Raw genomic sequence first — 69571 nt, 5'->3', positions numbered from 1 at the left:
TGAGGAGGAAATTCGTAGACTATAGCATTATTACCTTTGTCAAGGTTTATTACAACAAATGACCCAAAAAGCTTACAGCTATACCATAGCGTACAAATGGATGATTAAGGACTGATTAAGCCTTTAAAGAAACAATTTTCTCAAATGATTCTTCTTTACTTTATGAAACAGCTGTTATTTTAACTCTTAGTGGCCTGGATTTATACATGATATATGGTCAATACTGGGGACCATGTACATGAAGCATAAACATCATTCAGGAATTACAAAGCAGTTTGTATCATCCTCTTGTGAGTTGCATTTTGTAGAAATAGTTCTCTTTCTTACCACAGTTTTTAATAACAGCATTAAATGCAAACATAGAAGATACATGTTTCACTGCTTAATTGAAAAAAAATAATGAAGGAATGCTTCTGTAAACAACAAACTAAAAAAAATATGTAGAATTTACATATTTCAAGATGTGAGTGTGTGAGCATTAAAGTTGTAATGTGATAAACTTATCTCAGGAGGCTTTTATAGTTTTAAAATCTTTATTGTATTTAAAGGAAAATATATCAATATTATCAGCATATCAATGTACATATATTATTGATTCTTTTATACACATTGTCAACTTAATCTCAGCATTATATGATTGATATATTAAAATATATTAAATATTTTTTACTGAATAATGAAGATAATTAATTATATTGTACAGCATTATGCGAGTTGAATGCCAAAGCTTCAGTGCAGTTTATAGGCATTCAGTTGAAATTCAGACAAAATAAAAAGTACATTTGAAAACCCACAACAGTGATATGATTTATGTTCTTTATGGCCCATGGTAACTCATCTAATCATGAATTGAAAGACATGATGCATACACTGTATGAACAAATGTTTGTGGACACCTGCTCATGCAAGATTTCTCCTGAAGTTAAGGGTATTTACAGGGTTTTTCCCCCCCATTTGCTGCAGATTTATACCCCCATACATGACACTTAACTCTAGACATGATGATGTAGAGCAAATGATCATGTCTATTATACAAACTGCACAAGTGCAGTTAAACATATTTGTCCACAATAGTCTGATCACCATATGATAGAGGGCAGAATAGAATCAATGGTAACACTGTTTGTAACCTGTTTAATTTAGTTCAAAATGCCACACACTTTAATTTTGTCTCCGTCTATCTGCACTTCTCTCATTTTCATGCAGAGGATGTGCCATTAAGTTCTCAAAGGGTTTCATGCTGCACATTGCCTTGATCTTAACAAGTTATTTAATTTTAATAACAGCGCACACTGTCATTTGCTTATCAGCCAAACCAGGCATTGTTGCACAAAGGAGTGACTTCCTGCTCCTACACTGAGTCTGGAACCAAATCCTTAACAGCAGTGTTTCCTTACTTTAAATCATCAGCTAATCATGGGGAAACTCCACTTGTATTTTCTGCAGAACTGAGTGGCTAATTATTCTGGTGTTGGAGTTTTACAGAGAAGCGTGCTGAGTTGATGCTGATAGGGATCAGAGGTCATGATATCTTAAAATAATGCTGCTGTTTACAGCATTTACAGCATTTGGCAGATGTTCTTGAACAGAACGACTCACAAACTGCTTAGTGTTCAGACACCTCTTGGACCTGGCTTGCAACTCACTCACCCATGCACTAACCCCACACACACTCACACACATTTAACAAAATGCCCCATAGGGAATACTATTTAGTGCTTCTCATCAATGAGAGAGTGTCCATGTTATATATAACCTTGATAACCAAGCAAAGACTTTCTTTGTACAAAACCATGCAGAAGAAAAATATTTCAGACAGCAGACAAATTGTGATAATTACATGTAATAACAGGATGCTGACGCAGCCTCTAAAGGCCATTATGCCTTCGGATTGTCTAGTTCCTATTAACAAAACAAGTTTCTCTGCAGTTGTGCATTTCATATCAAGCCCAACATCAAATGTTATGCTGTTACTGAGAGGGCTGGGGTTTCACCCTGTTTAAACAATTGTAGATTCTTAGATTAAAATCCCACAATTTGTTGTTAAGTACTTCAGAGTTTCTCTTTATAAAACAAACCCAGGTATGGCTTTAAAACAGGGAAAATACAATAGTCTGGACAGTGGTGGAAAGGTTTTCTTATTCTTTTCCAGAATTTGGTATCATTCCTTGGCATACATTCAGCCCCTGTATAGCCTAGTAGTAATCATTGGCTGTGTGTTACTGTGTAAGTTCATGGTTATTAGTCAGGAATGTTGCCAGCATCCGAAGCGAATTCCAAAAAAATGAAAAAGGTTCAGTTGAAATCTTTAGCTTTTTGATTACAATGCTTACTAATCTTAATCAGCCAGACATTTCTATCGTTCATTAATCGTTCATTTAAATAAATAAATAGGATGTCTGTTTCACTAATAAAATACTAAATATATTTGTCTTAGATGAGGACAAGAGAATAATCCAGAACAGATTAAAGAAACGCTTTGTACAGACTTGTGTTTCCATGCAGGTGCAGAACTTGGCCTCAGCCCTGTGCACGTCCAAGAATGTTTAATCATGAATGCCTCCACCATGTCGCCAAGAATGTAGCAAATTTTTTGTCCTAAAAATGTAGGCTTTGTGAAATCTTTTGGCCATAAAATTTCTGAATTCCCAACTCTACTAATTTATGAATGCTTTAAAATCCTTCCTTTGCCGATTGTCACATCCCAGGGTTTTTTCTTGTTCTCTCTTCCGTGCCTGATTTTCTTCCTGTTTTCTTTTCTGTGCCTTGTTTTTCCCTGTGTTGTCTGTGTTGTTGTCTTCATGCTTCATATATCCACGTATTCATGTTTATGTTACGGGTCCTTGTCCCTGTTTCTGGTGTCTTTCCTCTACTCTTCTATGTCCCCGCCTCTTTGTTATCTGTATTACATTCATCTAGTCTGCTCCTCTTGGTTCTCCCTGTATACTTTCCTCATGTATTCCTCGTCTTTGTTCTGTATTGTGTTGTGTGTGAGCTGTAGCGTCCGTGTCTCTCTGTTTAATTGCCTGTCCGTTGTTCCTGTTTGCTTGCCTTTTGTGTATAAACTTTAATTACATTTGATTCCATGCCTCCTGTGTCCATAAGCACCACACAGTCTTTGGAAACCAATGCCTAATGCCGAATATCAGCAGGAGGAACTGGTTTCCCTGGAGTGATAATGCAATATTCAGTTTATTGTGGTGATTGTGATATATGCTTTTGGGGTTAAATGCAGTCAGATCCTCACAGCAATATTCCAGTACCTTGCAGAAAGCCATCCAGAATAGTACAGGCTATTAATCTTGATAGCAGAAGAGACATTCGATTGAGCAGGTATCCACAATTATTTAGAAATGTAGAGTGAATATTGTGGCAGGCATGGATCTAAACGTGTACGATACAGTTCATATGAAGTAGGTCATACTTTTTGGTAATATTTCATTTTCCCTGCAATAATAATAAAAAACATGTCCTCATCCTGCCATTTTATATGAGTCTGCAGAAGATCAGGGAAGTGCTATATGATATGTTAGCCTACTAGCAGCCAGAAAGCCAGAATGTCTTGTTAAACATGAGGTTATAGAGCCCAGTCAGGTTTAGGACATTTGGTCCGGCCGAAGCTCATATTTTGTCCTGTTGCCATCCTTTGAGAAGCCTGAGCCTGATGACAGTGAGTGGATTTTATGCCATAGCAACAAGGCTACAATTACAGCAGCAATCTGTTCAGTGATAAAGGGTTCATGATTAGAACAAATGAGTTAAAGCACTGCTCCAAATTCAGCACAACCTGGCCAGTGTAAATGTAGTACACTTTTGCTTGCGATCATTAGCCATTAGACCTCAAATAAGTTAATAACTCTCTCAAGTACTTGAGAACGCTTCGCTAATAACGGATTTTATGCAATTCTTCCCCCAGTTTAGTCACTGTCAGTTCCACCATTAGCTAACAATCCCCCAAAAATCACACACAATGCTATCAACCTGAGCGGGTAAGGCAAGCACGTGCCTCCTGCGTGATATGTAAACCCAACTAATACTTCTATTTTGAACTGCTGTTAGTTCTGTGAATAAGTCTGAATGAATTATCAAATATTCTTGCAGTGTTGATGTAAAAAGTTTATTCTTTTCTTTTCTTTAAATCTCACCTTAATAGTTGCTAGAGAATAGAGCATTCCAAGCAGGATCCTCAAAAGGATCTTCATATTTTCTATCATGACTGGCCCACATCCCTGGAGAACACAAATTCTATTATTTTAAATGGAAATTCACTTTTTTTGGAATTCAATTTTTTACATTTCTGTAAACATTAGGTATCAGAAAAAAGTGAATACATAAATTATGTTAATTGTGTTGTCTACATCAAGCTCCTGAGATTATAATGTTTAAAGATAAAAAACAGTCAAATAAAGAAAGGATGAATGAATGAATAAATGAATGAATGATCTACTTTTCTTAGTAATGGAAAATTACTCTCATGATCTGGTCTATTCTCGTGTTCATGGTTTTATAGTTTTGTGAGTGCTGGAGGCAGGACAAACTGCTCCAGTTTTTGTTCTGTTTCAAAAAAGGTGAAATTGCTTCGCTGGAACAGACTTGAATCCAACAATAGTTTTGTGAATATTGGTCACTTAGCAATTTAATGCCTCCTCAAATGCCTTTTCATGAACAAATATGTTTATGTCATTCTGTGGAACATATTTTTCTGCATGAACCAAGGTGTGTAAGTGTGTGGTTAATATTCAGGCTGCAATTGATTGATGTCCAGTGTGGGTGGGGTGGCTGTATTTTGGCTAATTTTAACAAATCATTCAGGCAGTTCATAAGAAACTAATTTGAGGTGCCTAGAAACTGCCCTAAGGGTGTTTAAAAAGGCTCAAATGTGGGGAGAAAAAGTCTTGCGCTTTAAGTGTAATCTGAAACAGAGCTGGACTTTTTGTGAGTAACAATTTTAAGGAGAGAAAAGCATTCTTCACCCTTTAAGTGTCAGAACAAAAAACCCACAGCTCTAATGACAATATATTTAGACGGAAGGATGTGAAAATCACTTACCGTTTTGTAAACATATTCATCCAAAAATGGTGGTTCACTGACACGATCTCTGTTTGCCAACTGCATGAAGAAATTACACTCTATGACAAACTTACTGACAGTTCAGAAGTTAAGTCAACTTCCTACATTATGGAAGGTTTACAAATGATATAATACATTTATTTCAAACATTTTACTAAACTGTACCCTTCTCGCCAATTCTTGGCATTGACCACTGAGTGATTTAAGTTCATGAGCAGCTGCTACAGAACATCCTAATTTATATTATTTCACAGTGGGGGCACACTACAGCTGAATTCACTAATTATAAGGGGTGTATACATTTGGAAATATTATGCACATATAATGGTGATGTAAAATTCAGTGTTATAACATACATTAGCTATGTATTTTTGGTCCTTGACACATTCGGTCTCTCTGTTTAGGTAGTTTAAAGGACAGAAACATGAAGATGGTGTCTTGTTGTGCCAGTCCCTGTGATTATTCAGACCACAGCACTGAGCCTTTTAAAAAAAGAAAAAAGAAAGACAGAGTTAAGAGATTTAAACGAGTAGTGCAAATATTTATGCCATTATAATACACATTAATAATAATAGTTTTTTATTTATATTATTAATTAATTAATAATAGTATTAGTAATAGTAGTAGAAATAGTAGTTGCAGTATTAATACAGTAGTAGTAGTAGTAGCAGCATAATTAGTAGTAGTAATAAGAGTAGTAAGGTTATAGTAATAATAATTTTAATTACTTCTTGTTGTAGTTTGTTGAGCTCTCTCAAGAACTCTTCATCCGTTTCAGTAGGTAAATAAATTTGGTTAAGCATCTTTTCAATCTGGATTACCACCTGACAATGACAGAAAAGTCCATTTAAGGCTTTCCACCGAAAATAAACTTAATCCAACTTGCTTGTGCAGCAAGGGGCTTTTCACACAGACACTAAAAGTTTATGAAATTAGTCACAAACCTGTGGCTGAAAAAAAGTTGCTAAGAGTGTCAGGACCATGAGGGCAGTGAGCACAATAATCATGAAAACGCTGTACTGTGGAGATAAAAGCAAACACACAAAACTCTGGTCACGTGAGTTTATATTAAAAGTAGTTCAGAAGTCATCTTGAGATATTTTAGTTTAAACTTGGCCCATGATAAAGAGAGAGGTGTTGGTTCACTAGACCAAAGAACAGACCCAAATATTGTTGTGTAGTCTTGTAGTCTAGACTTTGCCTTTCATTAATTACTGGTACTAGATATGTATTTCTTCTTAAGCAAAGAGATATGTGTGAAATACCGCACACAGTTGGTAGAGTTCACAGAAAAGCATTGTCAGTATATTGGGATGCTGGTGGAGGGCTTTGGTGTTCATTTGGGTGATGAATCTCCATCTAATATCTATAGGATGAGTTGGAGTGAAGGTTATGATCCAAAACTAATCTTTCAGCATCAGAACCTGACTTCACCAGTGTTCTTGTGGCTGAATAACATCAAATCTTAACATGTTTTCCAAGCCATAAAGGGGTATAACGTACCTATTAATGGTAAAGTTGGGGATAGGTACTTACAATGTAGAACTCAAGGAATCACCAATCATCCACACTTTCCTAATATTCTGCCAGCACAAAAATTCCAAGCCACAAAGAACTGAATAGCTGCGCTGGGAGCTGGGATATAGTGAAAACAAGGACTGTTTCAAGGTCCCTGAGGACTGAATATGAAAATACTTGACATGGACAGCCAACTGCCTCTTGTGCCTTACCATGACGGAGGAGGAATGCAAAGCTATGTGTGTGTGTGTGTGTGTGTGTGTGTATATAACTGACAGTTTTGCCAAAACTACAACCGAGGGAAGGAGCTTTTTTCTTTTTTAAATGTTTTTAATATGTTAAGAAATGGTCACTGGTAAAATTGGAATATTGCAAATATTTACCAAAACGCAAACAAACAAACAAAAAAAGAAAATGTATTTTTTAGATATATTTACTGTCATTTAGTCATATTATTGTTTTTTTTATTAATCATAAAAATATTCAACCATATTTTTCAGTTAGGGTGGGTTTAATTTAACTACAAGCCTTTTAAGCCTTAAATGATCCAATCATTTAAAAAGGAATATAATATTTCAATAAATCCCTGCAGTACCATATTAATCTGGGGTCTGGATGTCCTACCAACCCACAAACCAGGAAATTAAACAGCCCAGTAAGTTTTTTTGTGAACTGCTTGTCATAAAATGAGTTTTTCTGATTTGGTACTACATATTACATCAAGTGCAGGCGTTTTTATAATTGTCCTGCCTCCTCATCTGAGTCACAGCACTGGACCGGCATTTATGAGAGAGCAGGAAATCAGTGTACTAATTATGTGTGTGAAAAAACAACAGAAAAGAAATAGTACAAAGCCAAACTGACTAAAACATGATTTCTGCTCCTTTCTTCTTTCATATTTGGACTAAGCAGAGGCTCATTCTCTCTTTTATAGGAAAAGATGCCAAAACTCATGCTTCTGGACAGGGCTGTTTAGACAGGATATGACAAACGCTGTGTGGTTTGATCCTTGCGGCTTTTTGATTGAAGCAGGTCACAGATATTTTATTGCATCCAATGATTCTAGCTAGGCTTTAGACACATGACCCTAATCAGCATGAAGCGGTTAGAAAATTAATGAATTTAAATCAAAATTATTTTTTCTAACTAGGGTTACTGTATATATATATATTTTTTTATCAATAAATGCTGTACTGCCAGCAGCATGGTCATCTGAAATAATAATTATTAGTAAACATTTTCCATAGCTTTCAGTTTCTCTTGAATTAGTCAATAAGATGACTATCAGTAAACCATTAAATATGTCATTTTTGTCTCTGTGCCCACAAAAATTTGTATCTATAACTAAAAAAACGGCTGTAACTATTACTGTAAACCAAAAAAATCTCAACCCTCCAACATTGTTTAAAGCCTCTTGTTTAATGAGATTCTAAAAGATATTGTTGTTATTGTAATCATTCCTGTAGTCCTACAAATTTTTTATTATACACAAATCAGTGTTGTATAATAATCTGTATTTACATATATATTTCATCCTTACAAATAAACCTCCCAAGCAACGTCCCAATTACTTTTGAGTAATAATAATTACAATTATTTTTAAGCTTTCAAAGAACTTTCACATAAAACATGACATCTCTAACTTATGTAACCTTGCAAAACCGTTGAATTCTGTTTAAGGGATGTAGCATCATTTATTGCAATTGTAGATGAATACGTTTTCTTTTTAAACTGTCTATGACCTGTGCTCTTCAAGGCATATGATTTTGAAAATGTAAAAAGAACAAAATGACTAACCAAAATGAGAGGCAGCACTTCATTTTTGTAAGCTCCATAAATTCCAAGGATCGAGAGCACGATGGTGACCAAACCAAATCCAACACTGGGGAGCACACCCTTGAGCCAACCCTAAAAGCAAAAGATCAAAAAGGCAATGTCTTACAGCCCACCTGAGTATTTGTGCAGAAACATAAGAATTATTCAGTGAAACATGCTAGAAGTATAATATAAATGATATAATAATATTTAAATAAATGTTAATATTCGTGTTTATTCATCTATGTGCTGGAAAAAAAAACACTTGTTACTGCACAGGACTGGTCCCTAAGAAAGATTAGAAAGACATTTAGAACAAAGGTACCATAAACCAATTTACAAACACAGCAGTAAGACAAGCAAAAACTTCTGATTAGCTCTGATTATAAGGATAGAAGTGTAACACTCCCACAATAAGGGGATTCTACTTGCCTCTACAGGTGCAGTTGTGATACTGTTTGCTACTATAGCAAACAGAAGTAAAATCACCCCAAAGATCTGAGGGGAGAAAGTGAACAGGAGTGAATGTTTACTCCAAAACATAAAGCAAAAACACATCTGCAGTAAGCTATCTGGGGACATCTCATCTACGGTCTTACCATGAGCAGAACATTGAGGGCGATGCATAATCCTCTCATGTAGGTGCTCCCTTTAGCCATTCTGAGCAGAGAGAGGGCACTTGGGATCCAACCCTTATGATAAATAAGCAGAGGTCCAGGCAGTGTTTTTAATGTGGTTCTTGGCAGAGGCCAGGCTGATTTAGTGCTGTTTAAAGATACCTCATCAAAATGTTTTGGTTATAGCAGTGGAAAATGACCAAATTTGGAATCCTGAATGCCTTTACTGGACCCTCGAGCAAATCTCCACGACATTCTTGGCCACGAGAAAGACTGTTCAATTGAATGCACCTCAGACCTCGACTGTTCGGCTTCTGGTCGACAGGGAGGACTGTTTTCCAATGGGTTTTGCTGAAATTGGTGGTGGGAGAAGTCAGGGTTTGGGCGTATTTCCTCAAATTATGAAAGACCACTGGAGTACATAAACAACCTCCCAGTGCCAGCAATCATTATCTAATCTCTCTCTCTCTCTCTCTCTCTCTCTCTCTCACACACACACACACACATTCCCTCTCATAGTTGACATTTCCTTAAGATTATGTACTGATAAAAAAAAATACACACACATATACCCCCTCCCTCTCTCTCTTTCTCTCTCTCTCTCACACACACACCCACACACACACCCACACACACCCACACATTTCCTCTCTCTTGCACACAAGCACACACAAGACTGGACATTATATTCATTTCCCTTTCTAGGAAAAATGCTCACATGCAGACATACACAGAGAGAGAGAGAGAGAGAGAGAGAGAGAGAGAGAGAGAGAGAGAGAGAGAGAGAGAGAGAGAGAGAGAATTTGGACATACATGGCATCAAACCATCAGATTTAGGACTTTTGACAAAACTTTCTCACAGGCCTTGAGTGGTGAAAACACCATGGAGACAGATTTTAACCCTTTTCTTTGAAGGGTGAGGATTTCCATTATAAATGGTTTTTTTCCCATTGGATATCAGCCCAGAGATTTCTGTGGCATTTCTGAGCATGGCTGAAATATAACATCTGCTCTGCCCTATACTGTCTTAACTTGCATTTGCGAAACAGCAGCAAATAGTTTTTATTAAAATTATTCCCAATCACATGTGGTGATAGGCATAGAAGAGGAATTACGGTTCTTATAGACATTTATATGCCTTTATAGCTAAGGAGAAATGCGTATTGAGGGTACAAGTTGCTCCGTGGTGACACCCACATGATAAATTATGCAGTTAAAAATAAACTGCATAATATTTCATGCTCAGTGGCATGTCATGTCCCTGTCACAAAGCTCCAGGGTCCTGAGGCTGTGGGTTTAAGAACCGTCTTGGGTCACTCTCTATGAGGAGTTTGGTGTGTTCTGTGTGGGTTTCCTCATACAGTCTAAAAGCACATGTTGGCTGACCATGCAAATTTGCCTCGAGGTGTGAATATGAGTATGTGGTGCCCTATGATGGAGTGGCACCCCATCCAGAGGGTGTTCCTGCCCTGCCCAGTGATTCCAGGTAGTCTCCCGACCCACCCAGCCCTGAACTGAATAAGCAGTTACAGACAATGAATGAATGAATGCTGATATGCTTCTCTTAAATATATTAAATGCAATGAAGGATGTGACGTAGAACATAACAAACAGACAAGATGAAATTTTTGGCCGTTGTTTTTCCCCCATAAATTCATGACTTAGCTATTGTACAAGTACAAATGTAGGTTCATTCAGATGACACTGCAAAGCTTTAAATCATTAAAATAATAACCATTAACTGTAATGCTTTTGTAATCACTAATCAGTTCATTTATACAATCCAAATTCCTAGACACCAATGATAGAGTGCAGAAATCGCCGTCTCTCCAGAGCCCTTATTGGGAGTTACTGGGAGAGGTCCAGCATTTGTCAGACTCAGCTAATGTTTTAAATGACTAGACCTGGAGGTGACATTTACAAGGCTCTAGCTCAGTTTTAAATTTTGAAGTTTACAAGAAGACACTACGCAGACTCTAATTGTTTAAGCGATTTTATCATTTATATCAGCTGACAAATTAGCGCTAAGCACTGGCCAAGCAGCCTCCTCCAACTTGCAGGAAGAGTGGGGAGGATCTAGCTAGACTCTGATTCATTAAAACCCAGACAGATTAATGATACTCTATATCCAATAGCCAGATTTGACAGTAATAGTACTGAACTTATATATACAATATATTTTTGTGAGTGCACTTCTTAGAGGAGACGTCATCAACTATTCCAAACTGTTCAGCATTGCAACAGAATAGATAACAGATAATTACTAAAATCACTAACTTCCTCACTCTAGTAAAGAGGAAGTACACAAACTGCTCCAAAATGCAAGGAATTTCCAGTGATAAGGAGTTAATTGATGAATAAAATGGTCAAGCAATGCATGAGTCAGGTAAAATAGGAGGTTATGATAACCCCAAAGACGTATTAAGTATGAGAAGGAACACTTCATATTAGGGCTGTTCCGTATCATATCATTCTCGATTATATAGTCATGATTTTTTAAATGATTTTAAAATCAATATTGTGATATAGTGGTATTATGACGTCATTCAGTTACCGTTAGTACGGCTTACGTTCTTTACATGAATCTTTTAGGTACAGTAAGGAATGGTGGAAAGATATCTGCTCCAAAAGACAAGTGACTTCAGTCGTGTAGTGGTTGTGGTTTGGTTACCAAACCTCGTTAGTGTTTAGTGTTGTGTTCTTAACGACAAGAATATTGTTATCGCCAAATACCCTGGAATATCGTGATATTATTTTAGGGCCATATCGCCCACTCCTACTTCATATTTCATTTACTTTATTAGCTTAATAATGTTTAGCTTAAAACTGTTTGAAGTAAAGTTTTATTCCTGTACATATTATAAATGTACACCTAAATCCCAAGAATTGCTAGAGCCAACTATAGACTTAGAAGGTTAAACTCCCTGATTTTATGTAATATTTACATGGTTAGAGTAAATAAAGTACATAAAAATAAGTTTTTTTTTTGTCTAAAAAAAGAGATTTTTGTTAACTCCTAAAAATCAACAAAACATATACTGTAACAAACGGTACTGAAAAAAATTCATGTGGCTTTATTTACTGCAAACAAACAAATAAGCAAAACCCAAAACTTCGTAGAAGACTTGATCTGGGAAATCCTGCTGGAGCATTGCTACATGGGCCTGGCTAAGTTTCTTCAGAATACACCAGGGGGCGGAAGAGTAGTATTACTCAGTCATGCAAGCACACTATCAGGGTCTGACAATATTGGTGATTACTGGAATTGTCAATAAAAAGGCAATCCCAGGCAAATCATCTTTGGTTATATATTGTCACTGTCCCATTAAAAACATCCATCTCCATTTTTGTTTATTAAAAATTTAGTACATCATTTGAACCCAGCAGCTGTCCCTCACATTGTGTAGAAATTCCATCCATCCATCCATCCATTATCTGTAACCGCTTATCCAATTTAGGGTCGCGGGGGGGTCCAGAGCCTACCTGGAATCATCGGGCGCAAGGCGGGAATACACCCTGGAGGGGACGCCAGTCCTTCACAGGGCAACACAGACACACACACATTCACTCACACACTCACACCTACGGACACTTTTTTTGAGTCGCCAATCCACCTACAACGTGTGTTTTTGGACTGTGGGAGGAAACCGGAGCACCCGGAGGAAACCCACGTGGACACGGGGAGAACACACCAACTCCTCACAGACAGTCACCCGGAGCGGGAATCGAACCCACAACCTCCAGGTCCCTGGAGCTGTGTGACTGTGACACTACCTGCTGCACCACCGTTCTGCCCCAAACCAACAACAAGAAATATAAAATTTTAAGGAGGTAAGAGAATCAGTATTAAGTTTTGACTCACTTTTTGTCAGGTAGTCTTCAGCTTTAAAATAAAGTTATATACTTTTTATATTATACACACATACCAACTGATTACCACCATGTGCTACATTTAGCCTTGATGTAAACCCAAAATACCCATTGGACTAGATAACAAATTTCAAACATATACAACAGTTACACTAATCAACCATCACATTATGACCACCTCGTTTCTACACTCATTGTCCATTCATTCAGTTCTACTGATGTTTGTAGTTGTACATCTACATACTAGTCCATCTCTTGCGCTGCATTATTTGTTTGATCACTTTCACCACCAACACAGAGCAGGTAAGATGTGGCTGGTGGAGAATTCTCTGTGACACTGATGTGGTGGTGGTGTCTTAATGTATGTTGTGAATGTATGATTGGATCAGAAACAGCAGGACTGCTGGAGTTAAAAACTCTTCAGTGTCACTGCTGGAATATAAACACTCCACCAACCAAAAATATCCAGCCAAACTTCGTGACTACTGAAGAAGTAGTGGAGGATGACCAACATAAAATGTGCAGCAATAAATGAGCTTCTATCTCTAACTTTACGTCTAAAAGTTAGACCAGCAGTGTAGGGGTGTCTCTAAGGTGGACAGAGAGCAGTCACAGTGTTTAAAAATTTTAACAGCCCTGCTGTGTCTGATCCAATCGTTCCAGCACAACACAAACTAACACACCACCAGTTACAGTCTCCACACTTTTAGAAATTCTGTACAGTAGATATGCAACATTTTTCTGAAGATTGATATCTCAGCCAAAAGAACATTAATGATGTTAGTTACTGATGGTTTGAATTGAAAACCTCTCTTATTCATCCCAACGTTATTAGATGCTGCTCCATAACTCCAGAAAACACACTGCTCAGCAGGCCAGTATTTTTTTTTTCTTTGTACCTCTCTACCTTTTTGCTTGGCTTTGAGCATGGCTAACTTAGGCCCATGTGCCACTGCTCCAAAATATCACATTTCATTGAAGGTTTTGGGGATTTTGTCTTCATGACTGTCTGCTTTGGGGGGGCACCATAAGCAGATTTTAATAATTATTGAGTGGCATGAACTATATACACAGGCTATTTAAATAAAACATTTTTACTGCCAAAAGTAGGCCTAGTTAGGTTTCAAGTGTGTTCAAGTCAGACTTTTTATTTGTCATTTTTAATAGTTTGTGGTATTTTATGCCAAACCTTGGTGAGTAAGTCAGCTGCTTGGAAACAGAAATACGGAAATCTTATTAATTAATGCATGCAGTGTACTGATTATTAAACACAGATATTTTGTTCTGTTTCTTACCAGTTGACCATTGTATAGGCCTAGTTTAGATAGTCAGATCAGTTATAGCACATGTGATTCTACACCTCATGCGCTGCAACTAAAAGGATGGCAAGGACTTGCATAGTTTACAAGGAAGAACAAAAAAAAAAGTTCACTGCTGTTGGTTTGGGGCATTAAATGGCATTTGGCAGGTGAGAGCCTAGCCTACATTGTCTGTTGCAGACCACAGCAGGACAAAAGGTGAAAAGGAATGAGAGCCCTGCGTTATTCTCTCCATCACAAACGCCAGCCCCATGGTGGTCTTGTCCCTGCCCACCACTCTCACACTGCGAAAGGAAAGGTAAAAAGGGACGTGGAGCCAAAATAAAGACAGAGTAGAGGTGGAGAAGTGCTGAGGTAAATCTTGTCACAAGTGTCGGCGCGCGCACCATTCAAAATTGTAACGGTCCATCTCGAGCTTTAAACCGTCGTTGTTAGCAAGTGTTCGCTAAGTGCTTCTCGACGGAGGAAGGAGGTTTTTTTTCCTCCAACGCTGGCTTGGACGTGTCATTAAAGCAATGTTGTGGTGTGCGGCGGTGGCTCTGCGGCTGGTGCTGGCGGTGTGTGTCCGAGAAGCGCTGTGTGGATCGCCCGAGTGTCCGCAGCACTGTCGCTGTGAGGAGGAGGACGGAGCTCTGCTGAGAGTGGACTGTTCAGACCTCGGGCTCACCGAGATCCCGGCAGGATTCAGCGTCTTCACCTCCTTTCTGTAAGTTTCTAAAAGATACCTATGGACACCTGCTGATCCACCATTAAGGGTATTAACAAGTAGGTTGCCCCCCTTGTGCTGCAATAGCAGCTCCTAATCATCTGGGAAGGATTTACTCTAGGTGTTGGAAACTCTGAGGATCTGATGGCTATCAGTCACAAACATTTTTGAGGTCAGGTGCTGAATTGGGAGGATTAGTTTTTGATCACAAACCACATCTGCTGGATTTAGAAAAGGTTTTGTCCCTTGCTACAGTACAATAAAGGAGAATAACTTACAGCATCTGCTATAGACTACCACATGTTTTGTATTGGGTCTGATATAAATGAACATGTGGTGTGAGCAGACAAATATCAGTGTCCCTTTGAGTTCCTGAATGCCATTAAATTTACAGCAGCTTGTTTCTTTTCTCCTGATTACTGATTACTAAATCTCAACTGTGTTTCCTAAACCACTCTGGGTCTCTGGGTTGTTTCACTATCCATCCTTTAGAAAGTGTGAGTACCTTTCATTCATCGAATGTGATTTTCTGTGTGACACAAGAACAGAAGAGGAGAGTAAAGTCTCTGAAAAGTTTTCCAAATAAAAGGAAACAAAACCAAGTTACAGCTGTTTCGTTTATATTTCTGCTGAATTTTAGATCAGCGTTAAATCTTTTTGCAGTACTGTAAATAGTCTTTGTTGTCTAGTTTCTTTAGCATGCTAACACTAAGATTGTCCTTGTAGTTATTGCCTTTTTCTGTTAGTAGTATCCAGGATCCAACATACGTTGTTTTTGCTGGTGATCAGTGTATCACATTCCCTTGCTGCTGTTCATCTTACTGACATCCAAAACAAAGCTTGTGCTGGTTTGCTGCAGCTGAGCATTAGCAAAAGGTATGCTAATCACAAAGGGCCAATTAAGTTCAGTGTAGATTAACAGGAGCCAATAAGATTTACAATTTAATACAGTAATAACCACTTTAGACAGTTTTAATCATGAATGTGGTTGGGAGATGGGATTTGCCTGTTTTTTCATGAGCTCAAAGAATAAATGCTCCAAAGATTGTGAAAATGATTTTCTTATTTATTTATAACAATTATTGCCATTGTTTTGGTATATTTTAAATTGCTTATATATAAATGTAGAAAAACTATAAAATAGCATGGAAAAAATGTACAGAGATGGTCCCTTATGCCTTTCAGCATTCACTTGTTTGATTTACTGATTTAATTTTTATAAAGCTCTTTTAGCAATTATTACCTGAATAAAAAGTTTTTAAACATTTTGGAAAATCCAGTTCTCCTTAGGTAACTCCAGTCTGGTGGAGCACATTCTCTGCATGCCCCCCTCCCCCCTACTTGTTTGTAGTGTGGGGCAGCTTGTGCAGCCCAGCCCCTTTCACTTCAACTGAGGTCCAAGCAAAAGATGGTGCCAGATGTTCATTGTGGCAGCAGAAGGAAGCCAGAGAGCAGCAGGTGCAGGCTGCGCCTTTTTAAGGAGCTCGGGGAAACCTGATTCACTGCACTGTTTTATTATTCCACTCTGAGCCAGATTTTCAAGTCGTGTAACCAAATACCAGGCAGGTTATTTTGCCACTTATCAAACTTTATACAAACTTCAGACTACACTGTACAAATTGTACAAGAACTTCAGACGTGGTTGTGTCACAAGATAATATATTATCCACAGCGTTTATATTCATAGTCATATTTTGACCAAATTCTATGAAGGCCCACTCATTGGTACTTCTCTGTTTTCCTAAAGGACAAGGAGCTCCTTTGAACATGTCTGAGGCTATGCATTTAATTGCAGTGACCACGGTAAACAAACAAAGCCTCTATCTGTTCTTCTGCTTTGTGTACCTTGCAGACACTGTGACTCCATGAACTGGTAGGCTATTCAGGCTATTCAGATGGGTCCAAAGGAATGAGGCTGATAGTATTACGAGACTGTACGGTACCTAACAATTTTATCCATCTGATAGGATTGATAGGTATCCTACAACTTCACCTAGACACAGTGAGTAACCTGGCAAAAAGCCTGCTTTTGTTCTCCATGTTTAGGACGAGACAGTCTTCTACTACAGACCTAAGAGTGAGAGGGAGCAGGGAAGAGAGTGACCATCAGCCTCTTTGAAAAGGTATCACTACCCCTTGCCAGTCAGCTGCCCTGTAATTCACTTCACTACCAACCCCCCGCCTCCTCCTGCCTGGATACTTTAGACCCTTGGGAAAGACATTGAGGAGCTATGCAATCGCCCCCTCTTTGCTTGGCCAACTCTCCCCAGTCTTTCCCCAGCCTTACAAGCAACACCAACTCCTTCTCCGCTGCATTAAACCTAATTACTTCTAAATGCAGCCGCTGCAGTGTTGATTAGAGTGAGTCTAGTTTCCTGCAGAGCTCTGTTTTTATTGCGGATCTTCTTACACACAGGCCATAGGTTCATTTGTCTTCTTTAAATCTACCAAGCCCCAATCCCAAAACAGAACGTACTGCTCAAACTCTGTATTGCCGTTAATTATGAGCTGTAAATACTACACCTAAAAAAATTATATTTGCAAGAAAGGCAAATCTTGTATGTGTTCCATGTAACTTTTTCTTTATAAACATGTCGTTTTAGACTTAGATTGCTCAAGAATTCAAGAGTGATTACTCTAGATAATCTGTGGCAAATATGTCATGTTTGTCATCCATCACTGTACAGTAATATAGCAATAGTGACTCCAGCCAACAAGTAGTCATGAAGTAATACACATAGGGCTGGAACCCAGCCTAGAGGGGTTTAAGACATATGCACAGTACAGCACGTCTGTTTATTTAGATCATTAGGTTGAGGCTAGAAGCAGCTGTTGTTGATCGAAATCAAATTACCCGGTTCAACTGGGCATCAACAGATGTTTTGTTTTCTAAGAGTGTGGCAGATATCTGGATAGGTACATAGCATTTAATGGTAACTGTCAATCTTAGTATTCCTGAAGTTGTTTTTTTTTTTTTTTTTTTTTTGTTAAGGACAGCATTAAAGTTATTTTTAAAAGATTTAAGTTTGAAAAGATATATGTTTTTATTGATATTGTATTGATAAGTTAACTGAGCTCATGTACTGTACTCTCCTGCACTTGTCCAGAAATATATTTTTTTACACAAACACTGATGACACTGATTATAGATGAGCTTTTAGATGTCGGATTATGGGCACTCAAGTTGATGTTTTGGTAATATATGTGTGTGTGTGTGTGTGTGTGTGGTTTTTACCTTTTTGCTTTTAGTAGTTATGTAGTTATGGTGTCTGCAGTAATGCTGAGTATATAATTACTGTCAATAATTACCAAATACTGGCACTTTGGGTTTTATTAAAGCAGTGTCCTGCTTGGTTTTTGTTTTGACAGTATAGTGCCTCAGATGTCTTATTTAGTCAACACTCAGGAAATATTCCATGTATACTGTAGGGCTGTCACAATAAACATAGTAATATTTTTTTCGATACAATGCGAGCTGTGAATCGAATAAATTAAGATTTTATTTAAAAAAAAAACATTCTGAGCCGTTTGACAACCCGCGTTAATGAGTTGCAGCCATCTGCAGAGCAGGACATAGTTCTGAAGCGTGCTGTAGTTTCATGCGACATCTAGTGGCACGGTGTGTAATAGGAATGCTGAGTTACTATGACGACGCCGGAAAAGTGTTTCGAGCTATTGGGAAGCTACACCATGCTATATTGTTTTGGTTAGCCTGTTAGACGTTTAGCTGGATGTGAAATGGCTAGCGCAGAGAGCAAGAATTTGCTGGAACTAGTGTTACCAACCGTCCTGTAAAATACAGATTAGTAACGTATTTTGTCACTAAAAGATGCCTTCCGTTTTGAACCGATACGGAACGCGTTTTGTTCCATATTTTTGAGGTCACTTTTATGGCCATGGTTTGAGAGGAGCGGGGCAGATACTCCACGCCTCCTAAACAGAGAACGCACTTCTCATTGGTCGTCACATTTATTTAGCCGATCAGCAGCCAATGGAGTCACAGTCCCTCCTACAGGGGGCTGTATTGCTGCGACGCTGAGAGCAGCAAGGTCAGAGCTGAAAAACAGGGAATTTAAAGGGAACTTATGTTAGCACCATGTCCCCATTTTATATATATATTTTTTATTTTTCTATGAAAATTTCTGGTACCAGTCATCCTTTTCAAATATACTGTTGTGTACCTCTTTGACCCTTACATCAAAAAATAAACAGGAAATTAAAATCATGTCCTTTCTCCATGTTGTATCGAAAATGTATCGTATCTTGGAGCAAAAACAGCAATATGTATTGTATTGTTGCATGTACTGCATGTGTTTTTACTAGGCATAACATTTTATTAATGTATTTGTAAACTTTTTTCCTTTATTTTTTCCTGTATTTATCATAATTAAAATATAGATTTCTAATTGATCATGAGGAGAGTTTAAGTTCCCATTTTTAATAATTTAATTTAATCACTTCATCAAATGTTTGTTTGTTTACTTTATTCACATGCTATATTCCCCAGTTCTGGAGGTATTGTGGTTATATTATTAAACAGGATGGCTCCAAAGTCTCAGCTGTTTATGGTTTTATCCCATAACATGACTGAATTCTGGCAGGTGGTCTCCGGACACACTGTGATTCTGAGAAGGAAGAAGGAGTTGAATGAATGAATGTATTATTACATAGAACATTAATATATCGCAGCATTATTGGATAACCCACATATTGGTTAGACTCAATTAAGAGGCTTCTATTTAGTTACTCTCTAAAATCATGGAATAACAGGTAACAGCTGACAGTGTATTTTAACCATACACTATTTCCTTTCATTTTCAGCTTTGTTTTTACATGACTCTATGGTGTAAACATTTTGTATATTGTGTTAATTATACTATATGACTAAAATATAAATATAAAAATATATTTTAAAAGGTAATTATCAATTAACACAGTGATATAAACAGATGTTATTAAAAGAAGGTTTGGAATGATATACCTACAATTATTATTCTGATGCTCTCTCTCTCTCTTTCTCTCTCTCTTTCTCTCTCTCTCTCTCTCTCTCTCTCGCTCACTGCAGAGATTTAAGCATGAACAACATAAGCCAGCTGCCCACTAATGCTCTGTCTAATCTTCACTTTCTTGAGGAGCTGTGAGTATGATCCTTCCACACATACTTGGCTTTGGCCTTCAATTATGCTTCACACTCATTCATAAGATTGGCTATACAGTGCTTTTCAAAAGAATTCGAAATGTTAAGTAATATTTTCCAAGGTCCAGCCATAAGAACATTATTGGCTAATCCCAGTACTGATTTTAAGGCCAAAGTGCTTTACTAACTGATATGACTGGAAGTTGTCAACAGTGGACTGTGAAAAATAACTTTTCTTTAGTTGCTAAAATTATTTAAAATGAATAATAAACAATAAGAATAATTTCATAATAGTAACTTGACACCCTGTGGAATCACCACTGTTAGAGGATGCTCATTCAGCTTGTCATCTAGTTGGCCAATGCAGATAAGCGATTTAACAGTGATCATTCATTTTGTGCAGGTATTCACACTGTAGTCCATGTTTTTTCCTGTTTTGGTGTTTTTGGAGGTTTTTCATTAGGGTTTTCTATATGTTTCATTCAGCTGATGTTTTCGCAGTTCTATCACAAATATTGAATTCTGTTAACGCCCATTTGTTTTCATTTGCTTTCTTGTGCATTTTCTGTTTTCAAGGTTTATTGTATTTTTTCACTGACACCTCTCTTGCTGGGGCCATGATTTCTTTAAGTAGCTAAATCTACCAGCTTGTTAAGTTTGTAAACAGTCCCTTTCAACAGAAGATTTGAATGTTCCATGTTTTAAATATATTATCTTTAGAAATGCAAATTAAAAGGTGATAATAACTCTTTTTTTTTCTCAGAATTTTCATATTGAGTATAATTTCCTCTAGTTGGTTTTGAAAAAAATATATATATCATTAAATCAGGTAATTTAATTTAATTTCTTATATATTAAACAAATATCGTTTGTGACATATTTATTTTTTGTTAATTTGCTACAAAGTAAAAAATAGATGAATATCCTCTTAGTGTGGTAATGGCATAACTAAGAAATTAGCCATTATTCTGTTTTTATACTCACCATAATTTTCTACTGCCTTGTATCTGACCCTGAAGTCCATAGCTGCAAAGAACAAGAAGCCAAGAGTTTTTGAGAGAGGGAGAAAATTCTGTCATTGCTGTGTGCTCAGGTGTAGTGGCTGTGGTTTCATGTCTGTTCAAAACAAACTGTCCTCTTCGGTGAACAAAAATTGACCCCTTTCTTGGAAGCCCCAGAAGATTAGGAGAAGTGCTGTTCCAGTACCTTACCAGCAGTTTTGTCTGTCTGGATCTATGTCTTCATTCATTAACAGGCCTTCCATGCTGACTCCCCCACAAGGGGTGAGATACAACACTTCTTTGCAACAAATGACACTGCTGTGTTAGTACAGGTCCTGTGGCATACGGGGTACTTGCCGACTTTTGGCCTCGTTCCTTCCTTGTTTCTTGAGATGGTATGGAATTTAGCATTGACACAAGCTGGCAAGAGTGAAACTGGTTTACCCAGAAAGGTCAAGAGTGTTACTTCCGTGCAAAAAAATATATATATATTGTCTTTGTCAAACTAGAACATGGTATAATCTCTAATAAATATTTCTCAGTACATTAACATTCTAAATGTTATGTTGTAGAAATGCAGGCGATACTCAAAATCTTTAGCCTATTTTTATATTTAATTTCCAGGGCGGTACGGTGGTGCAGCAGGTAGTGTCTCAGTCACACAGCTCCAGGGACCTGGAGGTTGTGGGTTTGATTCCCGCTCCGGGTGACTGTCTGTGAGCAGTTGGTGTGTTCTCCCCCGTGTTTGCGTTGGTTTCCTTCAGGTGCTCCAGTTTCCTCCCATGGTCCAAAAACACACGTTGGTAGCAGTGGCGGATGCTGGTCTTTCAAGGAGGGGAAGCCCACTGCCCCATAGACCCCCAGAAACGCTGAGTGTTCGATGGGCGGGACAAAGCCCAGCATTTATCCAATGACTCGTCTCGTTTCGCTGCACTTCGCTGCTTCGCTATTGAACTCTGTGGACGCTCAGTGTCCTCACTGTTTAAAGCACTGAAGCTGCAGGAAAGCCGCGTCTTTACCAGTGATAAGAAGCTTCTGAACAAAAGTTGAGCGTGTTGTAGTGCATATTTATTCAATGACATGTACACACAATAGTATATATTTGATCACTTATTTTTTGACACTTTAGGGGAAGCTGAGCTTCCCTTGCAGTCTTAGAGCAATCGCCTCTGGTTGGTAGGTGGATTGGTGACTCAAAAGTATCCGTAGGTGTGTGTGTGTTGCCCTGTGAAGGACTGGCACCCCCTCCAGAGTGCATTCCTGCCTTGCGCCCAATGATTGCAGGTATGGTCTGGACCCACCATGACCCTGAACTGGATAAGCGGTTACAGATAATGAATATTTGGTTCCTTTTAATGTACAATATATACATTTGGAATTCATGCAATTGGCTCTGAGTTTCAGCAGATTTATGATTCATATATGTGGAAAGCTGTGGGAAGTCAGACACCACAACTGCGATTTTTGACCAAAAGCTATTTATTGTGAAGCTCCAAAATATAAAGTATATAGTGTCATACCTTATTGAGGCCCAGAAAAGCAGAGCATTCAGAGCAATACTAAGAGCAAACTGAAAGTACAGTATGGTTATTTTTCTTTGTTATTATTTCCATTGCAAGTTCTAGAATCAGGGATTAATCTTTAACCAAAGCTTCATTCTGTTCTTTTCACAGACGATTAGCTGGAAATTATTTGAAGGAAATTCCTAAAGGAGCATTTGACGGTCTCATCAGTCTTAGAGTATTGTGAGTGAACCTGTTTGCATTGCCATTTACACAATATTGGAGTGGTTGTGAAGTTTTCTGGCTTGTTTTTGAAAACTGACCTTACATAGTCACACCAAAAACAGTGCTTTGATTTTCTTTTTTTAATTGCACTTTTAGAGGCTCTTTGTGTACACACTATAGTCAGCTTTATCTATAGTCTACAGTATCATGTGAATATGACACATTTTAATGGTCTAAGAAATATAAGGTCTATAAGAAAATATACAGGAAAAACATGTTTTCATATGTTTTAGTTTGTCTGCTGGAGTCCTAGCCTTGGCATACTGTACAGAAATCCATTAGCCTAACTGAGACTAATGTAAGATTGAAAGATGTGGAGAAAATATTAAATGTCAAACCCTCTTTCTGGAAAAGTATTTTTTATATAAAGCAATTAAAACAAGACAAAAGTACAAAGAAAACGTTTCTAATGTCTTGACTGATCAATTGGATTGTTTTTAAACATAAACACATTTTCATTTTGGTACATGCAACATAATCCTTAAAGTCGGGACAGGGGCTGTATAAGAGTGAAATGTTTATAGAATATTCAAATTTCACTTTTTGGAAATATTCCACTTCAGGCTTTTGAATATAAAAGCTATAAAAGGAGTATTCATCAAAGGCTCAATCATTGCAGGCAAACATAGATCATGGCTTGCCACTGTGTGCCAAACTTTAAATAAAAACTGTCAGAAAATTCAGAAAGAAGACTTATTTTTCATGATGCAAAGAATTTAAGTCTGTAATCTTCTGCTGTACAAAATATGGTGAAAAGATCCAGAAAATCTGAGTATTTTCAGTCAATGTACGGCAGGACCAGAAAACTCCTGGTCTCCTGGTGAAACTCCTGGTGAATGTATGAGGACTCACACAGTGAATGTATGAGGAAGCCACATGTGCTCAAGAGTGTTTTGGAAAACCTCTAACACAGTCAGCTGCTGCATCAAGAAATGAAACCTGAAACTATAATGCAAGGAGAAAGCCATGCATTAATTCTATGCAGATTCTCTCCAGCGTTCTTTGGGCCCAAACTCACCTCAGATGGTCCATAAGACTGTGTACTGTGTACTGTGTTCACATGAGTCTACGTATCACTTCACATTCAAGAAAAATGGACACTGAGTTGTCTGTGCCAAAGACAAAAGTAACTGTCCAGACTGTTATCAGAAAAAGATGCACAAGCCAACATCTGACATGACACAGGCTTGCATCAGTGCCCACAGAATGGATGACTGGCATATGTTTGCAGGTAATTCTGACAAGGAAGCATATTTTGGAATTTGAAAGACGCATATGCTGCCATCAAGATGACAAAACTGTCTTTGAACATAGTGTTCAGTACATCCACAAATGCATGTTTAAACTATATCTTGCAAAGAAGAACAACACTGCTACCATTTTCACTTAGTAAACTACAGCAGTCAGTTCCCAAACATTTTACAGGGTGTTTTTAAAAGGAGAGGTGTTGCAGCACAGTGATGAACTTGTCCCTGTCCTATACTTTTGGAAAGTTGTACTGACATCAAATTCAAAATGGGCAAATACTTTTCAAATACTGTTCAAAAACAGTAAACTTTCTTAGCGTGAACACTTGAAATGTTGTCTTTGTACTTGAAATTGAGGCTTGAATGTTAAATGCACCAAGCTAGATTGCAAGTTCAGATGTACAAAGGGCATGATTAAAATTGCAGTCCTTGACAATTGTCATAGCAATGTGGGTAACACTGCTGTCTAGCAAGTAGTGTACTATGGTCCTGTTTCCAGCTTGGGCGGGAATAAAGATGAAATAACAGTAAGAGCTCTTGTGCAGGACTTCTTATGCTGTATTGGCATCCGTCTGCAACAAGATTGAAATTTTAAGTCACTCTAGATAACAGTGCTTGTCAAATGCTCTAAATTTAAAAATTACAACCTACAGTTTTTGTTACTGTTGCATATGTCAAAGTAAACAAAAAAAAGTTATATCATAAGTTTGATGTCATAAATAATGTAAAGAAAAGTGTTGGTATTAAAATACTAACTGCATTCAGATGTAGTAATTTTCACATTTTGATTTCAAATACACAAATAAAAAATAGTGAAGAATCATTGCATTTTTGCTTTAGGTTTTTCAGTTAATATGGTTTTATTTGAATTATTGGAAAGTGAATTATTTAAGAACTGAAAATGCAGGCATTTAAGTTCAAGTTTACATCCAAATTCTATGCAATTTAACAAAGAAGGAGCAATTTTGGATGCTGTATTTGACCAAGAATTTTGGTAACTGAGTAAGCACACTATCTTTTAGCATCTTCCTGACATTGAATCGTGGCCTCCTTTTAGTTGATCTCCTGTTACCTTTCTTTCCTTGAACTTTTCTGGACTCTTTGTACCTTCTAACACTTTCTCACACAGAATGCTCCAAAACAACCAGCTTCAGGAGGTCCCCAGCGAGGCCTTTCAGGGTCTGCGGAACCTTCAGTCCCTGTGAGTACACATGTATACACATGCAGTTTAATGTCTCTCAGGCACTCTTTCTCTTTTCTCTTCACTTCTTGTTTTGGTTTACCAGATTGAGCCCCCCTAGTGCCAAGGCTCCATTAATTATCATATGAAACAGAAAGAGGGGTGGGGGGGTGGAACTAAGGAGAAAGGCACACAAGATGAGGAGCAACCCTTAGACTCCTCTAAATCAATTCAGTCCTCATGAGGCCTCAACTTTGATCAGTTTAAAAAGACAGAGTGGGTTCGTAAAGGAGGCTGAATACAGATTATCTTTCACTGCATTCAATATGGATCCCATCTGTTCACTTTATCTCTTTCTCATCATTTTCTTCCTTCTCAATACATGCAGAATATCAGCCCAAGATCACATTAATCCATAAGCATTGTCTGATACGGCACTTTTCGTCTCTCCTGTGCCTGGCATAGGGAACAGTGTGGTCATTGTTTGAATATGTTGTCGCTCTGGGCATCTTTGGTAATAGTTGTCAGGGAAAAGAAAAAAAGTGCTCCCTTTCTTGAGGCAGTCTTTATGTTCTCAATGGCCAAATTGAGGTGAGTGGGGCAAGTTGCATTTACACAAGTCAGATAGGCTATCTAGTTTCTGCTAATTTCACTGCGAAGGTTTTACCGTCAGTTACAGCTTTTGAAACTATTTAAAGAAGTTCTTAATGATAGCTGTGAGGTTCTTTTGAAGAAGGAAAAATCTCTTTGTATTGAAAGGACTACCTCCAAGAAAAACACAAGGCTACATTTGTGTTTATCTAGCAATAAACACAAATGTTCGATGTTCAAAAATGCTGTGTTGGTAAGGTTTTCTTGTGTCTAATGTGTGCCATGAAAACATTCTTCTTTCTGCTGTCAATATCCAACAGGATATGGATCACACTGATCCAATTTCAAATTTGGATCCGTTCATCACCATATACACCAAATACAAATTATTATCATTTTCCACTCTTCAGCTCTATAGTTTTGGTGCTCCAGTGGCCATCAGAGATCAGGACCATTATTGATCTTCATTGAGAACATTGGCTTCAGACAGTCTGCGATTGTGAAATTAAATTTTGTACACTATATCTAAATGCTGATGTGTTTCCTTGCAGTCAATTTTTATGTACAATTCTTACCCGTTTACATGGATCAGCAAGCTGTTTACATGCACAGGATAATTAGACATGGGTAGTTTTCTGCTTTTTGCACAATTCTCTGTAAATCATTGAAATGTTTGCCTGAGGAAATCCCAGCACGAGTTATTAAGATAATTTATTTGGACTGTTCCACATTCTGCAGTCATATGACGTATGACTTGTTGGAATGCACAAATTTTGGGAAGACTGGGGTGGGGGGGATGCCAAATAAACTGCCATCATAAGTATAAATCCTGTAACAAAGGAAGATGTAGAGGCCACATGAGGGACAGAAGTGGGAACTTGACTATGAAAAACTATGATCAGGTTAATGATAGGTTGGACAATGTAGCACAGTCCCATCATCTTGGGCACCAGTTGGAATGGTGTTTCCTTGAATACCCAAGTAATGAATCAAAAGCCACACAAGAATGTCAATGGCACATAAAACTAAAGAACAGAACAAGGACTATACAGGCACAAACTCTAAAGTAGATACAGCCAGGAACAATAATAAACAGTATCTCCTAATTCCCATGTAAGTGTTCATTCAGATTATCTTTTATAATTCAGTATAAATGGAGACTCTCAGTAAGCTTCTGATTGTTTGGCTGTTGTGCTTTTATAAATCTATTAATTTTGTTTATATATTTGGATTAGAGTCAGTTAGAGGTAATTTGGGCCTAGACAGCTTGTAATTATCGAATTATCCTCCTGCTTTTTAGCGTATCATAAACAAGGATCATATGATTCCCAAATCGAAACTCAAATTTCTGTTAAACCAATGTAAAATGTTATATGGGAGAGAATGCTGGTGAAGGGAAGACAGAACAGCTGTTCTGTGAAAAGCTGTGACAAGGATGCCTTAAGGGTGTTGTCTGAAAGTTGAAAAATGCAGTCTTTAAAACTTCGTGCTAAGGAAGTGTCCATTCAACTACAACTCTTTTCCATCTGAACAATTGAAAGAAAGCTGTCAGTTTCCTTGAATGAAGGTGGAAACAACTCAACAAGCTAAAGAAGATTGAATTTTTTTAATATTCTCTATCGTTGCAGGTTAGAGTGCTACCATGCACTTCTGTTACCTGAAAAATTGTGGTGATTAGGACTGTGGAGATTTAACCATTTACGAATGTAATCTTTCAAGCAAAGGTTTTACATTTTTGTGTCTTGTGTTGTTCAAAACAGTTGAAGCAATTTCTTAATGATGCTTAGTGTTCCCTGAAATCCCTCTTAGATAGTTATTTATAATTTGTATTAAAATATGAGCTTTGATCAACTGATCCAAGGCACCTATATCTAGTCCTGGGGATTCCATGCATTGATAGTTTAATAGATAACTTTAAAAATAATCATGAATCATGAACAATCAGGAAGTTAATCAGCCTGACATACATTTAAATGAAAAATAACATTTTTTTTCACCAGGCGCTTGGATGCAAACCACATCTCCAGGGTACTGCAACACTGTTTTAATGGTCTGTCTAGTTTGCGTCACCTGTGGCTGGATGATAATGCCCTGACAGAAGTACCTGTTGATGCACTGGGTGCTCTCTCCTCCCTGCAGGCAATGACTCTGGCTCTCAACAAAATCACCCATATCCCAGACAGGGCATTCTCTAATCTGTCAAGTCTAGTGGTCTTGTAAGTACTCCCTGGTCATTATTTATTATATTTTTTCTGTATTTAACAATGAACAGAGGCAATGTTTTATTCTGCCAAAAGAAGGGAGTATATTTACTGAAATGGGGAAAATGGAAACAAATACTGAATGAATGTATGAATGAACACGATGAAGACTATAGTGATGGGAGAAAGTATAGCTATACCAGTGATATTCTGAAAGGGTTAATTACAATGTCACAGACATTAAAGTTGGCTTAAATTATTTATATGATCTGTAAAGTCTCAAGTAGTCAGGGCAAAATAAGGAAAGGTGTTTGCAAGAAATAGACTTAGACTGCCAAATAAACCTCTCTAGAAACCACATCTTCATTTCAATCTAGTATCTGAATGCTTTCTTCTTGACAGCAAGCAAATTGTTGCTGTATTACAAAAACACCTAGTAGGGACGGTCTGTTTTGACTATGGGAGAAAATAGGTAATTATATATTTAAAAATATATTTTTATATAGTTATATATCATCATCGTCAAGTGAAATGTATTTATCTCCCAAAATAGTAACTTTACTGGAGTAGGAAAAAAATCTTTTTAACTTTCAATGGAAGTGAATGTAAAAAGATTATATTAGTAATTTTGAAAAATAGGAGATTTCTATTGGTTCCTTTTATCATGAAATTTTCACACAATATGCAGGACAGCTGCTGTGGTCACATAATGTATTAAACTAAAAATCCACAAAAATGGAGATGCATGTTTTTAATTGGACAGCGACTTCTATATATTACCTCAGTATGAGTGTGTGAGTGAATGTGTGAGTGTTTTATGGCATGGACTGGCACCCCATCCAGGGTGTTTCCAGGGTACGCCCAGTAATTCTGGGTAAGCTTCAGACACTCTGAACTGGTTAAGTACACTACAGACAGTGAATAAATGAATGTTTTTTTTTCTTAGCTTTTATGACTAGCATAATTACTGGAGTTGATTTTTAGTATAATAGTTTATTGTTCACCTTTACTAGGACCTTTTATGTTTATTCTGCATTAATTCGAAATATTAAAACTGAAGCTACTTCTTTGCCAGTCACAACAGACATTAGGGAGGACTGAGAAATAAATATCCTGTTGCCTGAGGAAAATTAAACACACTTCAAACGCTCTCTTTTTTGTATTCATCAATTTCATAGTCTTAAAAACTGTTTTGTATTTAAAGCAAATCAGCATTTTGTTTCTTTTAATCAAGTCCTTAATTTCCATAACTTTCCTCCTCTTTCAGTATTTCTTTATTTGATTGGAGCTGGTCCATTTTCTGGAATTAGATGCCTGCAAATGGACAGCCAGGGACAGTCATTTCTTTGTGACAGCTAAACCTATACTAAGGCAGAATGACCACTGTAAGAAAGACACCGGTATAATTTTATTGCTACCTTTTAAACAGAAATACTTCATGCTATTACACTTTTCTTGGTGGTGGTGAACAGGCTTTTAAGTCTGAGAGAAAGCCTACTGAAAGAAGCTGTCCATAATCAAAAGCAGAACTCCATCCCTTTGATCTTCACATGCTATACAGTCATGCTAATATGCATGCAATAAGCAAAGCTAGGGGGTATTTATAATTAGTCTACAGTGGCATCGGTCACAATGAAAGAGAGAGGGGAAGAAGCCCCCAGCCTTTGTTACTTTTTTGTCTTCTCGTTCTTTTTTGTGCCAATCAGCTTTCAGTTTGCTAAACGCAGAGGGGTGGGTACATCTGACTGTTCTCTATGCCTTCCCTCTGCAGGCATCTCAATAACAACAGAGTGCTCTCCCTGGGAAAACAGAGCTTTGATGGGCTACAGAGCCTGGAGACTCTGTGAGTTGACCTCTCATTAATATGCAGCAAAAGTGCCATTCCAATTCCTTCCATTCTCTCTCCATCCTTCTTTTACCATCTTCTTTTACCTTCTTCTTCCTTCTCAGATACAGTAGATAAGCATTCCAGCTCAATAGAGGGAGTCACTAGTCAGCCTTTCATGGGGGCCATTTCAGTTCCAAAAGGGGAATTTGTGTGTGTGTGTTTGGGGGGGGTGTACTAGTGTAGAAGCAGGGAATGCCATGCATATATAAGAAATATTCCTGTTTTAGTACTTGAGGATAAGAGTTGTATATTAAGTGTATTTATATCAATTTTCTGTAAATATGTTGAATGCTGAGTGCCAATAGATTTTGAAAATCCTCTTAATGTGGTAATATTGTGTGCCTAACTCTGAAGTTGTGACATTTTTAATGATATTGACAGTTTCCAGAAACGCTGGAAAGAAAAGAGATAAATTAAATGTTAGGCACACACAATATTCAAACATAACAAGTGTTACTCAACTGGAAAAGTTAATTCCTGCTGTCATTATTCAAAGTGTGTGGCCTCCATGCACAGCAGCATGTTACCTGAATGTTTACTATACAACATTAACAATAAAGTTTAGGCAAGCATGCTATTTACTCTTACACTGAAATGCACTGGGCTGTAGACAGTAGTTTTTAATAATGCAGTTATTTGTTGAAAGATAATAGCTTAGCTTATTTTAGCTGTGCTTAGTCGTATGTTTGTTTTTCTGTTTGTTTTGTAACAATAGAAATTTAAAGTTGAAGGTTAACATTTTCTCATAGAAAGATGTCTAGTCACTGGGAAAGCTACTTCCACAGATGGAAATATTTAACTCATATTGTATGTTCAGTGTGTGTGTGTGTGTGTGTGTGTGTGTGTGTGTGTGTGTGTGTGTGTGTGTATACACTGGCTAATATTTTACCATAGCATTCTCAGTATGGGGAAATTCTAATATTTGAATATCTTGTACTTACAGAGATCTGAATTACAACAGTCTGGAGGAGTTCCCTGTTGCAATCAGAACCTTGAGGACTCTAAAAGAGTTGTAAGTATATGCAGAATCTCTTTTTACCTCCCCTAATTTTACAGTTAATTGTCCTCAAGTTTCAGACAGAGACAGGGAATTCCCACAGATGTTGTAATTCATACCTCTGTAAGTTCCTTGTCGTTGTCAGAACTTAAAGACATGGATTTGTAGGTATATGTACATATACATACATTTTACCTCCCTTGTCTTATCCCCATTTTCATCAAATTTATGTTTTTCAGGGGTTTTCACAACAACAACATAAAGTCCATTCCTGAACATGCATTCATTGGAAACCCCTCTCTCTTGACTATGTATGTCTGCCAATCGTCAAGCATTTAAACTATTAACTGTTGCCTCTAGTGTGTGATTTTGAAATATTGAAGAGCTTAATTTTAAAATGTAAGCACATTACTCATGATAATAATGGAACCACAAAACTGATCTGCCTTTGGATTACACTTGTTTTGAAGACTGTCGGAATTACTTAACTATAAATATACATACAAATATTTATAAAGGCTGTCTATCTTCTCAGTAATTGGTAGATTAAAGATCACTACTGCCCCAAACCAGAACAAACAGTGATGTATGGAGAATGCACATTAAATAAGCAAATAGTGATTTCTAAATTTATTTTGACTTCGATTTTATTGCAGAAGGTAAACAAAAATATTAATGTTTAATCTGATCAGGCTTATTTAATTTGCAAATATGCATCCATACATGACCTTTAGCTTACATGTTAAAACAAGGTAATACTGAAGTAGAGGGGTAGTTTAGAACAAGTAACAAGGTAAAAGGAAATAATGATATGTTTTGAAACAAATAATGTCAAACAGGTGATTGTAGCCATGATTAAGTACCAAAGAAGGATTGCTTTTCCTTTGGCAAACCTTACTGTGCCAAAAGGAATACTTATTTTAACTTTGTCCACAAGCACCATCAACACCTGGGATGGACCTTCACACAGTATTTAAATTACATCTAAACTTTGTCTGATTTGTGTTGTAATATTATACCTTATGATTCCATTTTTATGTCATAGCCTAAGGTGTAATAAATAATAAATATAGAGCTTTTTGAGATCCTTTCTCCAGAACTTTTTGTTCTGTTTACAAATTTACTCTCAGCCAGGAAGTTCAATCCTAAACAGATCTTAAAGAGCTGTTTTAAGCTGGCCTTTCCTGTTTCAATCTTGACTTTGTATTTTTTTACAACCATTTTTAATAGATTCTTCTATGACAACCCCATTCAGTTTGTTGGACAGTCAGCTTTTCAGCACCTGCCAGAACTTAGAACACTGTGAGTATTTATTGGACATAAGAAGCATCCAATTTGTTGCTGTTTTGTTTTCTTCATGCTCAGTTACAACCCTGATTTAAATCATGATGAGTATTTACAGACATGCTTGTTATTGTGTTTAGGTCTTTAAATGGAGCTGCAGACATCACAGAGTTTCCTGATCTCACAGGAACATACAGTCTTGAAAGGCTGTGAGTTCTCTCATACTCAGAATGCTCTCACATAAAATGTTAACTGTTCCACTTTTACTGAACCCATTTCTCCGTATATAGAACTGCATAAGACCACAAATCATGTGGTCATTAAATTCTGCTGAAAATGTTTAATTTCTGGATATTTTCTCAGCATTTTTTTTTCTGATTTCAGTGCTATCACAGGAGCAAGAATTACATCTTTACCCAGCACAGTGTGTGAGCAGCTTCCCAACCTGCAGATGCTGTGAGTCGTGAGCTTTTTCTGTTGATACTGTAAAACACATTCCAATGACAAATGTTCGGCCTTGAATATGTTGGATTATGTACATCATTTCCACTAAAACAATATATGTTCAGACTGACAAATATCAGAATTATTTTTCTGGGGAGGATTGCAGACAGGGATTAAGCCTGGTCCCGTACTGCACACCATTTTGAATTGTGATTTTCCACTTAAAAGAGGGTATAGTCCAGGACTAAGCTTAATCCCTGTCTGGGAAATTATGTAAAGAGTTCAAAATAAAGAACAGCCACCTTTTTTATTGTATTGTCAAATGGAGAATCTTTCAAGACAATTGTTAGATGTTAGTAATGATTTGATAAAATCCTAGTGATCCTAGTAGATTTTTTGAACGAACCTTAACACAAAATGACACAAAATGTCTTCTTTACAGAGACCTCTCATACAATCAAATCCAAACCCTGCCGTGTCTCCAAGGCTGTGAAAAGATTAGAAAAATGTGAGTAACAAATGAAAATGGTAAATTTATGGCCAGGATCATATTAAGAGAAATAAGAATAACAACTAATGCTTGTCTTTACTGATTAGTGATCTCCATCATAACCAGATCCATGAGCTGCAAGCTGACACGTTTCGAGGTTTGCCTTCCCTAAAGTCCCTGTGAGTATGAGTGGCTACAACAGGTGTCCAATCTCTAGTGTAATGTGTTCTCATGTTCTTACTCACATCGGTGCAAAAGCATGCATAGCACCCTCAGTTTGAATTTGTGAACCCTTTGGGAAAAATGTAGTTAAACATCCTGCCTAACGTCTGCAGCTTGGTGTAGTAGTATGCAGAGAAATGTGTATGTATGTCAGTTCCAGCACCATAAAATAAGACCAGTTTCACACTGCATGCTGAAAATACACCAAACATGTGTGTGGCCTGTTAATGTATAGAATACTTTGAAAAACAAATACTAAATGTAACACACCTATTTATATAGAAAAGAAAAGAATAGAAAAGAATCACTAATCAAAGTTGTGATCACTAACCATTTGTTTAGAAACACTTATAACTCAGAGGTTATTCTAAAATAAAATCTGATTGACTCTTAAGTTTAAAGGCTATGTTAGAAATATATCTAGACTTGAACTAAGTGAGTGATATTTTGCACATTGCTTTCAAATTATTACAGCATTGGACTTTTTATACATTGCCCATTTGTCCAATCTACCAAGGTTGGCAAACCTAACTTGTTGGTCCACCTTGAAGATGTAAAGATAGTAGCTCATCTGTTGCTGCACAGTTTCTGTTATTTATTGGCTGAATATTTTTGGTTGGTGGACTATTCTCAGTCCAGCAGTGATTGGGTGGTTTAAAAACTCCAGCAGTTTTGCTGTGTCTGATCCACCCATACCAACTTAACACATACTTGCACACCACCATGTCAGTGTCACTGCAGCGCTGAGAGTCACTCAAAAATATCTTTTCTGTGATGGTCCTGTGGGGCTCCTTAGCATTAAGGACAGATTGAAAGGCTGTTAACAGAGAATTCAGAGCAACAGATGAACAACAGTCTGTAATTGTAGAAGTTAATACACCTGTATGGCTGATTGTACATATGGATGTAATGTATAGATTTTTACTTTTCAGCTAAACTTTTACTTTTACTTTTTAAAATTTTCACTTTTACAGCTAAATTCCCGCTAGTTAAATTTAATGCTGAATATGCAGCCACTGACAGTTTCCCCATCTATTTGCAGAGACCTGGCTTGGAATAAATTGTGCTCTGTGGATCCTCTCTCCTTCTCAGGACTGCCAGCTCTTACCAAACTGTGAGTTCTAATATTTATGGCCAAATGTGTAACTCTTTTAATGGTTATTGAGTGTTTTTTTTACTAAAAAATATAATATAATATTACGAGCATTTGCAGGAATTGCATATCTGTTCCTCTCTCTAGGGATCTCACTTTCAATCACCTATCTTCATTACCTGTGGGGGATCTTCATACTTTAACCCACCTAAAACTGGCTGGCAATATGGACTTACAAGAGCTACTACCAGTGGAAAGCTTTCCTAGACTAAGGTAAGAAGACTTTCATGTTTTATTACTGTTAATATATGAAAGTATTAGATATAAAACAACCATTTCTTTAAATTTGAAGGGTCGTAGAGATGCCATATGCCTTTCAGTGCTGTGCATTTTTGGCTTGTGAGAAATATGGTAGTCCCTGGGACAAAGAGAAGAATAGCAGCAGTGATTTAGGAAGGAAGGAGACCATGGTGTCTAGTCAAGGTGTGTACTTTACACCCATTTTTACCTTTTTATTATTTAAACTCCATGACAAGTAAATATGAAAATTGTTTTCCCTGCCTTGCCTAATTTTAAGATTTCTTCTCAGCACAAGTTTTCTGACTGCGACCTTGAACTGGATAAGTGGTTACAGACAACGAACGAACGAATGAATGAATGAATGAATGAATGAATGAACACGTTTTCCATCTCAGCTGTTATTGGTTAATTCATACGAGCTTTTCATCAGTTGGATCAGATAAGGCAGGGCATCATTGATTCTGCAGGGTGAATCTGATCCCCATTATTGGATTTGAACACCTGTAGTAAGTCATTATATTTAATAGAGAGATTAATGTTTATGATGGAAATGTTTACCAGAGCCTTCTTTCCATAAAAGGAGACCATGAAGTTGAGGATCTTTTTCTGGACTCTGAAGATGAACCTGTATCTCACAGCTCTGTCCAGTGCTCTCCAACACCAGGTAAAGAAAGGACAGTTCCTAGCATTCTGTTTTTTGTTTTTTGCCAACCTTCTTTTCTAATTTTTTTTGTTTTGTTTCTCCTTTTTCCAGGCCCTTTCCGGCCATGTCTTTTTCTTTTTGGGAGCTGGCTCATCCGAAGTGGAGTTTGGATCATTGCAGTGTTGTCCCTGGTTTGTAACGCTATGGTGATGGTCTCTATATTCTTATCGCCAACATTTTTGTCTCCTGTAAAGCTGCTGGTTGGCTTGCTAGCACTGGTCAACAGTCTGATGGGACTATGCAGTGGGGCTATGGCTATCGTTGATGCCCTCACGTTTGGTAGCTTTTCCCTGTATGGTGCTCACTGGGAGAGAAGTACCTGCTGTAAACTCACTGGCCTTGTGTCTGTCTTTGCATCACAGACTAGTGTTTTCCTATTGACTGTGGCTGCTGTGGAGAGGGGCTTCTCTGTTTGTAGTGGAAAAGCTACAGCAGAAAGTAGAGCATTAACTGCCATAGTTAAGCTAGCAATACCACTTAGCTTCATCATGGGCTTGGCCATAACAGCAGTATCACTCCTCCATGAAAATAGCATTTCCTCTCTCTGCCTTCCTCTGCCACTTGGTGAGCACTCTGGTCTGGGATTCATGGTTGTGCAAGTGTTGGTCAACTCTTTGTGCTACCTCATCATGACCATCTCCTACACACGCTTGTACTGCAGCCTGGAGAAAGGAGAACCTGACAAGCTTTGGGACTGCTCCATGATCCGTCACGTGGCCTGGCTTCTTTTCGCTAATTGTATTCTCTACTTCCCTGTAGCATTTCTTTCATTTTCTGCATTGTTAAAACTCTCTGCAGTGGGCCCAGATGTGGTTAAATCAGTACTTCTAGTGGTGGTACCTCTGCCTGCCTGCCTTAACCCTTTGCTATATGTGCTTTTCAACCCCCACTTTAAAGAGGACTTAGGACTCATGCTCAGACAAATTCAGGCGACGCTGCTGAGAAAACAACACCTCAGCCTGCTATCTCTTGATTCGGAGGATGCAGAAAAGCAGTCCTGTGACTCCACGCAAGCTTTGGTTACTTTCACCAGTCCAAACAGTCCAGGGAGCAAATCGTCAGCATCTTTGGCACACAGTACCAAGGACCACCATCTTGCTATGCACTGCGTGTGTACGTCATAATGATACATATGTCTGCCAAAAATTTTCCACAAATGTGAATGTGTCCTCAATGTCACGTTCTCATTTTTTGACAGATTTTCACATCAGTGTTAATGAAAACAAGTATAAGAATAATCAACACAAAGTTGATGAGTGTGGCAGCATCCATGTGAAAATTTACTGGCAGACTTTTTACTAAGTTCTCTAAGTAAGTTGGTCTCCTTTTGTGTGTGCATGGAGAGAATACTGATGTCTTGTTCTCTGGCACAGTTTTGTGGCCAGACTTGGTGACAGGGTCTTAACCTGCACTGAGCTATCAAATGGAATTAACTCTGGCACTGTTGGGCTCTTTGCCGGCCAAGTGCCTTCACTTGTGGTAAAGGAGAGGACTAAGTAGCAGACATATTGTTGCACAGAATTTTTCCCCTCTTATTTTTGGATTGCATTTCCATTCATTTTTATCATTATAAAGTACTTACAGAAAACATAAAAAAGAAATTTAAATTTCAGATATTTTTTTAAATAAATAAAAATCTGTTACGGGATTTTCTGAATTCAGCTTTGGTATGCCGTAATATTTCCTATGAAAACTGAATGCATAATTCAGCAGTGATTTGCAATGCTATGTAACATGCACAGTGGTGCAACATTCTGTAACTGCTTGCAGTTATAATTACTTACACCATTTTGCCACATTAGCTCATCCAGCATGAATTTAGAAATTTGGAGTATTACATAGCTTCTGAAATAGTTTCAGCTCTTGAAGAATGGATTTACACTAGATATTACAATATTTCAATGAAGATTTAATTGCATTCATCTTCCAGAGTAGTTCCACTGTCCCGTAACCAAATGCTGGATGGCGTTATACTTATCTAGCACATGCTCAGCACTGGGCATGTATCAGCTATCAATGTACATTAAAGTAGCTAAATTCACTGAGAAATAGTTTCTGCAGATCTATGAATACATAGTGTGACCTAAAGCAGGATTATGAGTATGATGATATAGGTTTGTATTAATTTTGTATATGTTGATGTATTGTAACATCATTTATGTTACAATAATCAGGTTATTATTTGTATTTACATCATTTGGCACATGCTCTCATGCATAGAAATGAATAATTCTAATCAGTTGTAATGTTAGGAGTTTTGCCCAAGTGTCTTATTGGTGTAGTTTGGTGTAATTAAGCATTTGTGGAATAGTCAGCCATGTTGCAGACAGTGGCATGGACCACTTCACTACACCAACCACATTTAGAGCATTTCTTATGCATTAAACAGTAAGCTTAGTGCTGAGTCATCTGGAAAGAACTCCAATAATGAATAGTAATATCAGAACGTATAAACCAATAAAAGTTTTACTGAAAATGTCCTTAATTCTAGACTATAATGTTGAATTGTTCCAAAATGTGGTAAAAATTTTAATTAGCATTTTTACAGTTCCAGAGCGTTCATAGCAAAGTTCACAGGTGAAGTTTTACACATTTAGAGCATCGCAAATCATGTCTGTCATCTTTTTAATCTATCAAAGGCTGTTCTTTAAATCCCCACAAGATTTTTCATTGACAAGCATCCTGAATGAACACTCAGTTGTGACAAAGAGGATGTATTGTCACTTGCGAACCTTTCCATTTTCTGTGTACTTATTCATTCATACATCCATTATCTGTAACCGTTTATCCAGTTCAGGGTCGCGGTGGGTCCAGAGCCTACCTGGAATCATTGGGCACAAGGCGGGAATACACCCTGGAGGGGCCGCCAGTCCTTCACAGGGAAACACACACACTCACACACTCACACCTACGGACACTTTTGATTCACCAATCCACCTACCAACGTGTGTTTTTTTGGACTGTGGGAGGAAACCGGAGCACCCGGAGGAAACCCACGCGGACACAGGGAGAACACACCACACCCCTTACAGACAGTCACCCGGAGCGGGAATTGAACCCACAACCTCCAGGCCTCTGGAGCTGTGTGACTGAGACACTACCTGCTGTGTATGTATTGACCAAGAGAATTTGTGCTTTTAAAAGAAAATCTAAGCCAGTTCTAAATCTATAACTTGATGCTGTCTCATTGTACAAACCTGGTCATGATTGACATCCCTTCCCGAACCTGACACTAAAAAGGTATAAATATTTTATTGTGACCTTTTTTTTTGAGAGAAAATCTCTGCTAGTATGTGTTAAACCAAACCAAAATAATACTACAACAGACCTAGTTAAATAATTTGATCACAATACAGTCAAATTATAAAAAATGATTGTAGTAATGCAGTTAAAATATCTTCTTCTTAAAATGTATTGCCTATATTTCCAGATTATAGAAACATTGAGAGCTTCCAAACCGAAGAGTTTACAAGCATTTTTCATGTTTTGTAAAAGCATGAAATTAATTATGCCAAACTAATTCAAGTACACATCAAAACTTAAAGCAACTATAAAGTAGAAGCAACTTGTCAATGTGTTTTTTTTCCTAAGTTGTACCAAATGTGACATTTGTTATGCTAACATATATCCATGTATTGGTTTTCCATAGGTTTTCTCATAGGTTCCTCATGAAACTCACTCATTCACAGTAGCAACTGCATCCCTTTTTGATGCAGCTGCTACTATGAATGAGTGAGTTACAAGCCATATTACTCACATACTCAAATAAAAGGACTGCTCAACAAGGGAGTTCTATTGTGCTTCATATTAAAATCTCTGTCCTTGTTACTCATCCAAGCTGCTATATCCTAGCTGGTAATTCATGGACATTTGCAGAATAAAAATGATGCAGTTTATTGTGTATCTGACCAACTGTGCCCCAACAGAGAGTTCAAGCTGCTTTTCATTTTAAATGCTGTTTTGATGTTCATCATTTGTCTGTTTTAGATTATTTCAGTGTCGCCAGATTGGGAGTCTGGGTTAGAAAGCTGTTTTGTATGAACAAGAATTAATAGAAACATATGTAAATAAGTTTAATAATACAGTAGAAATTATTAAATAATAAATATGTGTATCTCTTTGTGCAAAAAAGTTGGGTTTTTGTAGGTGCAGAAATGTACAATCTTATGTGTATATAGGGTTCCTGTTTTTATACTGCAGCAATATGAACATACATTTGGAATAAAGACATTTAACAAAAATGTAACTGAATTACTATTGATCATTTTATGTGTCAAGAAAAATCACATGAAATTTATATTTAGAAAGGGTTTAATGTACAACATGACCCAGAGAAGTGGCACCAAAGTGTCACTGGGTAGAAACTGATAATAAATAAAATAAGAAATTTCACTGGGTGGTAATAGTCAAGTGTTTCTTATAGGTCTCATTTGTTAATAACTTTTAATTATGGAAACTTATTAACAACTTTAATTGAAGGGAAATAAATGGACTCTGACATATTAAAGCTGTATTGCAGAAGCTATGGTTTATATTTATCCAAAACCACAGATGCTAGGCTGCATAACTTAATTAACATACACATGCCATATTCACTTTAAGAACGGAAAATCCCCTATATCATCTCCTTCTTAGAAATAAAGTGAAAACTTATTCTTTGGATGGAATGGTGATGAAATATTTGAGCTAAGGCGATGTTAAATAAGTGTGGAAATAACCGTGAAGAAGGAATCAGAGAGAGCCTTCAGTGTGAGAGGCATTTGTTATCTCGTGATATTCTGCAGATTTGACCTGCTTCTCTGAACAGGGAGGATCCATGCTGGCTTAAGATATAAAGTGCTGTAGGAAGATTATAGCATATTATAGGATAAAAACTATTCCTGAAGACCTCATTCCTTATTTGGGTAAGTACATTTTCAATATTCATCTTCCATGTTATTTTTATGTTTGTCTATAAGTCACGCATTTGTGTTTTTTTCTAAGCCATAATAGCTGAGGCAGTTATGTATTGGTGAACCTTGCAAAGAGGATTCAGTGCATTTTCTGTTATGTATATTCAGAACCATATCTTCACATGGGGTACATACACTTAAAACCAATTATTAGGACTTGCAATGACTATCGTTTCTAGCTGTGCATTTACAAATATTAGTGAGTTCTACACATATATTTTATTAATAATTTAGGGTTCACTAGTCTGAAATAAGCTTACCATAAGCAGATGCATTTTAAAATTAAGTGTCCCATAGTAATAATAATGATGTTGTGCAGGGATGGTATTATTTATTTATTTATTTTTAAGAGCACTATGGAAATTTAAGAATTAACTTAAATTTACTTGTTTTATGACAGAACAACTAAATAAAACCTTTATGTTTTGTGACAGACTATTTTAAACTTTTGGCCACTTTGAGGTAAAATATTGTTTACTTTCAGAAAATGCTGTATAAATCCATAATACTTGACTGTTCTTGCATAATATTTTGAAAGTTAGTGAATCAGAAAATGTAAAGAAATGGCTAGTCTGCTAATCTCAGCGCTTTTTGTTCTTTGCCTTTTTTCTGTTTTTAACGGTTCTCAGTCGGAACTTAAAGGTTGGGAAGAAACCCTGAATGTGTATGAATAACTTAGCCCAATTGTCTACATCGGTTTAAGTCTTACTATTTACTTTATAATATATCTAGTATTAAATTGGAGTAGTACAAACCGCTCTAAAATGAGTAACGAATAGACTTTTTCCTGTTCAATAACGGCCCTCTCACCACAAGCAGTTACAGTTCTCGGATGTTACAGTGGGTGGCAGCATAGGAACCAAAAGCTTCGCTCATTTCAGTGTTTAAACCAGAAGAAGAAGAAGCGCGACTGTTTGGTGTTGCTGTTCGTTTTTGTTCGCTGTTCTCTGCGTTACACGCGTTTTTTTTAATTAATTGATAGTTACTGAATTTCGCGATGGAACAAGCTTCAGAAATCTTCCCTGCAATGTTTAATTCAGGTAACAACGCGTCTTCGGTTGCTCAGCAGTCTGCCCCGGCCCGCTTTGCCGGTTCTCGCAGCTGTATGTTACTGAATATATCTTAGAGATACAGTTTATGGGATTTAGGACTACGGCTTCTTACAAACCTATTCGTAAAAGAAACCGTTTGTTCTTTCCCGGCGTGTCAATACCGGGTAACGCCGGAGCTGTTCAGGTGTAGTTAAACAAAACCGTTTATCCTTGAGCTCAGGTCGGTGTCCTGAGGGCGTAATGTGTGGCTTTATCTGGTAACGGGCTGAGAAAAGAGCTGGTGCACTTCAGAAACTAGATGGCATGTTGAAGAAAGATAAGTATTTTTATAGTACTGAAGGAAAACATCTAGTCACCAGCCAGAAAATATGGCAAATGTGTTTTTCAGTAGGACAGTGACCCGTAACATTCGTCCAAAGCTGCAGGTAGGGGTTGGATCTCTGCGTGGCGACTAACGAGAGGAAATGGCGACAGAGCCGTCCAGTTTTATTAGTGATCTTCAGGATATCAACAGTCTATTATATTGTATCTTCAGTGAGCCTTTTAGATTTTTGAGACAATTTCTGAGATAATATCCTCAGAAGAAAGCTAAAGGTGTAGTTTTCCATGATATGGAAGTATTTTGTAGTTTTAGGTAAAAGTTGATAGTTAATAGTTAAATGATTTTAAATCTCTGTCATTACTTCTAAGACCAGTAAATAAAAGTAAATTAAAAAAACTAGCCTTTAAATAGATTAACTTAAGGCTTACACACATATAAAGATTATGATGCTTTTGATGTACAAATGATCCTAGAAATATTTTTTTAACTCTCCTGTGATCTCCTAAATAAATGATAATCATATAAAAAGTGGACCAGACCAGAAGGTGATTTAAAGTGCTTTGGAGGCATTGTTTCATCGAAGTGTTTATTGTAGTTGAATACAAACATTAGGAAACACAATTTAAAAACTGAATGGAATATGTTTGTTGTATGCAATAAAATAATTACCAAAAAATAATTGAAAATAAAAATAATATTTAAGGACTGTGCGTTATCTAGTGAAGAAAAAAAAGTCACAGATGCAGTAATAGCTTATTCTACCTGATCTGATCATATTTTCTCATCCATATGACAGCTTTCTTGTTTATGAGCTTTAGAGATACACAGTTGTAGGGATGTTGTTTTGTTTTATAACAGCACTAAAATATTGTTTAAAACTGTAAATCATAAACACACTACAAATCATCTGTTGCCCTGTTCCACTTATTCAGTGTTGTTTGCAAGATCAGCCAATGAATAATAGAACAGACCAAATTAACATAAATTAGATCATCATACATTAAATTCAGATGTCTTTAGATGTTGTGTGGTTATTTGTTGCAAAGTAAATTATTTAAAATAAGAAGGAAATGAACAAGTTTGATCTAAGCAAGGACTCGGAACTACTTGATTTAAAATTTAACCAAAAATAACTTTATTTGTTGTTCTGAAATTATTTTACAGCGTTATTTATGGGTCGTGATTTATTGATGTTAACAAATGAAGTAATTAAGTTTAACTTAATCCCGCTGATGCAGTTGAGATCACTAATAAAACTGGCGGAGAGAAGTGAGCATTGTGCGATTGTGTTGTATATTGTGTGTGTACAGAAATAAGCAAATAACAGTGACATTTTTCCATACTCTCTAAGATGTATATTCACCTTTGGCTTCCTCTGCTGATTCACAGGTGTCCTTCTCCAAAAGAATAATGCATTTTGAAGATGAAATATTACTCAAAGAATACGTCAATATGATGACTGATATGATAGTGTTATGCTTCACTTTGGCTATCTCTCTGTCCTTTTGGATCATTTCCATAACTGCTAGCACATACTATGGTGAGCTCACACTTTATCCACTGGTTTTTCCCTCTCTTATGGAATCCACACACTGTTTTCCTCTTCTGATGTTGGTGGCTATTTATATATTTTATTTATATATATATATATATATATATAATTGTGAATATGTTGCAGGGACATTACAACCTGTATCTCCATGGAGGTGGCTGTTCTCTGTTCTGGTCCCTCTTATTCTCACCTCTCGTGCTTTGAAGAGAAAGAGTCTTGACCGTGGTGGTGCTTGGGGAGGTAAGGCATTAAACACCATCGTAAGTGTTCTGTGGAAGGTTTTAACAGATTTGGAGATGAGAAGTACAGTAACACTTCATTTGGATGATCTGCTATAGATGGTTTCTAGATGCTCACTATATCTTCAAGTATCATTCGACTAAATATCTATTAACTGCAACTGAAGTTGAATGTGAAAGATCTTTTAAATCTATCCCTAAACCTAACCCTATCCCTAACTTTATTGTTAAACTCAAGGCAAAATCCAAACCTACTTCTAAACCTAACTATCAACAGAACTTTTATGAACCTTTTAATTATCTGTAGATCATTTACAGAGAACCATCCAAATAAAGTGTGACCAGAAATCCCATCTAGTTCTCTTCTAGTATTACACAAAATATCGTTTTAGACATTGCTTAACTTGTTATTAATCAAAGACTCTATGATTTATAAAACACAAGCTAAAATACAGTGGATTAATTGAGGGACATTTGAGTTAAAGTTCAGCAAGAAATACTGAGTATGAACAAACCTCATTTTATAAGGTTTAGGGAAATGATTGATGCTCTTACATTATATTATTGAGCCCACGTTTCCTAAACAATGTGATATTTTGTAGCCATTAGTCCTTATTTTGAAAGGATGTAACTGAAAATGTGAGGTGTTGGTTTTTCTTGTTTTCCTCAAAATATTCTGTGAAAGCGCCTGAATATCAAACGATCCGTTGTCTTAATTTACGTCAATGTACGTCATTGCCATTATGTGGTTTATAGAAGCATGGAAACTAAGTGGAACAGCTGAATTGATTTATCATGAATGAACATTAGCATGGAATTATGCACAACCTGGTAATCGAGGGGCATTGGTTAAATACTATTTATAATGCTATTTAGACATTATTATACCCCATTGGCCAGCCTGAGGAGAGTTGCTTATCTCTAAAATACTATATGAAATGGCTGTTATACAAGTCTACTACTAATACTCATCATCATCATCTTTGTATGTGAATAGCAATATGTGCACAGGAGGTTTATCATAAAAATGATCAGAAAGTAGTGCCTCTACACTTACCACCACTAGCTTTACGGTCAGCCCATGTTTTAAATGTAATGTCTGTGTATGTTACAGCATTGCTGGTGGGCTTTGTTCTCACTATGGCCAACACGAGCTTCTTAGCAGCCCTGTTTGCATTTTTCATCACCTCTACCAAACTGACAAGATGGAGGGGAGAAGTCAAGAAACGCATTGACTCAGAATATAAAGAAGGTATGCTTCATTAATTCAGACATGAGAAAAAAAGCACATGCTGATATGAACCTGCCTGCTTTACACTTTTGATACATTTCTGTAATAGGTTTTATTTTGTGGTGCGTTCCTGTGTTTACATGATAAAGTGTGTATCCTCCTGCAGGTGGCCAGAGGACCTGGGTTCAGGTTTTTTGCAATGGAGGTGTGCCCACAGAACTGGCTTTGCTATATATGATCGAGGCAGGTCCAGGCGAGATTCCTGTGGATTTTGGGAGGCACTATTCTGCGTCCTGGATGTGCCTGTCTCTGCTGGGAGCTTTGGCCTGTAGTGCAGGGGACACGTGGGCTTCAGAAGTAGGTCCAGTCCTCAGTAAGGGCAAACCCTGGCTCATTACCACTTGGAAGGAAGTCCCTATAGGTAAAGTAGTGTACTTCGTGAGTCAAACAGTTCACTGTTTTTGCAATGCATTTGTTTTCCCTGTTCTATCAAACTTAATTGTTAATTTATATTTAGTTCTATGAAACATATTGGGAAAGAATACTCTCAGTACTTCCCATTAATAAATATCTGTGTGTTGTGTTATGTGCTATGTGTTAAAAAATACATGATAAAAAGATATTTGGCTCAAAGCTCAGGGCTTCATACGCCTTGTCTCTGAGTTGGCATCAAGTAAGAGAATAATCTATTTATTGGCGAGAGTGCTACACGTAGCCCCTTTTTTCCTCTCTCCTTGACCGTTTCTCAACCAGAGTCCTTTATACCTGTAATTCCCTCACCATCATTACCATAGCGCAGTTTGAAGTTACCATTTGTTTGCTCTCTTTCCATATCAATCACATTCCGATGCGTTCTGTTCTCAGTATGGCTTCAAGCCAAGTTACCATTTGTTTACTCTATTTCCATATCAATCACATCCTGATGCATTCTGTGCATCCCCCCTGACTCAAAACCGGTTTCAGATGGTTTCAGTTGTCTCCTCTCTGTGGCCTGGAGACAAAAGGAGTTGATTGAGAAGGTGTCTATATGCTGTTATTTGAAACACACGCACACACATAAGCCTTCAGTTCACATGGAGAATTGGAGTAAAACGATTCTAGTTACATAAGCATACATGGTCATTGCTGATTAAAAATACCTCTGTTGATTATGAATAAGTTCAATAAACAAATTTAATCACAACCTCTACTTGACAGTAGCACTGGAGGCTACAGGGCGTCCCATTTTATGTCATGGTTTCTGTGGAGATGAACGTCTGTTTACAATGAAACTACATTTGTAACTAGTGTGGGTGGTAACCAGTGTTTCTACAAAGCTTTTTAGAATTTAATCACAGTACACAGTATATCTGATGTTTCATATGCTGTAATTCACAGGTACAAATGGAGGAGTCACTACAGTGGGGCTTATAGCCAGCCTCCTGGGTGGAGCCACTGTGGGCACAGCATACTACATTAGTCAGCTGTTGATGGTTCCTGAACTACATTTAGCTGTTCCTCAGTGGCCTATCGTTGTGTATGGAGCAATGGCTGGCTTACTTGGCTCAATGTTGGACTCGTTCCTCGGAGCAAACATGCAGTATTCAGGTAAGTTATAAACACACCAGAAGCAAGAATGTACTTCACCAATAATATTAACAGTACATGCATACAGTATATGAACAAATGTATAGGATCATTTTCACTTATTGTACATTATTTAAAACATGTGCACCCTGTTAGTCTTGCACCTGTATTGAGCTAGAGTGCTGTAATTTAAGCTCTGGATCCACCTCAACCCTGAACAGGATGAATGAGGGAATGACAGCAGGGATTTTAATTCAGTACAGTCCGTCCCAGAGCAGCGTGTTAAGGTTATTGAGCATCTTCCAACACTATAAAGATTTGTTGTGTGTTTGGACCCATGTCTCTTTAATCTTAATGTCGATGACAATGTACTGGCAAATATTTTTATTTTCAACTGATCTCAGGTAATTTTGGACAGTTACTCAGATCATTTATCAAGTACAGATTTGATTTACTGCGTGGGTAAAACTAATGTTTGTTATTGTTTCCATTCTCTTTTTCTGCTTAATGTTTCTCATTTCTCTCCATCAAGGGTTTGATGAAAGCACTGGAAAAGTTGTGAGCTATGAGACAGCAACTGTGAGGAGAATATGTGGGAAGCCCATTCTGGATAACAATGGTGTAAATCTGTTCTCCTCTGTTCTCATTGCTCTGTTCCTGCCTGGATTTGCTTGGGGATTTTGGCCAAGGCACTGAATCAGTTGTGCTGAAGGAAAGCACAAAAACCTGGAATTCCAGATGTAATCTATTTCTTATCACAAATATGTATTTTTATTAAGCACAGGTGTACTCGGATGTAATCAATAACATTATTACAGTCTTATGGTTTGGTCCAGCTGGCTTGTAGATACATGTGCAACCCTAGATTCATGTCTGCCATGCAGTGACAACTTACAGACAATTACATTGTCTGTAAATGACATGTGAAATAATGTCTGAGTATGTATGATTTACATTCATTAAAATGCAGGTGCTGGTCATAAAATTAGAATACCATGAAAATTTTATTTCAAAAAGTATACACATTCATTACACACAGACTGATATATTCCAAGTGTTTATTACTTTTAATTTAATGAAAACCCCAAATTCATTTATTATCTGTAAGCGCTTATCCGGTTCAGGGTCATGGTGGGTGCAGAGTCTACCTGGAATCACTGGGCGCAAGGCAGAGATATACCCTGGAGGGGGTGCCAGTCCTTCACAGGGTGAGACACACTCGCACATTCACTCACACCTACAGACACTTTTGAGTCGCCAATCCACCTACCAACGTATGTTTTTGAACCGTGGGAGGAAACCGGAGCACCCGGAGGAAACCCATGCAGACACAGAGAGAACACACCAACTCCTCACAGACAGTCACCCGGAGCGGGACGCGAACCCACAACCTCCAGTTGTGGAATCAGTATCTCAGCTAATTAACTCAAAACACCTGCAAAGGCCTTTAAATGGTGTCTCAGGTTCTGTTGGCTACACAATCATGGAGAAGACTGCTGACTTTACAGTTGTCCAAAAAACGACCAGACACCTTTCACAGGCAGGGCAAGTAATAAGTAATATTCTAATTTGAATTTAGGGCTTTCATTAGTTGTCCGTTATAATCATCAAATTTAAAAGAAATAAATACTTGAAATATATCAGTCTGTGTGTAATGAATGAGTATAATAAACATGTTTTACTTTTTGAATGGAATTACTGGAATAAATCAACTTTTTCATGATATTCTAATTTTATGACCAGTATCTGTATATTAACAGGTCCAGTATCTAGATCACCTTGTTAATGGTGTAAACTGCTGAGATATTAAAGACCATTATCAGTGCTGTAAAATGAAGGATGTGTATAATGACTACACTGCTGACTGTTACACCACTGCCCAGACTCGCTGTATGTTCCATACATCCATTCCACATTTTCACTTTAATGTTTTTCCCTTAATAGGTTATTGTCAAATGGAATGTTATCCAGAAATAAAAACATTTCAGTATTACCCTGTCATTGTCACGATGGCTTTTGATATTAAACCATAAAAACCATTTGAACGTTTGGGTTTTAAGTTACTGTTTAATTTGCAAGTATATGATTTGTTTCAGAAATAATGTAGAAATGTAGAAATAATACTACTCAATTAACAAATAATAAACAGTCAGTGGAATAAATTAAAAGTACTTAACACACCTTTAAAATTAATCTTAAACTTGATATTTGTGTAAACCAAGATATCAAATAACTGACATCTGGTTCCAATGAGACAGCCTCATTCCCAGTGCATGAGTTTTTCACTTGGCACATTTCATTGGTCCTAGGTGGTCTCCATTAATTTTAAATGTGACTACATTAGAGTAATAGTGTGCCGTATGAGTCACCTCAATTCTTCTAATGTAGTTCCTCTATCACTTTCTGGGAGTTATGCTTGTATCATGCAATGGTACTGATCCAGATCTAAACATCCCACATCAGCATCTGATCTCACCAACGCTCTTGTTGTTAAAATACACAAATCCTCACAGCAATGTTGTAACAACTGTCCGAAAGCTAATACTATATATTTCACAAAAACACAGAAGACAATCTGCATTCATATGTACAGGGTTTATTCATCATTTTCAAACATAAATAAAACTTAAATCAACAACATAACCAATTGATGGAAAGTATATCTGGTCTTGCATGAATGACACCTCAGTATGAGTTCTCAGATTGGCCATTTCCACTGGTTTGCAGGGGCCTCTTCAACCAGTGGTTCCCACGGTTTCCATTCTGCCATCTTCCTGGACAAGGCAAGCTCTGACTCGGCCTGTGTATAATAATTAAGGCACATATTTACATGTGAAACATTGAGTAATTATAATAAATAAGCAATGTTTTTAAACCAGAAGTGTATCAGTCTATCTGTACTCTACTCACTTGAGCAATGACCTCCTCAATCTGGCCACAGTTGATTTTCTTTTCAAGCTTTTCTATATCAGGCTCCTTCACAGAACAACATGACATGAGAAACCACAAGCTACTGCGTGCAACATTGGGTAAATTGTTAAATGAGCAGGACTGTTTCTAAAAGGCTGCAAAATGTATAAAGGATTTACAGGCTAGCTTATTGAAATGTGTTTCTTTTTGTATTCCTAAATGGACATTATCTTAAATGTGATCAGATATTGACCGTGCAGAACATCTACCCATATAAAGAATGTCAAACCAAAGCTAATGCATAATTTGACAGAAATTTCTTACAGCTTGGACATGGTTGAATCTCTCAGTGATCAGCTGTTCTGTGTACTTCCTATAGGCAGCGTCCTGTGGCATGGCCTGCAGGGAACCCAAAATCTTGGTGTACAATACCTTCAGACGCTAGGGACAGAATAATAATAAGATGAAATAGTTTCCACTGGATGTAACTTTTAACACTGTATGTTTCTTGTCATTAACTGAATGAATGTAGACATATATTCACTGCAGGCAAAGGAGACTGGGACTGTATAAACATTACCTGATGTGGGTTATGAGAAACAGCAAGTCCCACCAATCCTGTGGTCTGAAAAGAATGAATAAATAATGGTTTACCAAATTTGGAACAGACGTCTAGGAATTAACCAACTGGCGACTCTCAAAAAGATATTTGTGAAGAACCCCTGCCTTTCATTACAATGTCTATTTTTGTAAATGGGGAATAAAAGGAAGAGGAAAGAGTTGTTTGTGCAATATGTTCTACATTGAACGATCACTGGATTAGGAACACCTACATGTGTGTACACTCATTGCCTATTTTATCAGCTCTACTGACCATACAGGAGCATTTTGTAGATCTGCAATATATATAGATATAATTTCAGGTAGTCTGTCTGTTTCTCTGCACACTTTCATATCCCCATTTCACCTGGCTTTATAAACTCCAGCAGCACTGCTGTGTCTGATCCCGCCCTTACCAGCGCAACACACACTTAACATACCACCACCGCAGCGCTGAGAATGATTGCGAATGATCCACCACCCAAACCATACCGGCTGTGTCGGGGTTCTGACCATTGAAAATTGGGATAAGAAAGTATGCAGAGAAACATATGGGCTACAGTCTGTAATTGTAGAACTACAACGTGCTCCTCTAAGGTTGGCAGAGCTTATTAAATGGACAATACGTGTAGATACAAGTTAGGTGTTCCTCATCCATGATTGTTCTGTGTATTTTATATATTTGCTATGTTGACCATTCAATATTTTAATTCTAATGAGATTCCGGAGTCAAATTATTGGCAATTATCGTAAAACAACTTCAAGACAAAACCCCAATGGCTAAGCCAAAAAGACACATCTAACTCGTTGGTTCAGACTTAAATACAAAAACAGAGAGTTGCTCATCTATTCAGTCATTCATTCATTATCTGTAACCCTTATCTAGTTCAGGGTCGCGGTGGATCCAGAGCCTACCTGGAATCATTGGGCGCAAGGCGGGAATACACCCTGGAGGGGGCGCCAGTCCTTCACAGGGCAACACACTTACATCTAAGGACACTTCGCCAATCCACCTACCAACGTGTGTTGCTCATCTATTTCTGCACATTTGTTATGGTCATCCTCTAGTCCTGGGGTCACAAATAGGCCAACCCCGGTCCAGGTTCGGACCCAGGCGCTGTCCTATCTGGACATGGACCTATAACTTATAAATTATTAAGAGCAGTTTAACTTTAAAAACAGTGTTTGTTTTAAATGATGTGACTCTTCTAGTCATTGGGGTTCAGGGTTAGCGCTCCAGGAAATTACCAGACTAATCACATACATCTCTGCATATCACACTTGAGGCTACTCAGCCAATCAGATCTGTGCATGATGATTAGTGCTGTGACTCGAATGAGTGACAAACACACAGGGTAGGCCTGTCTAAGTGCCAATAAAAATAGCCTTTTGGGACAATTTCAGGACGACGGTGTTGTGTGAGGTAAAAACCAGTAGCATTAAAAAATAAGGTGTGAATGTGTGAGTTTGTGTCGCCCTGTGAAAAACGGGCACCCCCTCCAGGGTGTGTTCCTGCCTTGCACACAGTGATTCCGGGCAGGCTCCGGACCCACCGCAACAATGAATGAACATTACAGACAATGAGTGAATGTTAATTTGTAAATTTTACTTAAAACGGGAAAAGGACATTTTATTTAGAGTATTTTCTATTTATAATTATTAACAAATATTGTTACAATATCTTGAAATGTAACTGAGAGTGTACACAGAGCACCTGTATGGTCAGTGGAACCGAGGACATGGAAAATTTATGTAGAAAATTGCTCTGTACAACTCTTTTGGACAGGCAGCGTATTATTAATAAAAACTGGTACGAACTGCAGATATTGTAACCCTGGCTGAGCAGCCAACATTATACGGGTCAGAGTAACTATTCATCGGGTTCACGATAAAGAAGGACGCTGATACAATGTCTGACAATGCGAAACATTTGATAAAGTACAGAACTTGAGTCTGTGCACAGTTCTGCCTGCGCTTATTAACCATGTTAGCATATAGCTAACACTGTTTACACCCCAGGCCCATTGTCTGGACCCGAGTCCTGAACTGTCCAAAGACCAGCGCCTCAGGAGCCGCGAGGTGTGTAACAGTATTTAAGAAAATCTTGTTTAAGACAAAAGTGACCTCCAGACGTACCTTCTTCACCAATCCAGCCATGTCTGTGCTCCCTGCTTGCTTTCCGCCGAAGAAAATCAGCCGAGTCCGAGGGAAACAGCGCCTCTAACGCCCTCTAGTGGGAACAAGACACTATTGCTGTTAATTGCAAAAACCCTCCAGTGAAAATAGTATAAATAAAGTATTCCGTGTTTACATGCTTGTGTGCTGTTTTATGCGCTAGAAGTATCAAACATGGCCAAACATTTTCCGCTATGTTCCAATTCAATGTCTCTAACGGGTGAAATCAGGCGATCAGGGTTTCTTACATCATAAATCTACAACCAAAATGTCAACTTCTGGGGAACAGCTCTTGAGCTGTAGACTAGTGGCAGAGGGTAGGTAGAGATAGAGGAAGAGCTGATAAATCAGTTTTTAGGGGGTTAATGGATGACAAGAAGGGGCCTTCAAACATGTCTCTGGTAGTGAAATGCTAGTGAAAGTGTACCCTACTGAACATGATTATTTATCCTTATTATTATTTTTTTATCCTAAACTATATTATTATAGTTTATCCTGCTGAAAGTGTTTACTTTTTTCCACTTAGCGCAATGTTAGGTAAATAAACATAGTGTACACTTATGAATACACTTTAGTCTCTTTTAGTGCAATGTTAGTGAAAAAATATAATGTACACTGGTGAACACTATGAATTGAAGCCTGTTCCTTTAAAACATAGTTTGTGTGGAGCGGCGTTTCAGTGCCGTTTGTTTATAAGGGCGCTGTCGCAACCGCAAATGGCCAATCAGAGAGCTGCTCTAATTTCTCCAGCCAATTGCTGCGCAAGGGGCGGTAGCAGAAGGCAGAAGAATTGGAGCATGTGCGGGGGATAAAATAAGAGTCTGTTTACTGAAGGTGAAGAGCTGTTTAAGACAATTACAACGCTGTTTTAACTCACTCTGACACAAGCGTTTTCTTTATGAAAAGTAAGATTTTAACACTGAGCTCAGGTGAGTAAGTTTTAAGAGTTCTATTATGATTTTCTGTACCTCTTGGAATACAACTTTTGCTGCGTTCGAATGGTATCAGAAACGGGGAAATGTATCTAAACTGCAAGTAAACTGTAAAGTTATATATTCACCACCGGTGAACTCGGGACTCTGGGTGATACACAAGTTTAGGTGTATGATGTTTATACCTCCTCCGCTGGAGAAAATGGCAGATTTAGATATGAATCATCCCATTATGTAGTTTTTTTAAATATATATATAGATAATCAAATTTGTTATTAATTACAAAGCACATACATCACATTTTGGGATATTTGTGGATACTGGCAGATCTTCAGACAAGCAGTGGAAAAGTGTGAAGTAGTATTTAAAGGAAAACTAAAAAAAATACAGCCTCAAAATCGTTGTGTTGCTCTCCATGTAATAGGGAGAATACAACTCTAGGCTCAGCATTGCAGAAAATGGACTATGTAAGACATGGAGGAGAAAACCACCCCTCCTTCCCCAATCCGTGTTGTAAAGGTGAATTACATTCTACAACTCTGGGGAGAGCCCAGGAGCAAAAATACCAAATCTTACCTAGTGCTAGGGCTGCCCACCGCTAAGGGCATGTGTGCTCACTGCCCCCTAGTGTTCACAAGTGTGTGTAAATGTGTGTTTCACTGCTTGGATTGGGTTGAATGCGGAGAACAAATTCGTCTGTGTGCAAGCACAGTGACCAATAAAGTGAATTTAATCCCAATTCTATTTCTAAGCTTTTGATTTACTGATTGCTTTCTGGACTGTCTGCTTTTAATGTTTACAGTGTATTTGAGCAATATTTCAGTTGTCAGATACGGAAATATAAGTGGTACTGGATGCAGGTATGACACAAATGACTAGAGAAATTAATATTTTAAATAAGTTTTTGCCAGGCATAGGGTGGTAGTAATATGTTAAGATTAGGGCAACATCTTCTATAGACATATGTTTAAAAAAAAATACTTCTTAATGTACTCAAATGTGCCCAAATTGACATTCATATTCTATTTTCTCTTCCAGAAAAGGATAAAGTCCCTGTGCAAGTCTTCTTCTGCTCCTGGTGTCCAAGACAGTTCTACTTTACTTCCACAAGTACATCAAGGACATCACCTAGAAAAATACATCACAGTGTGGAATTCAGTGGCGATTAAATGTGTGGATACCGTGTGCAAAGGCTCCAGTTCTCAGAAAACTTCATCTGCTATGCCTCATTCTCATACGTTTGGCAGACGTAAACAGGAAAGTACGAACGAAGCCAAAACTTATCACTGTGTTTATTGTGGGAAGAGTTTTAATAACCAGAGTTATTTCAAAAGGCACAAAGAGATTCACATGGAAGAGAAACTGTACTCCTGTTCAGAGTGTGGAAAAGGTTTTACTAGACAGTTTGATCTCCAAAGACACCAGCTCATTCACACAGGGGAGAAACCATATTCCTGTTCAGAGTGTGGGCAAAGTTTTACTCAGCAGAGTAATCTCCAAAGACACCAGCGCATTCACACAGGAGCGAAACCGTATTCCTGTTCAGAGTGTGGGAAGAGTTTTACAAACCAGAGTAATCTCCAGATACACATGCGCATTCACACAGGACAAAAACCATATTACTGCGCAGAGTGTGGGCAAAGTTTTACTCAACAAAGTAATTTCCAAGTACATCAGCGCATTCACACGGGAGAAAAAACATATTACTGTTCAGAGTGTGGAAAGGCTTTTACTCATCAGACTAATCTCCATGTACACCAGCGCATCCACACCGGAGAGAAACCATATTACTGTACAGAGTGTTGGAAACGTTTTACTACACTGACTAATCTCCAAGTACACCAGCGCATTCACACTGGAGAGAAACCATATCAATGCTTAGTGTGTGGAAAGAGTTGTAACCATCTGGGTAATCTCAGAAAACACCAGCGCATTCACACAGGAAAGAAACCATATTCCTGTTCAGAGTGTGGGCAGAGTTTTACTGCTCAAACTGATCTTCAAAAACACCAACACGTTCACACCGGAGAGAAACCATATTCCTGTTCAGAGTGTGGGCAGAGTTTTACTGCTCAAACTGATCTTCAAAAACACCAGCTCATTCATGCAGGAGAGAAACCATATTCCTGTTCAGAGTGTGGGCAAAGTTTTACTGCTCAAACTGATCTCCAAAAACACCGGCTAATTCACGCAGGAGAGAAACTATATTCCTGTTCAGAGTGTGGGCAGAGTTTTACTGCTCAAACTGATCTTCAAAAACACCAGCTCATTCATGCAGGAGAGAAACCATATTCCTGTTCAGAGTGTGGGCAAAGTTTTACTGCTCAAACTGATCTCCAAAAACACCGGCTAATTCACGCAGGAGAGAAACTATATTCCTGTTCAGAGTGTGGGCAAAGTTTTACTGCTCAAACTGATCTCCAAAAACACCAACATATTCACACCAGAGAGAAACCATATTCCTATTCAGAGTGTGTGAAGAGTTTTACAAATCAAAGTAATCTCAGAAAACACATGCGCATTCACAAAGGAGAGAAATCCTATTCCTGTTCAAAGTGTGGGCAAAGTTTTACAAATCAGAGTAATCTCCGAAAACACGAGCTCATACACACAGGAGCGAAACCATATTCCTGTTCAGAGTGTGGGCAAAGTTTTACTCAACAGGGTAATCTCCAAAGACACCAGCGCATTCACACAGGAGAGAAACCATATTCCTGTTCAGAGTGTGGGCAGAGTTTTACTGCTCAAACCGATCTCCAAAGACACCAGCTCATTCACACAGGAGAGAAACCATATTTCTGTTCAGAGTGTGGACAGAGTTTTACTCAACAGAGTAATCTCCAAAGACACCAGCGCATTCACACAGGAGAGAAACCATATTCCTGTTCTGAGTGTGGGAAGAGTTTTACAAATCAGAATAGTCTTCAAATACACCTGCGCATTCACACAGGAGAGAAACCATATTTCTGTTCAGAGTGCGGGAAGAGTTTTACAAATCAGAGTAATCTCAGAAAACACCAGCGTATTCACAGAGGAGAGAAACCGTATTCCTGTTCAGAGTGTGGGCAAAGTTTTACTGCACAAATTGATCTCAAAAGACACCAGCTAATTCACACAGGAGAGAAACCATATTCCTGTTCAGAGTGTGGAAAGAGGTTTACTCAACAGAGTAATCTTCAAAGACACAAACACATTCATTCAGGAGAGAAACCATATTCCTGTTCTGAGTGTGGGAAGAGTTTTACAAATCAGAGTAATCTTCAAATACACCTGCGGATTCACACGAGAGAGAAACCGTATTCCTGTTCAGAGTGTGGAAAGAGTTTTAGTCATCAGAGTAATCTCAGAAAACACCAGCGCATTCACTGAGGAGAGAAACCGTATTAGTGCTCAAAGTAATCTGCAAAGACATCAGCTCATTCACACAAGAGAGAAACCATGTTCCGTTTAGAACTGTGGGTAAAGTTTTACTCAATACAATAATCTCCAAAGGCATCAGTGCATTTTACATTTCAGAGTGTGGAAAGAGCAAAAATGAATCTCAAAAACCATAAGTGTATTTACTCAGAACAGAAGCAATACCACTGCACAGAGTGTGGGATTACGTTTAGACATTTGGATTTAAATACGCATAAAAGCATTAAGAAGTAAAGACGTTTTGACGTAAAGTCACGGTGGTGCAGCAGGTTGTGTCGCAGTCACACAGCTCCAGGGACCTGGAGGTTGTGGGTTCGATTCCCGCTCCAGGTGACTGTCCGCGTGGGTTTCCTCCCACAGTCCAAAAACACGTTGGTAGGTGGATTTGCAACGCAAAAGTGCCCGTAGGTGTGAGTGAGTGTGTGTGTTGCCCTGTGAAGGACTGGCGCCCCCTCCAGGGTGTATTCCTGCCTTGCGCCCAATGATTCCATGTAGGCTCTGGACCCACCGTGACCCTGAACTGGATAAGCGCTTACAGATAATGAATGGATGGATGGACGTTTTGATGAATTGTGCTGCTAGGAACAACTATCAAATAAGAAAGTATCAAAGTGTTTTTAATGATTATTAAACATAAATATGTTCATTGATATATTGTGGCATATAATTTAGATTTTTTTTTCTTAAAGCTTCATTGTGTAATATTTCGGAATTGTGTAATTTTGCTTAAAATATAAAAGAACATTTTGTAACGGGTTGTAGTTCTGTACCTTCCCTAAGAAGATGAATGTAAAGATTGTGGATGAGTCTAATAATCACAGATGAATCTCTGTATATGACGACAATTGCAGATAAATCTGATAATTTTAGATTAATCTCATATTTGAAAGTGCATTGAAAGAGTTTTCTGAATGATATCTATAAAGAATGGAACAGTTGTATCATCATAGATTTCATAGCTATCATATATTTATTAATAAAATGCTAATTTTGGTTTCACTGAAATCCTCACATACCATTCCTATTGAGTTGGAGTTGCTTTTTTAGCTTTGTGTCTGACATTAATACCTAAAGATGTGTGAATATTCTGAAAAACTCCAGCCACATTCCTAACACCTCTGATTTTATTATTAATTTCAGGCTTAAATTATTAATTTCAAAAAAATTTTTATTTTCAGAGACCACATATTTTGGGAAATACCTGTAAATTGCCTTTCAGATTTTGTGGGTTTTTTTTCCACCAAAGAATATATGAATTTAACTTTTGGATAACTGAGACACTGTGGATATTTATATTTAATACATTTGTTATATGTGTGTAATTGAACCAATTGAGTAGTATTTTATAAATTTGTCAACTTTAAACGGGCACTTTGGAAAGGACCATCCGCTCACTCCGTTATCTGTAGCTCATTTCACTGGCGCTTTTCCAACAATATGGGCATGTAAGGACACCAAAGAAAGGTGTTCAAGAGCCTCTGTAACATGGAGGTAAACAGGGTAAGGACACTCACTTCGCCTGTTTTAGTTGGTGTTAGTTAACGTTAGCTTGACTCGCTAAACTCGGTGGCTCAGATTATACTCGGCTACGTAGCTGCATTACGGAGGTTTATAGTGTCGGATGAATTCGAGTTCGACTTCGATCACATTTACAAGAATAACGGTACCTCTACATTTGAGTTTAGCTTATTGCTAGGCTATTGTCATGAATAATGTTGGTTATTTAGCTAGATACTGTCATAACAGTCAGTCATAACGGTGTTTTACCGCGGCGTTGTTCAGCTGTTGTCCACCAGTGACGTCACGGTCGCGTTCAAGAATTTCCGTAGCGAGCGAATTTCCGTCAATTTAATAACATTGTCAGTTTTAAAGCAAATTAAGCTGCTATTTTCATTTTAATTCATACTTATATATGTCAGTAACTAAAATAATGTGAAATATTCATGGAGGTCCATTAAGTGGTGCTTAGCCTTTAAAAGTCTGCTGGACTAAATCTGTAATTTAAAAAAAAGAAAGGAAATCTCTTACATTTTTTGTGAAGAACCTGGTGAAAGAGGAATAACAGATGGACTACAGTCGGTAATTTTAGAACTAAAAAGTGCTCCTCTAGGAAATGTGTAGATGAAAAAACGAAAAGTGAATCTAGAAACGTATTAGTATTGCTAATAAAGTAGCCAGTGAGTGTATAGAAGCTGTTCACCTGTTGACGGTCTGACTGTAGAGCTACCGTTATTGGTCGATACCCTTATCTGTAAACATTTAATTGGTCAGTCTGCACGTAAGTAGTCGTCCACCGAACTCGTATTCATGCATTTTTGGACATCACATAGAAGTACCCTTCCTAACTTTCCCATAAGTACGACTAGATTTTATCTAACGCTAACGATACCTAATACTGACCTAACCTTACGTCAAATAACAACGCATACATGTTTAATGACCGGCCTTAGTCCCCACATTATAAATTTGTAAACAGGGTTTAAGTCCCCACAATGTGATATATTCCTGACACACACACACACAAACTGACCGCTCTATCTCAGTCTGCTCTGCGGAAAGAGGGTCAGTCTAAATATAAACTGCCTCACTGCTCTGTTATTAAACACACGCTGTTGTGTTGTGGGACTTCGTGGACTTGTATTGACAGCTGAAATTTCTCCCCCTGCTCAAACCCAAACATATCCTGCAGCGAGAACTTTAATTACATGAGAGTTTTGTTGTGAACGTGTCTGAAATGGCGGACCCCGAGGAGATGGACGAAGAGCAACTGATTGAGTTTGCTATTCAGGCCAGTCTTCGGGAAACCTGCACATTCCCGCCTCAGAAGAGTTGGAGGTGAGTAAATGACGTCTTACTAACCCAGGCTCAAATGCTTTTTGTTTTCTTGAGGAAAATTTAACCGCCACTGGGTTTCTCGTTTAAGTGCCCTGGAAACGGCGAGTGAAGAAAATCTGAAGATTTTAGCTGCTATTGAGAAAGGTAACGCTGCATTCGCTTAGGAGAGGTCCATTCCAGCTGCCCTTGTAGATGTGGGTAATTCAGGTGCAGAGGGTAGAAATCCATGCCAGGTGTTTTTTCAACCAACTGTCGGTTTCGAAATAGTTGGAACAATATCCTGGGAAGGAGTTTTATTTCCTGGACCTGAACTCTCCAACCCTATACTGTGTAAAATTACTGTACGTTATAAAATATATATCATACATTGTGACACAGAGTATAATACATTTAGATTATATATATATATATATAATGTGGTGCTAATATCAGATTTTTTTCTTGTGCAATTCAGCTGTTGAGAAAAATTTATAACACATAGATATTACATTTAAATTACCACTACTGGAAAACATACATTCCTGAAAGGTTATAAATACAGTACAATGACGGAAAGCATTGCCTAAACCCGTGGTTGTCCAAACAGAACCATAGGGAACCCTAGAGGGCCCACATTTTTTTGTCTAACCCTATGTTGTGACATAAAATGTTGGGACGTAAAATGGTGGCCTCTGTTGGCATTGTCAAAACAAATATTTAATAAATATTTAATAAACCTTCATTTTTAAATGTTTGTAAGCTACTATGTTCTGATACGGTTACAATATCAAACAATGTCCCCAAGGTGATGTGTCTGCTGTACGAGGGCTGCAAAGACACCATAGTGCCTTTAAGGAGCCAGACAGCAGGGGATGGCTGCCTTTACACAGAGCCTCTGTACAGTCAAATGCAGAACTACTGGACACTGTTCTTCTGGGTGAGTGGGGGCATATTCATAAACCTTAATCACATGGAAACTTTATAAGTGCTTTTTTTTTTGTAAAATAACTGACTAGGAATTGTTCTCCCACTTCCAAAAAACATACATTTGTTTTGCCAATCTCTACTAAGAAGGATTTATATGCAGTAGCTATATGTTTATATTATTACATTCTGTGCCTGGCCAGCATCCCACGAGCTGAACATAGAAGAGGTCACAGGAGAAGGTGAGACTGCTCTGACTTTGGCTGCCCACGCTGGCCATGTCCAAAATGTGAGAGTACTGCTGCAGCATGGTGCTTCTCCACACAACACCAACAGCACAAATGAATCTCCGCTTCTGCTGGGTAAAGCTCCAGAACAGCACTAGTGAAATAAAAGTGAAATGAACTTATGATCTAATGAAACCCACTTTGGTGACTGCTTTTTACTGGATAATACTTACTGCTGGATTAGAAATGTACATGTGTTGTACAGAAGTTAAAACTACCATTAAATCTATAGTCAGAACTAACTTCTAATAGTTTGTGACACTGGTCACACAAAGCTTGAGTCTCATGCTTTTCTGTCCACACGCCTGAGAGTCTGAGTCTCTTTCTTGTTCTTGTGCAGCGGTCCGGATTGGCTCTTATGAAATGGTGCTGGCACTGATCTTGGGTGGAGCGTTTGTGGAGCAAGTGTGTCTGAAGAAGTGGACAGCAACTCACGAGGCTGCCAAAGTGGGCTGCACTGACATACTGATGCTGCTCTTGAGGCACGGCGGGAAGGTGAAGGCCCAAGATGGCCATGGCGTCACACCGCTGGGCATCGCAGCAGAATTTGGCCATGCTGACATTCTGGAAATCCTCATTGAACATGGTAAGATGGAGCCTGTAGAGCACAACTGTGACAATTCGGAAACCCAAGACTAGCATGTCTTCAGTGATAGAAGAGTGTTAGAGATAAGATGAAAAATCCTGTCACCCAAAATTCTTGTCATTTTTGTCATAGCAAAAATGAAATTTCTTTATATTTCTGATTTATATCTGAATGCTGCCCAGGGCTAAAATTACAAAATAGTAAAACGTATGAAATTTTCGATTATTCCCAAAGGTAGGGCTTCTTTTCGTTCTTTTTTCTTTTAGTTCTGCATTTTTGTGAAGATAATCATAGGCTGTGTAATTGTTTTTAGCTGCTACAACCACCATTTTGAAATCACACATGCTCCCAGGCCTTAAACAGTTTAAATGTATATCTAACTTTCGTGCAGGACACAATGGGAAAGAATGCAAGATGAGAAAGAAACAGCTGAGCAAACAGATCAGCTGGATTATGAGAGGGCACAAAGAAGAGAGACATGCTATGCAAACATAAGCAAATGCATGGGAAAATAAGCACTAAGATATGCCTTAAAACAGAATTTGAATAAATAATAATGAAGTACTCTAGATTTATATTCAGAAAATATAAGCAGGCTGATTTGAATGTTATCTTCCTCATTCTCCACTAGGTGGTGATGTCACTGCACAGGCCACCAATGGAGACTCAGTGTTGTATGATGCAACAGGCTCTGGAAACCTGGACTGCATTCACCTGCTCCTCAACCATGGTGCAAATCCTAATGTGGCCAGTCTAGCCTTTCAGCTCCCCATTCACCGTGCTGCATATGAGGGACATTATCTGTGAGCCTATATCACTGTGTTCCTTTATTACTTTTTACATATACGCTTCACATACCACAGAGTGATCTGAGATGTCTAAGATCAGTGGTCTTGCAACACTAGCCATCATGAATTCTGTAATGACATCAACTCTCTATAGTAAACATAGCCTCAGCTTTGTGGCTGGTTTATTTGGTCAGACAGTACATCTAACACAGTACAATGTTGTCAAATATCATGCAAGTATTGTGGGTTAGGTTGGAGCAAACCTGAGGCTAGAATTATACTAATACAGACTAGACACTTATCACACTTTTGTCCTATATTTATGTTTAAATTAACAGGGCTTTGAAGACTCTTATCCCCATTACTACTAAGAGGGCCATCCGCCTGTCTGGGAAGAGTCCGGTGCACTCCGCTGCGGATGGTGGACAGCCCTCCTGCTTGGAGCTGCTCATTGAGAAGGGCTTTGATGTCAACTCACTCCTGGGAAACCACATCTCTGACAACTATGGCGATATGAGGAAAACCCCGCTGTACTTTGCCGTGTCCAATGGTGATGTCACCTGTGCAGAGATGCTTCTCAGAGCTGGAGCCCTGCCTGACCTGGACCCTCTGCGCTGCCTCCTAGTGGCTGTCAGGGCTGGCCGGTATGAGCTGGTGAGGCAACTGCTGGCCCATCGAGCTGACGTCAACTGCTACTTCACGGTGGTTTGCAATACCTTGTTTCCCTCAGCACTGCAGTACTGTCTTCAGGATGAGATGATGCTACGCCTGCTCCTCAACAATGGTTACCATGCAGAGAGCTGCTTCCAGTGTGAACACGATGTCTGCAGAGTGTCAAGCTTTGCCTGGGAGCAAAGTTTTGTGCTGGAGAATGAAGCATGCAGTTACTCTAACAAAGTGACGGTGAGTTCAGTTGCATGGGCACAGTAAGTTCTGCATTCCTACATTACAACCCATTACATTTAAAATCATGTACAGCCAGAAAAAAAATCAACCTTTTCAACCTATTCCTTTAATAATTAAACAGAGTCACTTAATTGATTTCTAATCTAATCAATAACAACAATCCTTCTGACAATCCTCAATTTGGGCTTAGTTCTTTAGACAACACTCACAGGACGACGCGGAACCCTAACAATCCTAACGTGTTATATTCTGTGTCTGTTAGTTTTGTGATTTCATCAGCGTGTCCTGGCTGAAGCACACGGTGGGCCGGGTGGTGCGGATTCTCCTGGACTATGTGAAGCACATACACATCTGCACTAAGCTACAGAACGTCCTGGAGAGGCAAAAAGAGTGGCCAGAGATCTGTGACATTCTGAGTAAGTGATATTCACTGTTAAACTGTTTTGATCATGAATTTGTAGGCACAACAAACATGTATTGAATATGTCTACCATTGTAGGGAGCCCACGCTCACTGCAGCACTTGTGTAGACTGCTTATCAGGAAGAGGATGACCTTGAAAAGACTAAACAACCCTGAATTCATGAGTGAAGTTCCTTTCCCGCCTGCCCTGAAGAACTACCTGATCTATAAGGAGTATGATATTTATGGTAAAATGGACGAATGGTAGGGACAATAAAGTATGCGAGTGTGTTTTTTTTTTAATTATATTTTTTTAATACAGAATAGTACGTTTTCAGATTATATCATTTGTATGTTATTTTGTACTAGAGACATTGTTTTTATGTATTATACGAGTACAAAACTGAATTGTACAATTCTGAACTGAACAAAAAGCCATATTTCATATATCAGCAATATACAATGATATTGTTCATGCATTGATCAATAAATAATTCAGGATACGTTCTTCTTGTTTACAAACCTGCTGACAGTATACCCTAAATACTACTTGCGCATCTAATGACCAACAGTGTAGGAGAAGTGGGATTGACATGTCTAAAGCCTGTTACGCTTTCTTATCCAGATCATCAGAAGTGATTTGCTCAGAGATTTACAGTAATATACGATGGACCTCAAGAGTTTACTAGCAGTTGACAACAACCAGCCTGTTGTGATCCAGTTTACTGCAGTCCAGAACAGACCATGTTGCTAGTCACTCATGTTATCAGGCCAACAGAATTCCATTCCTACACTGCCAACACAGTCAGGCTGCCCCGAAGTCACAGAGTGGACATTATGTTCTGCAACATGCTCATGCTTCAAATTGTCTAGTAAAAGATGGGAATTTAGTTGCACAGTAGAAATAAGAGAGCTTACCAGACCATTTCTTAAAAAGATCTGAACAGCCTGGACTCTTTTGGGTATGCTTTAATAAAGGATTTGATTGTATTTAGCCTCAGTATCATTAGTTCTGGATCTCAAAAGCCACTCCAACTCATCCCACATGTATAGGATGGAGAACTCCTTTCACAGAACCCTGTCCCACAGCTCTACAGTCCTGGCCTGGGGTCTTTATACCCCTCCAGCAGACTCTGCCTGCTATATGGGTTAGCTCTATTCTTAATCTACGAGACCTGTTTATTAAAGGGCGTATGAATATTAGAGGGACCCGTTTTTAGATATTTTATCTAAATAATAATAAATATAATATACATTAATAAATATATGTAAAGACTGTTTGACTGTAGACTAACTAAAGGAAGAGTAGTCTTTATTATTTTTTTTACAGTACTTTAGCTAAACAAGGATGCCACTTTTATATTGGATTGTTTTAATTTAATATTATAACATTGTTAGAAGATGTCATGAAAGCATTTACTGCTGTGCTTATTTCTAAGCGTGCCTCTCATTGCCTGGTTGGTCTTATTTTGGACATGAACAATGCTGAGAGGGTCTGCTGACAGGCTTTGCAACAGCCACTGGGTGAGCTCACAATCTTTTTGCAGCACAATCTGGTTGACCCCCACCTCCCAAAAAAGCAACGGCATCACAGACCAGAGCCTTGTTTAACGCCTCTCTGATCCCACTCTTTAAAGCTCGTCCATCGGATCTGCCGTAGGCCATCAGAGAACACATATTGACACCAATATCAGTCTGCTCAGGTCTTGTACACACACTACAAGTACAGGAGGAAGGACAGTACAGAAGGAAGCCATGAGCAATTTTGGCTACCGGCGGGAGCTGAGCAAGTACGAGGATTTGGATGAAGATGAACTGCTGGCCTCCCTGACACCTGAGGAGCTCAAGGAGCTGGAAAAAGAGCTGGCCGATATTGATCCCGATGATAATGTCCCTACTGGACTACGACAGAGGGACCAGACGGTTAAAACTCCAACGGGCACATTCAGTCGGGAGGCTCTAATGAAATACTGGGAGAACGAGACGCGCAAGCTCCTTGAAAATGAAAGTATAGGGTCTCCAACCACTCAGGTCAGTACTTCAACAACCAACAACAGCTTGTTACATTGTGTCAAAGGTATACAGTGCCAGTACTATACTGTATTTTGTCAATTAATTCTGGAGTATTCATTAGCTAAACTCACTCCTATGGAGGTCCCTTTCCATTCATGAATGTGGGAGATGGAGGCTGATGGATTGTTTGTTATTAAAAACCTGAAGAAAATCTGATATTCCTTCTGAGCCACAAGGCTATAGTTTTTAACTTCTTCACTCTGATTCTTGCTGTGGATTCCAGGATGCTGAGGACAATGAAGACGAACGTGTGACAGAAAGTAACAGTGAGGATTCAGAGGAGGAGAAGGAAGCTGGTGAGGAGAATGAAAAGGGATGTATAATCCATGAAAGTGAAGATGAAGATGAGGAAAGTGAAGTAGAGAGCAATGAAACTGAGAAAGAAGTAGAAGAAGAGGAAGAAGAAGAAGATGAAGAAGAAGAGGAAGAAGAAGAAGAAGAAGAAAAAGATAATGAGAAAGGCAAAGAACAAGAGGACAATTCCAAGCAGGAGGATGTCCTGGATAAATGTACTTCTCCTTTAAACCTGCACAATGGTCATTCTACCTTCAAGCTAGAACAGCCTGTGAAGAGAACTAGAGCCCAAGAGTCCAGCCAGCAGTCTGGAAACCCCACAGTTGTGGATGAGGTCCTGGAGAAGATCTTCAGTGATGATATGGACACTGTTGAGGTCAACCTTAACAACATTGACAACATCACTCAAGAAACCCTGATCCGCTTTGCAGAAGCCCTGCGCTCCAACACGCATGTGCGTATCTTCAGCCTGGCCAACACGCACGCAGATGACCAAGTGGCCTTTGCCATTGCCAAAATGTTGAGGGAGAACTGTCACATCACTAACCTCAATATTGAGTCCAACTTCGTCACAGGGAAGGGCATCCTGGCATTGGTGCAAGCCCTCACCCGCAACAGCATGCTAACGGAGCTGCGCTTCCACAACCAGCGCCATATCTTGGGAGGCCAGGTGGAGATGGAAATAGTGAAGCTACTGAAGGAGAACAACACGCTGCTTAAGCTGGGCTACCAGTTTGACCTGCCAGGCCCTCGCATGAGCATGACCAGCATCCTCACCCGCAACCAGGACCGACAGAGGCAGAAGAGGATGCAGGAGCAGCGTCAGCAGCAAGGTGGCGCTGCAACTCCCATCAACCCACGCACCAGTGCCCTGCAGAGGAGCACCCCAAAGTCTTCCCCGTATGGTTCTCCAAGAAGTTCTCCTTGGTCTTCGCCAAAGCTGCCACGCAATGATTTGGGGAAGAAGGATGCTCCTGTTGCTCCTGCTCCTATTCTTGCTCCTCCCCCACCACCCCCTCCTCCACCCCCACCCCCGCCTCCTCCACCTCCACCTCCACCCAAAGCACAAAAAGTTGTCACAGAGAAGAAAGCTCCGACCAGAAAGATTGCAGAGGTGATAAAGCTCCAAGAGGCCTGCTGCAAGAAACAAGAGAAGCAGACTCAAGGCAAGTCCAAGAAAGGGAAAAAGAGGCTGCCCAAAGAGAAGGAGACTGAGGGCATCCTGAAGGAACTGAAGAACGCCTTGAGGCCTATCGCAGACAGAGAGAATTTCAGGCCGTCCACACCACAGCGCTCAGCTCATGATGAACTCATGGCTGCCATCCGGGGAAGCAGTATCAGATCTCTCAAAAAGGTGAAACACCCACACAGAAAGTACCTTCACTCACAACAACAGAGGGACCGTCTTAGAAGAAAACACATTTCAAATGATCAGCAAAACTGTACTACTTAAGATAAACACATTTTAGAGAAAATGAAAGCTAACAACAGCACATAGTTTTACTGACATGAAGCACACAGCAGTGCCCCTTGTGGAGCGCTTTGTTAAATGTGAGTGAGTGAATGAGTGTGTGGGTTACAAACAAATTCCAAGAGATGCTGAGGAAAGTGTAATGCAGGCAAAAAATAAATAAATTTCTTGCATGGAAATTAGGTCATACATTCCAGTGGTGTATCAGCATGCCATTTATTTGTTGCACCTGCCTGTCGTGTCTTTTGTAATGTGTGCAATGTCGGGATTTTCTTGAGGTTGAATGCCATTTCCTAAAGAGATCTGCATGGTAAAGCAGAGCAGGTTCTGCTGGAAGCTTCTGGAATTTGCCATTCACAACAAAACCACAGAGAATCACAGTACAAAGCTTACAATCTGAGTGGAAGTTCTGCTCTTGTGAGGGAAAAATCAGTGTTACCCTCAGATGACAGGATCTTGACCCCACAAATACCTCCCACTTAATGCCACTATAAATAGACAGCATTTTGTCCTGTGTCGATAAGACAAATGCCTGCCAGTGCTGGGCAACCACATGGCAAGACTAAATAAACAAGGCACAGATTATATTCTCTAGTATCGGATCGTACCAAGGGACTTTCGTGACAAAATATTCATGACAATGTCATGTTTTACATGTGCACCAAACTCAAATCTAAACATATTTACCTCTTGAGTACATAAAAAAGGCTGAGCAATGACTTTCCATTGTCATTTAACAGGTGGACGTTCCTCACTACCTTCGGTAACAAAGCCAAAAGACTGGACTAAGAACTAAGAAGGATGGCCAGTGTGATCTCCAGATGTCCCTTCCACAGTTGTGTTCAAATTACGCTTGGTTACCTGACATGAAGAACTAATACACTTCTCCATGTTTTCACCCAGTGGTTGCCTTTGGTCAATATTGATATGGACTATGAATATCTGTGCAAGACATCTACCAGATACACAATAAGAAGAAATGTTTGTGGACATCTGTTCATCCATTTCTAAAGGCAAGGATCTCAAAAGAGTGAGATTATCTCCATTTGCTATAGTAAGCGTCTTTTCCCTTCGGGAAAGGCTTCACACAGATATTCAAACATTGCTCTGATTATTTGATTGCATTCAGCTACATTAATAGGTCAGGTATTGATGTTGGATGTTTTGGACAAAAAAGTGTACCTTATGCTCCTTTTTCAGTGACAGTATCACTGGATAAATGAAGCAATACTGTAAACCGTAATGAAAATGGCTGGACACCAGACTGCAGTTTTTCCATGTTTTTTTTTTTTTAATGAAATTGTGCTTTGTTTAAAAAATGTTGAAGAAATTTTCTTAAGCTTTTGATTTTGAGTTTGTATAAATGTAAATTTTTTGAAGTGGCTATTAAACATATAATTTTCCTTGTATGATGTTGGTTTTTCCATACGTCTCTATCCATCAAAAAAAAACAATCATTCGTTGTCTGTAGCCGCTTATCCAGTCACGCTGGGTTTGGAGCCAACCCTAGGGTGCCCAGACGTCCTCTTTTACTTCGACATGTCCGCTTTTTTAGACTTAAAAAATGTCCGGTGGAATTTCACAAAATTTTGTTTTCCTAGAGCTTACATAGAACTTCGAGAAGTTTCGTTCACAAACTAGTCCCGCCCTCCCCTACTCCGATTGCTTCGCAAAATCTTCTGATTGGACGGTCTGACTGTAGAGCTACTGTTATTGGTGGATAACCTTCTCTGTAAACATTTAATTGGTCAGTCTGCACGTCAGTAGTCCTTGTTTACGTCGGGCAAAGCTCATCTACCTACCCTCATCTCGAGCAGCTATGCCGAAACATAAATGTAATTTCTCGGATGAATTAAAAAAGAAATTCCCATGTTCTGTGTAGCAAATAAAGGTGTAAAGGACCTAAAACCACACAGGTTCACACCCATGGCCACTTTTTTGAGTCGCTAATCCACCTACTAACCTGTGTTTTTGGACCGCGGGAGGAAACCCACGGGGAGAACACACCAGACTACTCACAGGCAGTCACCTGAAACTGGGCTTGAACTCACAACCTCCAGGTCCCTGGAGCTGTGTGACTGCGACACTACCTGCTGCACCACAGTGGCGACTCCAAGGAAGAACATTTATCTCCAATAAAAGTAACTTTATAGGTGAAGGAATGATCTATCTTTGCTTTCAACGTTTTTTTTCTTCTTTCGACTGCTCCCTCCCAGCAGGGGTCGCCACAGCGGATCAACCACAATCCGCATCATCGATCCTGCATATCTTTCCTTTCAATGTAAAACAGTAAAAAGATTTTATTCCAATTAGAGCTATAGGTCTATCCAACATACATTTTTCACACAATAAAAGACAGTGTTTAAATTATATTAAGTTATATAACAAAATAAAAAGCCACAAAAACCTAGATACATTTTTCCCTGGACAGCATTGATATTCTACACGTCTCTGGAACTTCTGAATATTTTGGCGTGTCAATATTTCCAGGCAGTAATTGCTGTAACTAAGCACTTATTGTGTTGTTTTGGATGGTGTGTGCTTTAGCGACAGGAGACAGGACTGGCCCAAAGAGATTGTGGCTTAGAGATGGGTTAGC

The 69571-nt window shown here is 38.4% G+C and overlaps 7 protein-coding genes across 11 annotated transcripts; 5 read left to right on the top strand and 2 right to left on the bottom strand.

The window, feature by feature from the left end:
• Positions 1–542: 542 nt before the first annotated feature.
• On the bottom strand, positions 543–9383 carry LOC136694832 (23 kDa integral membrane protein-like). The gene is made up of 9 exons (XM_066668660.1): positions 9003–9383; positions 8836–8901; positions 8386–8496; positions 6015–6089; positions 5799–5894; positions 5427–5552; positions 5050–5109; positions 4146–4229; positions 543–3719 (listed from the first exon to the last, which is right to left on the bottom strand). The coding sequence occupies exons 1-9, from the start codon at positions 9060–9062 to the stop codon at positions 3597–3599; spliced, it is 801 nt and encodes a 266-aa protein (XP_066524757.1). The 5' UTR covers positions 9063–9383; the 3' UTR covers positions 543–3596.
• A 4796-nt stretch (positions 9384–14179) lies between these two features.
• On the top strand, positions 14180–39794 carry LOC136695282 (leucine-rich repeat-containing G-protein coupled receptor 5-like). Of its 3 annotated transcripts, none has more exons than XM_066669267.1 (18): positions 14180–14915; positions 19981–20052; positions 22727–22798; positions 25217–25288; positions 27859–28074; positions 29831–29902; positions 30891–30959; positions 31184–31255; positions 32175–32246; positions 32369–32437; positions 32613–32684; positions 33115–33180; positions 33270–33341; positions 34427–34498; positions 34625–34750; positions 34830–34960; positions 35358–35441; positions 35532–39794. In XM_066669267.1, the coding sequence occupies exons 1-18, from the start codon at positions 14725–14727 to the stop codon at positions 36602–36604; spliced, it is 2673 nt and encodes an 890-aa protein (XP_066525364.1). In that variant the 5' UTR covers positions 14180–14724; the 3' UTR covers positions 36605–39794. The 3 variants fall into 3 exon arrangements, with proteins under 3 accessions (XP_066525364.1, XP_066525365.1, XP_066525366.1); XM_066669269.1 differs by lacking the exon at positions 14180–14915 and adding an exon at positions 18863–18964; XM_066669268.1 differs by lacking the exon at positions 29831–29902.
• A 571-nt stretch (positions 39795–40365) lies between these two features.
• On the top strand, positions 40366–48402 carry tmem19 (transmembrane protein 19). Of its 3 annotated transcripts, none has more exons than XM_066668894.1 (7): positions 40366–40384; positions 43196–43346; positions 43485–43598; positions 44712–44849; positions 44995–45249; positions 46206–46415; positions 46927–48402. In XM_066668894.1, the coding sequence occupies exons 2-7, from the start codon at positions 43217–43219 to the stop codon at positions 47088–47090; spliced, it is 1011 nt and encodes a 336-aa protein (XP_066524991.1). In that variant the 5' UTR covers positions 40366–40384; positions 43196–43216; the 3' UTR covers positions 47091–48402. The 3 variants fall into 3 exon arrangements, with proteins under 3 accessions (XP_066524991.1, XP_066524990.1, XP_066524992.1); XM_066668893.1 differs by lacking the exon at positions 40366–40384 and adding an exon at positions 41256–41472 and having other exon boundaries at positions 46927–48401; XM_066668895.1 differs by lacking the exons at positions 40366–40384; positions 43196–43346 and adding an exon at positions 41257–41472 and having other exon boundaries at positions 46927–48401.
• A 558-nt stretch (positions 48403–48960) lies between these two features.
• On the bottom strand, positions 48961–58496 carry ndufa5 (NADH:ubiquinone oxidoreductase subunit A5). Its single transcript, XM_066666884.1, has 6 exons — positions 58457–58496; positions 52041–52134; positions 49885–49929; positions 49629–49745; positions 49305–49370; positions 48961–49194 (listed from the first exon to the last, which is right to left on the bottom strand). The coding sequence occupies exons 2-6, from the start codon at positions 52059–52061 to the stop codon at positions 49093–49095; spliced, it is 351 nt and encodes a 116-aa protein (XP_066522981.1). The 5' UTR covers positions 52062–52134; positions 58457–58496; the 3' UTR covers positions 48961–49092.
• Positions 52893–57381, top strand: LOC136693748 (zinc finger protein 850-like). Its single transcript, XM_066666881.1, has 2 exons — positions 52893–53008; positions 54050–57381. The coding sequence occupies exon 2, from the start codon at positions 54233–54235 to the stop codon at positions 56378–56380; it is 2148 nt and encodes a 715-aa protein (XP_066522978.1). The 5' UTR covers positions 52893–53008; positions 54050–54232; the 3' UTR covers positions 56381–57381.
• Positions 58497–58888: 392 nt separating the features above from the next.
• Positions 58889–63983, top strand: asb15b (ankyrin repeat and SOCS box containing 15b). The gene is made up of 9 exons (XM_066666882.1): positions 58889–59263; positions 59352–59407; positions 60048–60179; positions 60370–60528; positions 60794–61039; positions 61671–61842; positions 62166–62730; positions 62996–63149; positions 63233–63983. The coding sequence occupies exons 1-9, from the start codon at positions 59163–59165 to the stop codon at positions 63400–63402; spliced, it is 1755 nt and encodes a 584-aa protein (XP_066522979.1). The 5' UTR covers positions 58889–59162; the 3' UTR covers positions 63403–63983.
• Positions 63984–64889: 906 nt separating this feature from the next.
• Positions 64890–68173, top strand: lmod2b (leiomodin 2 (cardiac) b). Its single transcript, XM_066666883.1, has 4 exons — positions 64890–65165; positions 65431–65503; positions 65597–66855; positions 67713–68173. The coding sequence occupies exons 1-4, from the start codon at positions 64890–64892 to the stop codon at positions 67737–67739; spliced, it is 1635 nt and encodes a 544-aa protein (XP_066522980.1). The 3' UTR covers positions 67740–68173.
• The last annotated feature ends 1398 nt before the right edge of the window (positions 68174–69571 follow it).

The sequence above is a fragment of the Hoplias malabaricus genome, chromosome 4 (assembly GCF_029633855.1).
Source record: "Hoplias malabaricus isolate fHopMal1 chromosome 4, fHopMal1.hap1, whole genome shotgun sequence".
NCBI classification, from domain to species: domain Eukaryota; kingdom Metazoa; phylum Chordata; class Actinopteri; order Characiformes; family Erythrinidae; genus Hoplias; species Hoplias malabaricus.
This window is presented reverse-complemented; position numbering and strand designations above follow the sequence as displayed.

Coding starts and splice junctions, on each gene's coding strand:
- LOC136694832 (XM_066668660.1), bottom strand. CDS start 9,062: ATGGCTAAAGGGAGCACCTACATGAGAGGATTATGCATCGCCCTCAAT. Junction 8,497..8,835: donor TCACAACTGCACCTGTAGAG/GCAAGTAGAATC, acceptor TTTTGCTTTTAG/GGTTGGCTCAAGGGTGTGCT. Junction 3,720..4,145: donor ATTCTCTAGCAACTATTAAG/GTGAGATTTAAA, acceptor ATCACTGAACAG/ATTGCTGCTGTAATTGTAGC.
- LOC136695282 (XM_066669267.1), top strand. CDS start 14,725: ATGTTGTGGTGTGCGGCGGTGGCTCTGCGGCTGGTGCTGGCGGTGTGT. Junction 34,499..34,624: donor CTGCCAGCTCTTACCAAACT/GTGAGTTCTAAT, acceptor TCCTCTCTCTAG/GGATCTCACTTTCAATCACC. Junction 34,751..34,829: donor GAAAGCTTTCCTAGACTAAG/GTAAGAAGACTT, acceptor TTAAATTTGAAG/GGTCGTAGAGATGCCATATG.
- tmem19 (XM_066668894.1), top strand. CDS start 43,217: ATGCATTTTGAAGATGAAATATTACTCAAAGAATACGTCAATATGATG. Junction 43,347..43,484: donor AACTGCTAGCACATACTATG/GTGAGCTCACAC, acceptor AATATGTTGCAG/GGACATTACAACCTGTATCT. Junction 44,850..44,994: donor TGACTCAGAATATAAAGAAG/GTATGCTTCATT, acceptor ATCCTCCTGCAG/GTGGCCAGAGGACCTGGGTT.
- ndufa5 (XM_066666884.1), bottom strand. CDS start 52,061: ATGGCTGGATTGGTGAAGAAG. Junction 49,371..49,628: donor GATTCAACCATGTCCAAGCT/GTAAGAAATTTC, acceptor TGTTCTGTGAAG/GAGCCTGATATAGAAAAGCT. Junction 49,195..49,304: donor TTGAGGAGGTCATTGCTCAA/GTGAGTAGAGTA, acceptor TATTATACACAG/GCCGAGTCAGAGCTTGCCTT.
- LOC136693748 (XM_066666881.1), top strand. CDS start 54,233: ATGCCTCATTCTCATACGTTTGGCAGACGTAAACAGGAAAGTACGAAC.
- asb15b (XM_066666882.1), top strand. CDS start 59,163: ATGGCGGACCCCGAGGAGATGGACGAAGAGCAACTGATTGAGTTTGCT. Junction 61,040..61,670: donor GGAAATCCTCATTGAACATG/GTAAGATGGAGC, acceptor ATTCTCCACTAG/GTGGTGATGTCACTGCACAG. Junction 63,150..63,232: donor AGAGATCTGTGACATTCTGA/GTAAGTGATATT, acceptor CTACCATTGTAG/GGAGCCCACGCTCACTGCAG.
- lmod2b (XM_066666883.1), top strand. CDS start 64,890: ATGAGCAATTTTGGCTACCGGCGGGAGCTGAGCAAGTACGAGGATTTG. Junction 65,504..65,596: donor AGAGGAGGAGAAGGAAGCTG/GTGAGGAGAATG, acceptor AGAAAGAAGTAG/AAGAAGAGGAAGAAGAAGAA. Junction 66,856..67,712: donor GTATCAGATCTCTCAAAAAG/GTGAAACACCCA, acceptor GTCATTTAACAG/GTGGACGTTCCTCACTACCT.